Genomic DNA, 71,625 nt, shown 5'->3' on the forward strand with positions numbered 1-71,625 from the left:
CAATAGGATATTTTTAAAGAAGTGGGCTAGTGCTAGGTTGGAGTTATAAATTTTCTGTACTTATGCCTTTTTATTAGTGCTCAAAGTTTTTAGGTGGATCAATAAAAAATCCAAACCATTTTGGATTGGCATCTTACTAATTGAATTGACATGGTTAAGGGGATGCTTTGGCCTTTATAGTTAATGTAGGAGGTTTGTTAGGATTTTACTCTCAACCAAAAAATCCCATAACTAATATGATTACAAAGTGAAAATTCTCATGGGAGTGACATTTCCCAAGAGGTCTTCAAGAAGCTCAAAGAGGTAACGAATTCATTATCATGCATAATGAGAAAGAAAAAGAGACAAAAACTAGTGCTTCCCTAATAAAAAAGTGTTTATAGAGAAAGAAGAAGAGAACATACCCAAGATCTAGTATTTCTCTTGAGAATGGTGATGTTAACTTCAAAGGCTTCAGATAAAACAACTCCTTTTCTTAACTGATAACTCTTTGTGTGTGATATCTTCTTACCTACTGCCAATGAACATGACATTGTAAGAAGACTCTGAACAAAGATAATATTTCATGAATATCACCATGTGTTTCTACACATTTGGCCAATTGATGATGTAATAATGCCTACAATACTTCACCATATAATACTTACCCATAAGGGAAAATAGGACAGTGCAAAGAGAGCTATTGGATTGCTGCATGTAATTTTCCAAAAAGCACAAACCTACTGAATCCACTTCATTTCTGAGTTTCCACATATCAATATTATATCTTGTATCAAAATTTATATGGACCATAACTATTTAATTACTTGTAAATTTGGATGTTGTTTGGGAAAAGAGGATTTAATATAATACATAATTGTGCACTAATTCCATGTTTCCCATAAATTATGTCTTGCACATAATAACAGTTTTTAAAGACAGTAATAAGGAAATCTTGAAGCTACCTGTGAGGGTTTAATAGACATTGTATAGAGAGGGATTAACAACAAAGACTATATTAAGATACTTTTCATTTTTCCTACATTTGATACTTTTCTTATATGTGGACATGTCTATCACAATCATCCAACATGTCTGTCCTTAGACTTCATGGCAAAAACCCTACAAACAACACAAAAAAAATAAGGACATGAACCATCCAAACATCTCTAATAGCTTGTGGATATCCCAAAGATGCATAAGTGCATGACTTGTGAAAACCAAAAAGATAAGACTAACTTGTATAACAAGCGAGTAACCAAAATGATTTTGTATGTGTTATGTTTGACAATGATAATGATATTTGGATTCAAGTATGAGGAAATTTGTATCAATCAATTCATTAAATATCATTTGAATACAAAGAAGATTTTAAGAGATTCAAGAGCATAATTATAAGCCAAATTTTTGGAAGACCTAAATCAGACCTAAGTGAATAGAAATGTGAAGGCTTATTCTGAATATGACAAGCAAATCTAAGGCAGAATTTTTATGAAGGTATATTCCAAGTTTAGAGCATTTATTGAAAAACACTATTTCAAATCTTAGTGGATTATTCATAAGTACAAGGCAGATTTGTTGAAGACCTTGAAGGAGATCTAAGGCAAATCTACCTACATTATAAACACTTTACATTTCAAAGGTCAGTTCCTTCTGCATTGCAGGATTTGAGGTTGGTGTCTCTTGTTAATTCAGCCTATGAATTTGTTTGAAGTTATATACATACATACATATGTGTGTGTGTGTGTGTGTGTACATACACACACAATTCACCTACAAGGATTTCCATGCTAAATAGCATATGCATCTTGTCTTCTTTTGTTAGACATCAATTATTTGAATGCTTTCTACATTGCTTTCAATTGACTAAATATATATAATAAAATATGTAGGTTTTTATGCCAAACTAACTCCAATGTGGACAAATATCTAATAATTGGGATTTAAACTAAGCAAGAACTATATGTTCAAGGAACCAAAAGATGACTGCAATGAGACTACTGATTTTATCAAATATTTAGGGAATTACTAGTTATAGTAGGTTATGAGTTAATGGAGAGAACCATTAATATTTTTAGTAAGGTAGTTGGTAAGCCAGTTGGTTTTTAGAATTGCCCTACTATAAAAAAAAAATTGAGACAATGTGTATAAGAGAGTCATATGTGTTATCTATAGATAAGGACCCATATTTTATGGTCTTGTAAGTTACTTCAAACAAGGGTCGGATTTCAAGCATAGTTACAATGCCATTGTGAGCTATTGTCTCGATGTCAATTTGTGATACTTTTGTTCAAAAGAAATACAATCAGTGTGTTTTATTTATTCATCTTCTATGTGTTGAGATTTCCAAACATAACCTTTTTTCCTTAAGCATGGAACATTCTTTGTCTCTCTATTCCTCACTGTAATAAGTTAACAACATTTGTCTCTCAAACATGATACACAAGTTTTGTTTTTTGTTCCATCAATGCTGATGGGCTTCCATACATTTACATTTAATACATGTGGACTTAATCTAGACTAAATAAAGAGGTCTGTAAGAGTTTGTTTTGAGACTTCCATCACTTCCATGTGCTGTGAAGTGGTCTGTCTATTTGGAAGAAAATATGATAAGCATGTGAAGATGATATGGGACTGGCTAAATGCCTTGTGATTTTCAAATTATATCATATATGATGGAGGAGACAGTATAATTAATGCAATCAATTTTGGTTGACTTGGGTCTGGATTTAGGTATTAAGACAAGCCATCCTAATAATGAGGAACAATTCTCATCCATTTGGGTGTGGATGCATGAATGGAGACGAGGTGTCCCAATGAAAACAATAGAAGTTCATTCCCTGGAAGTTTCAAATCCATTCAGTCATTCACCTAGAGGATTCACCTCCATTATTATCTTAAAGATGACCATCTCTCTTTCGTGGGGATGTTGACATCTCAACTTTCACATGTGAATGAGTTGATCAAGTTAAACACCTATACCTACATGCTTTGCTTATCAATGTACTTACTTCTCCAATGGATTTGTTCTAATCAACAAAAAGGGAAAAAATGATACACTGATCTAAACTTCCCTTAATTACATACCCATGCCTTTTTCATTTCTTGGTTTGGTGACATTTTGATCAAGTTGTTTTCATATATATATGACCATATATGTTGATATATTTTTGTATGAAAATTGGTGAATAATCTTATTTTAGTTTCATTTATATGTGTGAATCCTATAGGTCTAGATCTAGTTTTGGAATTTATAGTATTCATCACCTCAGTTTTGATTCATAGATGCAAAGGTAACTCATCCAACTTTGATACACAAATTAGAGTCCCAAAATTTAACATGTTTTGACATCATTTTAATCAGGTTGTTTTGTAAATTGATTAGATTTAAAGTAGATGATTTTTGCATGGAAGTTGGTAAATAATATCAACCCAACTTCATTTACATGTATATATCCAAAAGGTCTAGCTCTAATCTTGCAATCTCTATCAAACATCACTGAAGTTTTGGTTCATAGATGCAAAATTGACCCATTTTATTTTCATTACTCATTTGAATCGCTTGAATTCACATCTCAAAATTTAATTTTGACCCATATTCCATCTTTCCTACTAACTACTATGGGTTGCTAAAATGCAAATTATTTTAAACTGTATCCTAAGATGATGTTTTAAATGATATGCCCAAATTCATTAGTATTAGCTAAGTCTAAATTCAAGAGTAATATTGATATAGTATAGAGGGCATAGCTAGAGTTTTAGCATTGCATCATCATAGGCACACTACATGGATTTTGATAGTATTTGATATTTTTTCATTTCCATTGAATCAGCCCACTTTAAGGTTTGGCAAAAAACATACTCCCTGACTAGAAAACTCTTAATAATATTTTTAAACATTACTGGCCAATTGTTACATGCCAAAAACACATTGGTGAATAGATCATAGAAGCATCAAGAAGAGAAGTTCACATCCTCAACTCTATGTGCAATTTTGCATATTGGTTTTATTTTGTAATAATATAGATCATTTTAACATGGGCATAGAGGAGAATTGGATAGTCATAAAAAGGTTTTTAGTATTGGTCATGCATGCATGTAGAGAGCATAACTAGAACATTAGCATTACATCGTCATAGGAACACAAAATGGATGCTTGTTGTTTTGATCTTTGATCACTAACATTGAATTAAATCACTTTAAACTTTGAACAAAAATATATCCCCTATCTAGCAACCTCTTCAAACATTGTTAGGTAGTTGTTATAAGTCACAAACACATTAGTGAATAGGTAGGAGTCATCAATAGATGCTCACATCTCAACTCTACGTATAATTTTCACATGGGTTTTATTTTGTAATCACAAAGATCATGACACACTCATTTAAACGAACCATTTTCTCAAACCATGAAAAAATAGTATCTATCTATCATAATAATTCCTTCTTGACTTTTGGAGTTGATTACAAAATGTAATTCATTTAATTACTTGACTAGTTTTCTATATTTTTATGAAATTTGTAAGTATTTAATGTTCTCCAAGTTTAATAATATTGCTATAGCATTATATTTCATTCTAAATTTATAGTTATGATATTATGGTAGCATGAATACATAGGATGGACTTTTGTTGCCGCATAAAGTACATAAGTTGAAGATATTCTAAATTCATGCAATGCCATCATAAGTTATAATGTTCATTTTAACAATAAGGGGCCAAGGAGCTATAATATCAAAGAACACCATATCATGGAGTCCATACTAGGTTTATATAATCAATTGTTTTTATAAATCTTCAAAGATTCATTGTGTATAATTTATAGAACAAATCAAGGCAGGCATGGCATAACAAGTCTCCCAGCAATAGAGAGTACTTGTATTTTCCTTGATGAAGGTGGTCAACCATAAATATAAGTTAGTTTAAGAAATATTCTCCATGATGCAAGGGTAGTTGGATCTTTAAAATGTTGATGATTTATGTACTTCTTCAAGCTTAATATAATTGTTCCTCCTTATACGATGATCCTTCCTCATCTATCCATAGGTTCCTTATGATAATTGCTTCTTCATTTAGCATATATTTCACTTCAACATTCAGATATATTATTAACAAGGACTGTAATCTTCTGTTTTCAACGTTTGTTAAGAGCTGCCAATCCGAGTTTAGCAGAGCATAACAGTCTGCCTTTACAAGATTGCTTGTCCATTAAGCAATTTTAATGTAGGATTATCATGGACAACTTTAAATAGGAAGATTTTTGGTGTATGCAACTTTCAACTTTATTGGGAGTCTAATTTGAAATCCATATCTTTGCGGGGCTACTCTGATATTATATCAAGCTGCTAATTTGAACTAGGATATGTTTTGCATGTACATTAAATGGAGGTATCTCAACAACAATCAAGAGTTGGATCTTTGTAAGGTTCAAAGTTACTCATCCTTTAAGAGGAAGGAAAAAGTTGCATTACCTAATTTTGATAAGAATTGATTTGTTCATGAATGAAATAAATTAGTTAGATAATCATGATGATGAGAGACACAAATATTGTGGAGATGATCAATGATGGAATCTGGGAAATCCTGATTTTGGAGTGATTTCTCATAGTTCCTTTGATTTTGGATAATGGTAAGGAATCATATTATTGGCAGTAGTTGATCCCTTCTAGGCCTGATGCTTAATATGATGAGCTTATTCATTTTCATACCACACATCTTGTTATTGTACTCAAAACTGCTAGTTAGTCTTGTATGATGAACCTTTCTTGATCACCCATTATCCCATTTTCTTTTCATTCTTGAATGAATTAATCAAATGGATACGACATCTATAAAACAAAACTTCAAATATAAAACAAATCTATAATACAAAACTTCAATCAAATTTATTATGATTAATCAAATGTCAATCTATAAAACAAAACTTCAACTTGCCTTTGTAACACTGGGAAGGAGACTCTTCAACGTTTCCAGCTATTATTTAATCCTTTCACACTACCTTCTTTCTGAAATCTCTTTCAATGGATCAACTTTGAAGCATTCACAAGCTCTCCTCTACTACAATCAAGCACCAAAGAACCCAAGATGTCAAACCCTATTGGTGTTGAAGCTATAAAACCCTTTTGGCACGTACTCCTAGCCACAAAATGCAGTGTAGAAAATGGTTGCGTGCACGAGTTGTCTTTTGGGTCGTGTAACAATGAGATTAGGGCAGAAAACAACACTTTTTTCAATTTTGACATAGTGTGAGCCCGTGTTGGTCAAAATTTTGACCAACACGGGCTCACATTTAACAAAAGTCATGATGTTGCCTTGCACATTTCGACCAAATTGACCCCAATTTATTAGATGGTCAAAATTTTTGGTTGAAAATTGGGGTCAAATGTAGTAGGGACCTATCAGGATGTTTACCAGAGGCTTGGGGGTTTTTGTTCTCCGATGATGTTATGTATACGATCTTCTATACTCGATCATGGTGATGTGTTATGTATTTTCTATGATGAGTTTGTTCAGATGTTTTTGGTGCTTTCTAGTTTCTTGTGTAGAACTGAGGTGAATGATGTGACTTTTCTGGTGTAACCTTTGAGTTTTGATCAGTTATCTTTTGGTGCTTTCTAGTTGCTTGCATAGGACTGAGGTGATTATTGTGATTGGTATTTAGGTGCTTTCCAATTGCTTGTAAAGGACTGAGGTGAAAATTGTGATTTTATGAGTTGTACTTTTATGAGCCTAGGGTAGGTAATCTATGTGTATATTGGGAAGTGGCTTGCAATGGAGGCCAGAGCCCTAAGTGGATTCTTGGGTAACCCATTGTAAGTTATTTTAATAAGTGATAAAGTTATTTTAATAAGTGATAACATTTCATTAAATGAGAGTAAAATGAATTAATAAGAGTCAGTGTTTTTCCTCGCCCATGCCTTGAGTGCTAGTACAAGCTAGAATGAGAGTAGAGAGGATGCTTGGTTGTGACCTTGCTTCATTAGTATGTCTTGTCTTTATGAAAGGACAATGGTGCCACATAGAGATACTAGGGGGTTGGAGTCCAGACAGGTTGTCAGGGTAATTTTAGAGTTGGCTCATGCAATGACACTTTCTCACTTACATAGTAGATATTATACGTGTCATTGTTCCCTCTAGGTTTAGATGTCATTTGTGTCTTGGTACCTTTGAGATAGATTGCTTTTAGGTTTTCCTTGACCTAGATGTTGGATTTGAATTTTGGGGTTGATATCCATATGGGACTTCAAATTATCTCCTTGACATGGTGGGAGTGAACTATTTAGGTTTCACGAGGTCAAGTGGTAGTGCATTTTACTTATATCATTGAGATCTGATAGTTTGATGCCATTGCTGGAGTTCCTTGTGTTTAATTTTCTTTCATTTTGATCTGGTGTACTATGATGGACAATCTATTGCATTGTATTTATTTTTAGAGATCTTATGAGATGATGTATTTATTTATGATGTATATTTTTTGAGCTTTTCATACCCTGTGATTTGTACAATGGATGATTATGCATTCTGATTATGCCAAGAGGCATCCTATGTAATTGTATATTCTTTAAATGGATGTGTACTTGTTTATTCCATGATGTGGATTTTGGTCATGCATTACATTTAATATTAATAAACTCTTACATGTGATTCAATGTCATGGAACCCTTAAGAGATGTAATCTATTTATGATGGTTGTATGTATGTGAGTTATTGCTTCTGCTATTTTTTTATCTGTTGTTGTTTAATTATTATCTTTAAAAAAATGTTTAGAAAACTTAGTAAAACTTTAGGTTAATTTCTTTTAGGTTCCCTGGCAGGGCATTACATGATTGCTATATGATTTTTTTTCTATAATGAAAAAAGGTAGGAGATCTACTTTACTTTCTTTGAAGGATAGATGAATAAAATAAAATAAATTAAGAATAATGAAGACTTGACTTTCACCTTAGGTGTTTAGACTCTTTTAGATCATTAGGTGATGGATCTACAAAAGGTAGTTGAAAGGATTTCTAAGATCTTGAGTAGTAGTTGAAGGATTTGATGAGAAGAATTGCATCAGTTAAATTAAGAACTTGTGGTGTCAAAAATAAAATGTTATAGTTGGTATCAGATGAGAAGTAGAACCCTAAGAAAGGGTCAAATACTAAAGTTTCATACAATTTCCAAGGTGGGTTCAAACAAAAAAAGATGAGACATACAATGGTTAACAATTATAGTGATGACAGAGGTAGAGATAAGTGGATTGATGAGATTCATTAGAGAAATGATGGTTGTAGAAGAAGTGGTAAGATATCAGATGAAGGAGGATATTCTACTAAGGATTTGTAGAAAATTTTCATCAATAGTAGTAGAATAAGTCATGGAAATAATTAGAGTAGCATTGGTTCTTCAGATGAGGAAGACAGGTGAGTGAAGAATGTTCATGGTATCTATGTTCCAAACCTCTTCAAAGGTTCATAAATTACTTTTTATGGACCATATTTTATTCACCTATAGTTTCTAATTTAGGCACATCCTTGGGTCATTGATAATCTTGCATCACCCAAAAAATATTTTCTTTCCATTTTGTTATACTATTCACTAGGATAGTTTCTAGTTGTTTTAGCTTGTAATCACTTGTAATTGATCTATTTGTCTTATTTCCTCATGAAATTATTATGGTGTGATCTAGACATAATAGAATTCCTATTTCTTGATTCACATCATGATACAATGTTTCCAAATGAAGTTATATTAATAGTGGTTCATTCCTATTCTAACTATATGTTAGAATGTTTAGAATAACTAGGGGGGGTGAATCAGTTATCCAAGGTTCAAATGTACCAATTGAAAAAAAAAACTTAATAAAATTTAGATATTATCATTCAATAGCTTGGTCTCTATAGTATGATTTCAATAACATCAACTAGCTATCCACTATCCTAAATATAACAGACTTGCAGAATGTAAACATTAACTATTAATCATCACATATAACATCCACACAATTTTGACTCTAGGATTTAACTTGGAAACCTAATTATGGAAAAACTACCAATAACATGTCACCAATATTTTCACTCTTATGAAGTGAGCTATGTTAGGAGCTAACCATGTTAAAGGTTACAAAACACATTGTTAAATGTGACCTTGTTAAAAGATTTAATCACCTTGTTAGGAGTGGCCTTGTTAGAGGACTTTAGTACATTATGTTAGAATGCCACCTTGATTAAAGGATTTACATATGACTATTAGGTCAACTTCAATTAAATAATTTCAATACTAATACAATGGTTAGAAAGTAATATCAAGTTTTTATTTGATAGATACAACTCACTTTGCAAACTTAGATCTCAGTTTGGCTCACAAGTTGATCTGTTGACAAGCCTTCATTTCATCTCAGTCTCTGATTTTCTTGGAAACCCTTCAAGAAATCATACTTCTCCTTTTCTCAACTCTTTTCAACCTCTTGCTTAAGTTTTCTAGTCAATAACATCAGCAACTGCTCAAACCTTCAATAGGTAATTCTGATCTTTTGTCTCTTAAACACCACTAGAGATCTTAGGATTATGATCAAATTCAACACATACAATGAATCTATCTGCCTTCTTGTTTATCCTCTTCCTTTCTAGAAATGTCTTCATGAATCCTTACATGCATGCATGGTTTCCCTTGATTTAAATGTTCTAGGGCATCCATCCTTATCTTCAACATGCTTTCCATATTCCAAGAGATCAAATCTGTCGGCTAGAAATTATGATTTCTCATCAACTATCAAAATTTTGTCCCTTAGTTATCATTGTGTTCTAACACTCCATCATCACTAGATTATTTAGTTTTCACTAGATTTTTGGCTTGATACATATAATGTCACTAGTCAATACTGATGCCCAGTCAATACTATTTCTGCTCAGCATTTACTGTGACTCAGTCGACACTAGAATCACTTGAAATGTATTGCAAGTTCCTTAATATTCTCCTCTATTGCTTGGTCAAGCCTGTGTATTTGGTCTATCTTTGATTGATTCATCAGGGCTTTAGTACAACTATCTTGTTCATTTGAAATGTGATTTAAATAATCACTTTATCTTGTCAACGTCTGACTAATCAAGTGTCCATTTTTAGTTTCATGTTCATAACTCAACCTTTACTCTAAGTGCTTTTGTTATGACCAACTTATCAAATCCTCTTCATCAATCAAATAGATATGAAATTAAGATCACATAGAAAAATATCTAAACAATAAGGTTTGACATCAATGGAAATATATCAATTGTTCTAATTGTTGTTTCCAACAATCTCCCTCTTTGGCATTGATGGTAACACCTTTAGTTACATGCAATCCAAAACATGTACTAAATCGAGAAACTCCCTCTTTGTATAGTATCAAATCTTAATTAATATCCTTAGTTTCATTATGATTCATATCTTTATGTCTAATAATCTCTCTCTTTAGTTTCATTCTGATTCTCATCCATGCAACACATATGCTCATTTTCTCATACCAAATCATGAAATCAATTAGATTCTTCTGTATTATTGACAACACCTTTCATGCTTATTCAATTTATTTCATCTTCTCCCTCTTTTTTTAATTTCTCCCTCTTTCTTATGGAAACTTCTTCATACCATCTCCCTCTTTGACAATAATGCCAAAGACATTTTAACTCATGCATATTTTCCATGTAGCTATCTTCATGTCAATACTGAATTCTTCATCTATCATCTATGTATGATTGATACAACATGATTTTGTCCTTATTTCTCATTACTACCTTAGGAAACTCCTAAAGTAGGATTGTCTACATCAATTTGTAAGATATTCTATTCAATACATTTGATGCATAACACCATTTTAGCTTAAGTAGCTTTGTCTATGGGAATCACCCCTAGTTTACCTCTTAGATATTCATGAGCATATTTAGGTAAAGATTTAGTAAATATATCATCTATTTTCTCCTTAGTGTTCATATACTCCAATTTCACTTCTTTGTCTTGAACTATCTCTCTCAAGTAATGGTACTTGATAGCAATATGCTTAGTATTTTTGTGCATTACGTGATTCTTTGATATGTAAATAGCACTAGTGTTATCAAAATATATAACAACTAGGTAAGTATGTTGAAAATATAGTATAGAATAGGTGACTAAGAGGGGGTGGGGGGTGAATCAGGAACCAATAAAACTTGTACTTTAATTCACCAATTAAATATTCACCACGTAATTTGATCTAATTGCATGCATGAAAGATTGAAAGCAATAAAAAATTCATAACACTGACACAATATTTGGTAATCCAGAAACCTTTCAAATAGAAAGTAAATTTAGGGTGGTGATGATACCCATAAGCTTTATTATTGCGTTATAAAGTTAGCCTGTTAAACCTTACACTTGACCACTTCTAGTGATCTGCCCTATTAGGAGACATAAGGATTGTTAGGTCCACTGTGTGAAAGGATTTATAACATATAATGAATTATGCACTCTATTAGGAGATTTGGAATGAGACTATTAAGTCCACCTTGTTAAAGGATTTGACTGATGCACCTGTTAGGATGAATCTGTGGCTGATCTCTGATCTGCAACTCTATTTGCTAAATGATATTCCTTTGAATAAAAATGATCACCTAACTGTGATAGATAAGTCTTTTCTTTTCCTTATACTTCTTGTAGCCTTCTTCAGTTCAAACTCATCTTCTTCTTTCTTGTTCACACACACACACACACACACACACACACACACACACACACACACATATGATATAATACGTCACATGTATACCAATCCACTTAATTACCTTCTAGAGTGGGATATAATACCAAATTTATCATAATTCACTAAGTCAGCCCATTATTGTAACTCGACTTTTGAAGACAACTTTGTGATGTTCCAACACTTGGAAAACACTGTCAACACTCAATAGACTCTCGCACTCGATTGATGTTAAAGCTTGGTCCATACTAATCACCTCAAGTAGTAGGAACTTAGTCAACACTGTATGACTCGATGAACACTGAGAAACTCGATAGATACTAAATTACTTGGTTGACACTACATGGCTTGGTCAACACTAAATTCACTTTGTTAACATTGTGAGCTTGGTAGACACTACAAAGCTTGGTTAACATTGTATACTATCTTGGATACTCGGTACATAATATGAAGCTTGACATGAATTGTAGTCTGGTTGATTAGATCGGTAGCAATTGAAACACTTGGTTAGCACTACTAGATGTATGGTAAGCGTGATAGCAACTATAAAGCTCGGTAGCAATGAAACCAACTGACTATGTGTTAAGTCACTAATACACAAATGATTTTACCATAAGGTCAACAATCTCTCCCTTTGGAATTAGTGACAAAAATACTTATCATACCAAAAATTTGAATGCTCAAAATACAATTCAAAACTCCCCCTATCCACAATTTGGGTCTTTAACTTAGTTTTGACTGCTGCTTGGTAACCTCTTACTCTATCTTTTTTATTTTTCAAAAATACTTTTGTAAACATATTTTCTACTATATGTACCTATTTTTCCTTTCTTATTATAGTTCCCCCATACATATATATTCCCTCACATATATATCTAGAGTATGATAATACTCTCCCCCCTTTTTTGACATAAATGCCAAAGATGCAAAATATTTACAAGTTAATACCAAAATGTGACAAGAAATCATTGTGAACCTTCAAAATGATTGTCATTTTCTTGTCCCAATTTTCTTGCAATACCTTTTGAAGAATGCAAGGCTATTTGCACTTTTACTAAAAGTTTCATTGTATGATCAACTATGGAGAAATTATTATCATGGACCGATGTCTTTGCATGTGCAATATGTTTTTGCATTGCATCCATGTTGGGAAGGATCATGCCTTGAATATCTCCAAGTGTGGCCCTTATTTTGGCTTCTTCCCTTAATAATTTTGCCTGGAGATCTATCAAGCACTTGACCTTTACAAAATGTGCAGTGATGGAACTAGGATCAAGTGACAATTGAGGTACACTTGCCTTCATGTCCACATCTATCTTGGATAGTTTATCCTTTATTTCCTTAGTGAAGATAGATATATCACTTAACTTTACAAATAGAGAAACAACATTATTTACAAATACTTCAAGTGTAGCAAGAATAGTAGACAATTCTACTTGGTCAATAGCTATCTTCTGTGCTACCTACTCCAAAACTTTGTTTTCAAACTTTCTTTTTGCCCTCTACAGAAGTTTATCTTTCCCATTAAACTCCTCATTATACTTGTGAACAACTTCAACACATTGATCCAAAATTGGTTGCTTCTCATCAACATCAATACTTAGTGCATTAATGAATATTCCTCTTATATCCTCAAGCACTTGATTTTTATTTTTCCTTTCTTCTCTGAGCTTTTTCTATTTAGCCCTCTTTTTCCATAGTTTACCTAGGGTATCCATTTCTTCAGGAGTGAGGTCAGTGGTGTCCCAATTTGGAATAACAATTTCCTCATTCAAATCAATTTCTTGTTCTTTACCCTTTTCTATTAGAATAGTAGAAGGAATAATTTATTTTCCTTTTCTCTTAACTTCTGTGATCAGTTGAGGCTTAACCTCAATTGTCATTGCACTTGTTGTGGATACACTTAGTATAGAAACAATAGTTGAAATAGTAGAAACAACAAAAAATGTAGGAGTAACAATATTAACAGTAGGAATGCTTGAAATACCTTGTTGTGGCTCAGTAAAGCCTTATGATGGAATGATAGGAGGTTGCTACTTGGTAGATGAAGTGATAGAAACTTTACTCATTGTAGTACTCGATAATTTTTCTCCAGAGATTGGTTGGGTGTTTAGTGATGCAATTTTTACCTCAACCAACTTGGTAGCAGTCTTCTCTGAGCTAGGTTGTACTAAGGCTTTTCTTAGAGAATTGGGAAGAGATGTCATTACCTCTATTGCTATCTTCTCAGGATCTAAGTCTTTGACACTCAATATCTTAGGAAGCTCACCTCCTATAGCTTTTTGATCCTCTTCTCCTTCAACATCATCTCCTTCCATATTTTCAATATCATCAATTTCTTCATCATCTTTTTCAACACCTCCTTCATTGTCAATTTGCACAACCTTATCACTAGGCTTGTGCATCCCATAAATGTTTTTCCATGCTGTGGTGTTTTACATCACAACTAATTCTATGTATTTAGATAGGATTAGAAATAAATTTAATATGGAATTTAGCTTTGTTTCATTCTCCTTTAATGATTTCTTCACTTCCTTATCAGTAAGACTCAGCATAAGTTGTCTGAGTGTTTTCTCTCTGATGTCCTTGGCAACACTTAATGCATTCTCCCAATGATGTGATATTGACTTAAATAGACTATCAAGAACTTGCTTTGATCGTTCCTCTAGGGAGTTTTTCCATTTTTCCATTTTATCCACTAGGGCTTCCTCAATATGTTTATGCTCTCCTTTATTCCTTATCTCATAATTAAGGAATTTAAGATCTCCCATACCTGCTCCATTTTGTAGTCTAGATAATCTTTCTTCTAAGGTAGGGGCAACCCTCTTAAATATGATTTTTTTTGCTTCATCTTCATCATCTCCAAGTTTCATTTTCTTCCTAGATTTTGTTTCTCTTGTAGTGAGTACAACAAGGGATGATTTTGTTGGTTTGGTTATAATGACCTTCTCTTCCTTCTTGGGAGGCTCCTTCTCTTTGGGTTCTCCTTCTTCTACATTCTCTTTGTCTCCTTCTCCTTCTTCTTCCTCAAGATCGTCTCCTTGTCCTTTAGTTATCAAGAGAGGGGAATTAGAAGATTTGGTGGCATTAAGCATATTCTCCACTTTTTTTCTTCCTCTCTTCACTGCTTGGGGAAGCTTGATTTCTAGTTCAATTCTAGCATTTCCTTTCTCATAGGTTCCAAAATATGGAGCCTTGGGATCTACTGGATCATTCAAGAGAGCCTCGATTATGTATTTAGTGTCATCAATACTGACATCATATCCCAGAGGTTTGACCCATGCCACTCTAGGCTTGACTTCTTGGATATGAACCTTCTCACAGTCAACAAGAAAAAAAATATCTTGCTCATAATCCTTTACCAATTTCCTTGGTATTATGAATGTGCCTTGTATTTTCTCTTTGAAGGACTCGAAATAGTTATCCATTATACTTTCAAAAATTTCTCCCATCTGTGCTATAAATTCATTTATCTTATATAACACTAGTGTATCCTTCTTCCGCACCACAATTCCTTTTCAAGGGAAAAACTTTTGCACATAGAAAATTAAACAAGTCAATAGAGAACCGAAATTACATGGATTATTCTTTGAGACTCTGATGCTTACCTTGTTCTTGCTAAATTGGCTCAACTGCATCTTGGCAAGGTCAAAGCATAGATTATTCTTCACCACCTTGTAAGCCAAGTCAATAGCTTCATAGGAAACACTGTTCAGACAACTTGAGTTTTATATCTTATGCGTAATAACATGGATGCCAAACTTAATTTTCATGCCAGTTACTTTGTTCAACTTTATGCCTCTGCCATCACACTCGGCAAGAGTCCTCTTAGTCAATTCAACCCGACCTAGGGTTTTCATGGTCTTTGCCTTGTTCAATATTGACAATCGAGTAATTTTGTGTATCATCTTCTTCGTTATCAAAATAGAGTGATCCAACCACAAATGCATGTTGTGGATTTGGCTCAAGATGAACCTAATCTATTTCCCTTGAAAATCCCTCGATATATGTAAAATGTGTGTTAAACCCTTCATTTTCAGATGCTTGTGCTCGAGTTTCAAAACACCATCCACACGCAACTCTTTGAATGCTTGATTCATTTCTAGGGTTCCCAATTCTTGAATTGAGCAATGGTAAAATGATCGGATATCATAAATAACGAGTACCTTTGGAGGAATTTGTGATTGCAAACCAATAGGGTCAAGTGATTCTATAACTGTTGGACTCAACTTGAATGTAAGAGCCTTGCAATCAACTCCTTGAATCAACATCTTTGAACCCTTTTTCACCTTGTTGCTAGAAGATGTCGTCCATTAGGTTAAACTTTGAACATGGCAGTAAACTTCAATAATTATTGCTTCAAATCAGTCAAGGGCTTTGAAATTGCTCTTCTCTCTTAGCTCTGAAAATTCACGGTGAAATGATTTGATCAATTCCCTCTTTTAAACAAAATTCTATCTTTAAGATCGCCATTAATACTTCATACAAATGTTTTCTCAATGACAGGTCGTCCACCACTTGGTTTAGTCTTCAATGCTCAGAAGAAATCTTCAACTTGGTAAGGTCTCTTGACTCGATAATAACTACCAACTTAGAGAGAACTTTGAACTCAGTAGGGTTACCACTACTTGCTATGAAATTGGTAAGGTTATGCAACCCTACCTTGTTCGGTAAGGTCTTGTGGCCCAACCTTGCTCGGTAAGGTTTTTGGCTTCCATCTTTACTCGACGATCCTTGTGCACCTTGAATGTTGATATAGATCTTCTACTCACTAAGTGGAACTGATGTTAGATGTCCTCTAAGAATCATAGTTCTAGTAATCTCCACACAAAATTAGGTTGTAATGGTTGAGTCACCCAACTCATTGGGTGTCAAAACTTTCATTACTCGGATTTGCATCCTCAAGAGATTTCCTTACCCATTACTGCCTCATTTGTTTTTTGATATTGTCAGCCTTAGGTTTCTTTTCATCTTCAACTCTTCCTCTATTCATATAGTTCTTGGCAAGATGTCCAAGTTTTGTACATACAAAACATCTCTTTGTAGTGTCTCTCTTCCTTGTGTGATGTTATATGAAATTTGCTACAATGTGCCTAAACTCACCACAATAGTGACATCTGCACCATGTATTATAATCCCAACCAAATATAACTTTGATAATTTTTTCTATTGGGTTCCATTTCTTGGTCTTGCACTCTGAAGATTTGTGTCCTTGTTTGTTGTAATTGTGATATTTTCCTTCAAACTCAGGTTTCTCTGTGCATTCACTTGCTCTATGTCTTGGTTTGTTGCAACTGTGACACTTTTCATTGAACTTTGATTTACCATTGCTCCAACACTTGTTTGATGTATGACTTATTTTTTCACAATAACTACATAGAGGAATTTTGTTCTTTTGAGCTTCTTGCTAAGAAGATTCACCTTCTTTTGTATATCCTAATCCAACTCTACCTTTGTGTTTGAATTGAGTTTGTTTATCTACTTGATTCATGCTTTCTTGTGAATTAATTATCCTCTCATTGCTCTGCTTCTCTATGCTGAGGTCATTATGGAATCTTTAATTCTCTATCCTCAAGTTGATAAGCTCTTGATTTGCATCATTGAGTTGATCAATCAGATCTATTTACTAAAGAGATAGTTGATTAATTTCATTGTCCTTTTTTTCTCTTTCCTCTTTGGCTTTGTCCTTTTGTTCCATGATTTCACATAGTCTAACTGATTGAATTTTTTGTTCTCTTTTCAACTTTTTGACTTATTCATGAAGAGTAAGATTATTTTCAGGTAGATCGGTGATTGTTACATCAGCTTCATTTGAACTTCTTTCTTGATAAATGTCTCCAATTCTTTCTTAAGAGTAGAGATTGTCATTCATCTATGTTGCAAGATCTTTTCTTCTTTTCGGGGATCAAGAGAGCTTCTTCTTCACTTTCTTGAGTTGATCCATGGCTAATTGTAGATCCAACTTTTCATTTTCAATAGCTTTCTCTAGCCTATAAACTTCCATTATCTCTAATCTTTTCTCAAGATGTTAAACTTACAATGTGAGAACCAATACTCTGATACCAATTGTTAGAAATGTAGTATAGACTAGGTGACTGGGGGGTGAATTAGGAACCTATAAAACTTATACTTTAATTCACCATGTAATCTGATCTAATTGCATGCATGAAAGAATAAAAGAAATAAAAAATTCATAACACTTTGACACAATATTTGTAACCTAGAAACCTTCCAAATAGAAAGAAAAATTGGGGTGGGGATGATACCCACAATCTTTGTTACTGCAATATAAAGTTAGCCTGTTAAAACTTACAATTGAGCACTTATGGTGATCTTCCCTATTAGGAGCAATAAGGATTGTTAGGTCCACCTTGTGAAAGGGTTTATAACATACAGTGAAGTATGAACTATGTTAGGAGATTTGGAATGAGATTGTTAAGTCCACCTTGTTAAAATATTTGACTGATGCACCTATTAGGATGAATCAGTGGTTGATGTATGATCTACAACTCTATTTGTTGAATGAGATTCCTTTGAATAACAATGATCACCTGACTATGATAGATAAGTCTCTACTTTTCCTTATATTGTTTATAGCCTTCTTCAGTTCACACTCATATGCTTCTTACTTGTTCAAATATATATATTGGAAATGATATCATACATTACATATATACCAATCCACTTAATTACCTTACAAAGTCGGCTACAATACCAAATTTATCATAATTCACTAATTTGGCCCACTGTTGTAACTCAGGTTCTGAAGACAACTTGATGATGTTCTAACACTCAGAAAACACTGTCAACACTCAGCAAACTTTGGCACTTGATTGACATTAAAGCTCGGTCTGTACTGATCACTTTGAGTAGTAGGAACTTGGTCAGCACTATATAATTCAGTGAACATTGACAAACTTGGTAGATACTAAATTACTCGGTTGATATTGCATGGCTCAGTCAACGCTGAATTCACTTTGTTAACATTGAGATTGATAGACACTATAAAGCTTGGTTAACACTATATTTTATCTTAGATGCTCAGTAGATACTATGAAGCTCGACAGGAACTGTAGTTTGACTAATTATCTCAATAGCAATTGAAACACTTGGTTAACACTACTAGAAGTATGGTAAGCTTGGTAGAAATTGTAGAGTTTGGTATAAATGAAACTAACTAACAAGTTTTAAGTCACTAATAGACAAATGATTTGACCATAGACAAATGATTTGACCATAAGGTCAACACAATAATCTCCTCTTTCATACCTTTCAACAATCTCTTGATCCATATGATATTTGAACAATTTATTGAGTTGCCATGTATTCAACTTCAACTATTGATTGAGAAATATTGTTTTGCTTCTTGCTTGTCCATGAAACTAGTCTCTCCTCCACTTGTGCTCTTTCTGTCATCAACATTTCCTACCCAATCAGAATCAGTAAAAGCCTTTAGTTCAAACTTTTCATTCTTCTTGTAATATAATTTATAGTCTTATATTCTTTTTAGACATCTAACTAGTATCCTTTTTACTATCATTGCGTGATTATCCTTAGAACATGCATAAAATCTTGCAACTATCCCAACCACCAGTGCAATATCAAGTCTTCTATGAACAACATATTGTAGTTTTCCAATCATTGATCTATACAATGTATAGATCACATCAATAGAATCATCATTCTTAGATAACTTATGTCCAGTGGGCATAGGTGTGCTAACTGGTCTTGAATCTTCCATTCCAAAAGTTTTTGGTATCTCCTTGATATATTTGGATTGAGTGATGAACACACCTTTCTTTATTTGACATACTTGTAAACCAAGGAAGAATTTGATCTCACCAAACATAGACATTTAAAATTCATTATTCATCTCATCAGCAAATGATTTATGTAATGCTTCCTTTCCTCCAAATATGATATCAAAAAAATAAAATTAGACAACAATACCTCATTGTTATTGCTAGTCTTTAAGTACAAATTATTGTTATCATTAGTTCTTGTAAATCTAATCTTCACCAAATAATTGTGTAGTCTTTCATACCGTGCTCTAGGGGCTTGTTTCAAACCATATAGAGCCTTTTGAAGCTTACACACCATGTTCCTTTTTCTATGCTCAATAAATCCATCAAACTATTCTTTGTACACTTCTTCAAGTATCCCATTTAGAAATGCAGATTTGGCATCCATTTGATAAACCTTAAATCCTTTGTAAGAAGAATATGCAAGTAGTGTTCTAACTCCTCCTAGTCTTGCTCCAAGGGAATATGTTTCCCCATATTCAATACCTTCTTCTTGTGCATATCATTTGCATACCGGTCTATCTTTGTTCCTTGTGACTTCACTTTTTTCATTCATCTTGTTCCTGAATACACACTTTATTCTAATAACATTTTTTTCTTTAGGTCTAGGTACTAGTGTCCATGTTTTTTTCTTTTCAATTTGCTCAATTTCTTCATTCATTGCATGTTCCAGTCCTCATTCTCCAAAGCATCTTTTACAGATTTGGGCTCAAGTTCTCAAAGTAAACATGTATCACTTCTAAGTCTCTTTCTTGTCATAACACCAAATTCTTTATCTCCAATAATTTTCTTAGGTGCATGATGTCTTCTCACATATTTTTCTAGTATAGATTCTTTTCTTCTTTGTTCTTCAACAGGTTCGTCTTGAAAAATGATTTCAAGCTCATTATCTCTCTTTGATTTAGTTTCAAGTTCATATTCAACTTTCTTGACAATATCTTCTTGATGTTTGACTCCCTTTGTCTGTGACTTGGAATTGTTCTATTGTTACTTGACACCCAATGTCTACTGCTCAACAACTAATTGTTGTAGCTTGACATTTTCATTATGTTGTAGATCTGCATCTTTGTTATCTAGTTCAGACAAGGTTTTGGGAGCACCAACATTCACAAATATGAATGAACTATAGTCTTTAGGTTTTGTTTTGCATTCAACTTCATTCTTTTCTCCATATTCATCAACTTTGACATTTTCACTTTCCACAACTTTGTTAGTGTTAGAGTTTAAACACTTATAAGCTTTTTTCTTAATGGAATAACCTAAGAATATGGCTTCATCACTTTTAGCATCAAGTTTTTGATTTATATTATCCTTAAGTATATAGAATTTGCTTCCAAAAACTTTAAAACATTTTGCATTTGGTGCATATCCATAGCATAATTCAAAAGGTGTATTATTTGTATCTTTCTTGACTTTCACTCTATTCAAAATGTAAATAATTGTACTTACAACTTCTCTCCAATATTTTTGTGACACATTTTTCTCCATTATCAATGTTCTAGCACAATCCATGATTGACATGTATCTCCTTTCAACTATTCCATTTTGAGGAGGGGTCCTGGGTGTTGGCATCTATCTTTTGATTCCTCTATCATTGCATAATATGTTAAATTCATTGGAAATGAACTCACCACCTCTATCAGATCTCAAGCACCTTAAACTCTTTCCTGTCTCCTTTTCAACTCTAGCAAAATACCACTTAAATAACTAAATAACATCATATTTTTCTTTGAGAAACATCATAGTCACATTCTAGAGTAGTCATCAACAAATAGAATGAAATATTTGTCTCCACAATAACTTTGAACACCAATAGGTCCACATAAGTCAGTATGAACCAATTCTAAAATATCATCAGATGAATATGTCTTGCTTTTGAAACTAGACTTTGTCATTTTTCCCAATTGACAATGTTTACACATAGCATTATCAGGTTTGTTTAGTTTCCATAAACCTCTTACTCTTTTCATCTTACCAATGCTAACCAAATTGTCAAAATTTACACGACATAACCTCTTGTGCCATAACCAAATATCTTCATATTGTGTAAACAAACATGTTGATTTTCCTACGGGTTTCCTCACTCAGAATGACACCAATCACATAATCAAATTTTAGGGTATTAGACCCAAAAACAAAATTACTCACAACCATTACCAAGCCATTCCAACTTTCAGAAAAAGAACACGAAATCAAGGGAGCCCTAATTTCTTCATCAAAATTGACATTTACCGAAGATAAACTAACTAGTAACTATATTAAACTTATTAAAATAATTTTCAACATATCCATCTTCTGTCATCTTCATATTAAATAAGTGCTTCATGAGAAATACCTTGTTTGAAGTGGAGGGCTTTTGATACAACTTTGTTAGGGTTTGCATCAACTCTTTATATGTCATCTTAGCTTTTGTAATATTAAATGCCACATATTGCACTAGACATAAACAAATACTTCCAAGTTCCTTTTGATCCAAAATATCTCATTCGTTATCTGTCATAGCAGTCAGTTTCTTGATTTTTCCTTGCAATGGTTGTTATAAACACTTCTGATAAAGATAGTCCTCCATTCGCATTTTCCATAAGTGAAAGTTATGCCCATTAAACTTCTCAATCTTCATCTTATCCTCATCTTCCATCACTCTCACTCAACCATGAGACTCCCACTCAACTGTGAGACCTTCCTATAGAGGATAACTAAAAACAACCTTGTTCTGGTACCACTTGTTAGGATTAACAAGACATAAATAACAATTGTATGCAAATATAATCAATATCTAAAAATAGTAAATCACACAAAAGAGAACACAAGACACAAAGAATTAACGTGGTTCACCCAATCCTTAGGCTACCTCCACTGAACAATGAGTCCAATATTCTTATTATCTAGTGACTACAACCTAATTACAATATGTAGTCCCTTATAGCTCAATATTTTCATAAGAAGCTACAATCTCATCATACATTATGAAATCCCTAACCCTAATCCATTTTATACAAGCTTTTTTATGCTTACAATATTAGGGCTAGATAATTTTGGCAAGTTAATATAAAAACACTTGACAAGACAACCTTGGGAAATGGTTGACAAGTCAACCAAAAAATGTTTTTGAACCCCAAAGAATTTATGAAAAGTGTACAGTACTTTACTAATCAGTCACCATAGATTAACACAAAATTGACACAGTGAAGTGACAATAGACAACATAATTGCTACGGACTATGGAAACCTAATGCCTACAATCTCATTTATGTCATCACTCATGCATGAGGCCAAAAGAGCATTGCAAAGTTGGCATCATTTAAAACTTCTAGATTGGTTGAATGTTCATCATGAGTTATGAACATCTTTCAAAATCTATATCCTTTTTCCTACCAAGTGGGGATTTTAAAAATAATACACTTTAAGACAACACCAGCTACATAATAAATGAATGGTCGGTTCTACATGGTTATACACTGGACAATAGATAATATATATGATCTTATAAGGAAATGTTGATTTGACTTTGTGGGGCCCATAAGCAAGATCACATACTAATAGAAAAGTATTATCACTAGTTACATGTAATCATATCATTGATTCTTTAGGATAATTCCTTGGTGGATGATGTTTGTATTTGTACATAAGATTCAATTTTCTCATTGCAATATGTGGGTATGTGGTTAGTAGGTAGAATTGAAGAACTGAAGAGAAAACAATACAAAGCTAGTGTTTGGTAGTCTTCAAGCTTATACATGATGAATAGAGTGGCTTCTAACTCACATAATGTGCAAATAACACAAATGAACATGTAAGGTTCCAACATGGTCTAGTGAGAACTATACATTGATGAGCCAAGCGTGGCATAATATTTTAGAGGAACTTGATATATAGTTGGTTCTCACTAGAATGATAACAAAAAAGTGGATCTTTAGCTACTTGGGAAATATGATATCGTGGGTTAACAAAAAAGATATAGTTTAATAGTTTATATTAAGGCAAGAGAGTTTTTTCAAGAGCTTTTAAAAGGTTTAAGGCCCATAGAAAGTTTACGTATTTTCACAATACAATCCTTACAAACATAAGTTCAATAAATACTTGGTAACAATACAATTCTTACAAAAATAAGTTTAATAAATGCTTGGCATAGGGCCAACAAGTATTGTCACTCTTTCTCCATATGGTAGACCTCTCTTCTTTTTTTGATGACTTGACTAAATTGATTCATGAGTCCAAACAAAAAATGGCAATTCCTTATTTGATACAAGTTGATGACCATTGTAACAAACATGATAACCATTACCTTCTTCTATTAACCTTTTTACAAGTTGTTGCACCTATTCCTCCCATAGCTTTTCCTTCCTCTCCTATTACTATTGTGGAATTTGTATCCATCATTGATAACCATCCCCAAATTATTGTAGACATTCATTCTACTCTTGATAATTAGATTCTTACTACTTTTGGTATGATTATGGAGCTTGTCCTTTTGTTAAATTATCACGTGAGTCCATTTTTTGCCTTCTACCTCTAGTGTAAGATTTCTTCATTCTTTAGACCCTTCTATAACTACTTCCTATTTCAAGACACTCTTGGTTGAATGCTCAAATAGTTATAAGATTATTGATAATTTTATTTGTGACCATGTAGCTTTTTTATTGATTGATTTCCTCCATCATATATTTATATTCTTTCATCTTTCTATTTACACATCTCTTCCTACTTGTGATGCCATGTTATTATTGTTTATACCATGAAAACCATAACTTTCTTTCTATGTTGCATGTTATTCATCTAGGCATAGGTTTATGTGCCTTGTACACGTTTCTTGTATTTTCCCATGACAAATTTGTTTTAGAAGTTCTTGTTTTCGTCTTTATCTTCACTATGGGGGCAAAAGACACTATTCTATTTACACTTTCTTGGGACAATCTTGTTTTTAAGTTGTCACCATTTCTTTACATTTTGCTTCACATGTTTTGTACACGTTCTTAAGGGCATCTTTTTCTATTTAATTGCTCCTCCATCTGTTCTTTTTTGACACTTGTTTATCTCCCCATTCTCCATATTCTTATTATTATACAATTATTTTGGTGTTATTTGTCCACCTTTACGAAGTCTATGATACTTATATACAAATAAGTAATACACTAAATTTCTAATAATTTCAAGTAACAAACTTTAAATTATTATTTTCAAAAGGCTAAAATACAATTTTTAAAGTTATCAAATCTAAAATCAATACATGCACCAAATCGCACAGAATTATATAATAAGATTATCACTTATATGTCATTTTGACATTTTTTTACTTATAAAACATATATTTAATAATTTATTTTTATACAAAATAGAGACAAATTTAAATATAAAATATAATTGAAAGATCAAATATGTTAGCCTTCCTAAAAGTATAATAATGTGAAGCAACGCTAGAAAGCCCCACCTCTAAAATAAGAAAAAATGCACATGAAAATTCATAATTTAGTTAGACAAAAAAAACCATAAAAATAAAAAGAATTGTCTTAAAAAATAAGAGATGCTTTCCATTGTCTCCAAGCTTGCCAATTGATTGTAAGTCCTCCCCTCCCTTCTCCTCTAAGTATCCCTCTCCATATTTTCCTGTTTCTACCTTTCTATCCATTGTCTCAAAGCTTATCAATTGATTGTAAGCCCTCCCCTCCCTTGTCCTTCGAGTGTTCCTCTCCATATTTTCCGTGATTCCACCCTTTTCTCCAATTTTTCATTTGAATAAGGTCAAATATCAAAGAGACCACTTCTAAGAATATCTTTTCATAAACCATTTGCAAAGGTCATTATTAATCCTCATCCTCATGCTAAACACACCAGCAATAATACAAAGCTTACAAGTTCCAAGGAATGTTTGAACCTTGATGACCACTCACCAACAAAATATTTCTACCATTAACAAGCGTAGGAGAAAACACCTCCAATTTTTCATTATACATGTCCAAATCTCCTGAAAATAGTTTAATGTCGTCACACCTCCATGCTATTATGGGCTGGGCTTGCTTTTATCAGTTCATCGCCACCTATTCCATTTTTGCATTCAACATGTATAGGTCTCTGAGTGCAGTTACAATGTCATGACTCCATCACATTGCTTGCTTATTTAGTATCGTAAATCAGGGCTTCGTTTATGCCACTCTCCATCACCTCCTCCAAGTTTTCATTTGACATGCAGAGGTTTCTTAAAAACAGTTAAAGACACCTCCATGGCATAATATATCAGGGCTTCGTTTTTCCCATTTGTCACCAAGCACTCCTCCACTTTTTTAATTTGTCCTGTTCAAGTTTCTTGAAAGCATTTGAATGCTATGCCACCTTCATGGTATCATAAAACAGGATTTGGATAAGTACGCAATCAGTAAATATACGCACCCCCAATGATGCATATTGCAGTCTCTATGCTTAATTTACGGAGCAAACAGCATGGTGGAGATATCCAAAAATCATTTTTTAGAGATGGGAAGTCAAATCCGATCACCTGATTGTCGATGCTGCTTAGGCTTCACCCAATCTATTATAGCGATAGCATATGCTTACATATTGTTTTCACTTGATTGCAATATGAGAGTAATCACATACCTGTAGGTTTTAATACTTGTTTCAGGAGGAACGATTAAAAATCCAAATGCAAATGCCAATTTCTCACTGTAGTGGCAGACGAACGATTCATTTTCCTCATCCTCCACATCATTGAATGCATGTCTTGAATCTGAAATATACCCAGCTGCTTCGTCTCTTGAACTATTTATCCTGCCTCCCATAGTTCTCATATGTTTGCGGGTGTGATCTGTCCGCACAAAAACCATGTAGCATTTTATGGTTTTCAATCCAACTACATCCAGGTATCTTTTTAATTCCTCTATCTTTCATCAATCTCCTTACCATCTGAGCCTCATCCCACCTGCCAACTTCTGCATAGATGTTTGAGAGAAGAACATAAGTCGAAGCATTTGTGCTATCCAACTCAAAAAGAAGATTTACTACAAATAATCCTAACCCTGTATTCTTATGTTCTCTACAGGCAGAAAGCAAACACAACCATACAACCATCACAGGCTTGATTGGAATTTTGATGATGAAGTTTAGAGCTTCCTCAAGATAGCCAGCACGGCCAAAAAGGTCAATCATGCACACATAATGATCGACTGTAGGCATAATGCTGTGAGAGGCCTCGATGCCATTGAAGTATTTACAGCCCTCATACACTAAACCTGCATGGCTGCATGCTAATAAAATGCAAGTAAAGCTCACATGGTCGGGCAATGCTCCAGACTGCTTCATTAGTTCAAATTGTTCAATAGCATCATTGCAGAAACCATTTAGTGCATAACCAGCAATCATAGCATTCCATGAGATCGAATTTTTTTTAGGCATTTTATTAAACAGTTTGCGTGCTTTGCGTATGCATCCACATTTTGCATACATGTCTACCAGAGCACTTGCTGCTACAACATCGGACCAGAATCCACTTTCGACCATCCTTTGGTGGATGTTCATGCCCTGTTCCAAAGTTCCCATTTTGGCACAAGCCGGGAGGATGGTGGAAAAGGTTGTGGAGTTTGGCACTACGCCTGCCAATTGCATTTGCTTAAAAATTTCCAAAGCCTTTTCGAGAAATTCATTTTGTGCATATCCTGCAATCATTGAAGTCCATGAAACTACTTCTCTTTTGGGCATCATTTCAAACAGCATGTGCGCCTTGTGCATGCTTCCGCATTTTACATACATGTCTACAAGGGAACTTCCAACTACATCATCTAACAGAAATCCACTTTTGATTATGTTTTGATGGATGTTCATTCCCTGTTCTAAAGCTTCCAATTTGGCACATGCGGGGAGAATGCTAGCCAATGTTGTCGAGTCTGGCTTCACACCTGCTGATTGCATCTGTTTATATATTTCTATAGCTTCTTCAAAAAACTCATTTTGCAGATAAGCTACAATTACGGCAGTCCATGAGATGACATTTCTTCGAGGCATTTCTTCGAAAAGTCTTAAAGCCTCATCAAGGACACCATTTTGTGCATACCCTGCAATCATCGCATTCCATGAGACCATATCTCTTCGAGGAATTTTTTCAAACAATTTATGTGCCTTTTCTATGCTTCCACATTTTGCATACATGCTTAACAGTGCACTTGCAACTACGACATCTGACACAAATCCGCTTTCGATTAAGCTGTGATGGATATCCACGCCCTGTTCTAAAGCTCCCATTTTGGCACAGGCCGAGAGGACGCATGCAAAAGTCGCGGAGTCTGATTTCACACCCGCTGATTGCATTCTCTTGAAAGTTGCCAAGGCCTTTCCAACAAATCCATTTTGTTCATATCCTGCAATCATTGTAGTCCATGATACCACGTCTCTTTCAGAAATTTTATCAAACAATTCAAATGCCCTGTCTATGCAACCACATTTTATATACATGTCTGCCAAGGCACTTGTTACTACAACATCTGGTAAAACCCCACTTTCAATTATGCTTTGATGAATGCTTATGCCGAGTTCTAAATTTCTTATTTTTCCACAGGCTGGGAGTATGCTGCCAAAAGTGAACCGATCAGGTTGGAAATCCATTGGTTGCATTTGCTGAAACAGTATGAGTGCCTCTCGGGGATTCCCATTTCTTGTGTAAGCTGCAATGATCACATTCCATGAGAATGTGTCTCGCTCAGTAATTTCGTCAAACACATGGCGCGCATCAACTAGACTTCCACACTTGTCATACATCCGTATAAGAGTGTCTTGCAATATTTTGTGAGTTGGAAACTTAAATTTTCTCTCACTGATGAGGCAATGGATTTTTTTGCCCTCTGCGAGCGATTTCTCTGAAATGCAAGCCCGCAAAAGTTGAAGATACGCAGAAAAGTTTGGAGGGGGATTGTGTGTAGTAAGGAGAAAGTGCAGGGCCTCTTTCAACCGACCATCTCTGCATAATGCTGTAATATTGAGATTGAAATTGTCCATGGATGTAATTGGAATTGTATGCTTATAATTGAAGCGCTGGAAATGCACATTGTTATTCCATCTGCCTCTACCACAATGGCAGTGAAAAGCTTGTTTCAAGGCCATTTTTAAATTTGTGGAGTGTGGTGGAAAGAGGACGAGAGTGATTTGCATGCCGTCTCATTGTCTACGGCGTTTGGTTGCAGTGCTGCGAGCAGGACGAAGAAGAATTTAGAAAACGGTAAACTCTTGTTTAGCAATAAAAGGAAAAGGAAAGATGGTTTTATAATCCATTAGCCATAGTTTTTGGGTTTACATATGGTGATAGTGGTATGGGACTACCTCGTACTCTTTTTCGAAAGGTGCTTGGCACTACAAACGAGGCATACATACCCTACCCCCCAGTGGGATTTGAACTTGTGACCTCTCTTTCAAGAATACAAATTCTCCACCACTAGGCCAACTCAGGCTGTACCATCTTAGGTGATTGTTTTTCATTTAATCAACATTATATACTAATGGCACTTCCGTATGCAATGGGTAGTTATGGAAGGTGTACTAATTACTTGTTCTTTTATCTACATTTCCTTCTCATTCTCTTTAAATTTCTTTATCTCTATTTTTCTATTAATTTTTTCCCATCCTCTCACTTCATATTTTTCTCGATATCTTCATTTTCCCCTTCCAAAAAAACCCTTCTCCTCAATCTCAATCTCCATGCCTCTCTCTATCTTTTTTACTTTGGCACTCTCTTTCACTCTTCCCTTTGCACCTTTTCCTATTTATTTTATCATCTCTCCCTCTCTCCCTCACACCCCTCTTTCCCTCCCTCCTTATCTCTCACCCCTCTTCTCCCTTCCCATGTCCCTCTTTTTTTGCCCATATCCTTTAATTTCTCTCTCCCCATCACTATGCTACTATCTCTCCTCTCTCTTTATGTATCTCCTTCTCTTCATCTCCAAACAAAATGTTTAGAAATCTAACATTAATAAAAATAAAACAATTATATTATATAGATATATTAGATTCCTAACTATTTTCTAATGTTCCCTCATTTTTTCTAGAACGATTAATTTGGAACTTCTAAATTAATAAAACTTGTGCAAAGATAATTGTTCTCATTTTTAGGCAGAGGATCAAGCCATAGTAAGCACATGAATAATGGTCTCCAAAACATGTCATGCCTTTGCAAGATAGTACTCATTGATGGTTAGTAGCTATCCAAGATCATTGTGCAAATGTGACACAACATAAACCTTAAGTTTTTCAAAATCTCATTCATTGTTAGCATAGTGAGCATTCCAAACATATTTCCATGACCCTCCATCAATATCTAGGAACTCTGTTGTGTCATAGGGATTCTTAATCATTTTGTCTAATCTCATGATTCAGTCATTTGAAGACATGAATTTGAAATTGTCCATTAAATGATGTACCATATTTTAAATTATATAGCTCCTTATTTAATGCTACATTGTGTCTATCTGAGCATGTAGTTATTACCCCCTCTTTGGTTTTTTTCATAATATACAATGAAATAGTTGGAAGGGGTTTAAAACGTGAAACGTAAAACTGAACAATAATGGCAAATGTTAAAAATGTCAACTTAAAAGAAAGTCAAATAAATAGGGTCGCCTAAATAGTCAATGCTTATAATAGTTATTTAAATTGTGAAAGTTAATACAATAATATTTCTAATTTGAAATATAAGAAATCACCACCATGCTTCATCATCATTCTCTTCAAACAATGCCTTATCTGCCCTAAAATGTCATATGGGTTATTAAAAAATGATGTTGGGTACCTTTATTTACTCTCTAATTTGTATAAGATATGGTAAGATAAGATAAATTTATTAATTTCCAACAAGAGACCATTAGGGTTTATGGGACTATAAAGTGTACAAGAGATAAGACTGCTAGCAGCAAGACCACCAAACGGTGCCAATGAAAGAAAGCAAATAGGAAAAATAAGAGATGCAAGAAGAAGCAAGGAGCACAAGAATAAGGCAAGGACTAAGGGTCCTTGGTAAAAAGAAGTCGAGCATCGAAGGATACAAACTAGGGCGAGTAGGTGCCCTAAACCACCATCGAGAAAAGATGGGAGGGTGTTGCTAACGAGTATAACAACTACGAGGTCTTACAGATCTAGAGTGGTTGGCGATGGTAGCACTAGAAGGTCACTTTGTCCCACGTGCAGGAGATGAGGGAGAGAAGAAAGCAGTGATAAGTTGAACCAGGGTCACTCTATATGGGAATAAGAGTTGTAAGGTGTGGTCATGGAGCTGCATAGTCTCTCTAAGATACAATGCAAGGCATCTCTATTCCATGTAGCTGAAAAACGCTGCAAGGGATATGTACTCCCTAAATAAGCAATAGAATCTCCCACGAATCTCGTAGTATGTGGGACATTGAAAAATACCAAAATAGAGCATATTAGAGACTTGACTACCTTTTGAATATTATGATTGTGATAAAATGAATGAATGAATTATAGTAGCCAACAAGAATCATTGTTGTCAATAGCATTTTATTTCAAACTTACAACTTTGGGGGTAATTTTATTCATTGTGCATTAAATCATGAAACGGGCAATTGTTTGTAACGAACTCTAATAAAACTTTGAACTCCAAAACTTCACTTTGTTCAAGAATATATAATTTGAACACAAATGACTTCCCAAGGTAGATATTTTTATACTAATTTAGAGTCAACACACATTAGGAAAGAAGAAAATCACATCTAGGTGTGATCAGTCATATATTATCGCAATTGTCAAAAACACACATCGATTGAGCTATATATTGTGCTAGAAACAAGTTAGAAACAACTCATCAATGTCATAGTTAACAACCTATCACTCACATAGGCTTCAAACCAACACAAGTAATAGTAGCTATGCTCTTTTACTTGGTAATATCTCAAAACTTTTTATGTAGAAACCCCAAATTTCAATAATTAACTATTTTTATTTCTATTTTGTGTCTAAATTCATGTCAAAATAAAAACCAACATAATGAATTAGTAAATTTTGAAATTTTGAAATTTATTTTTCCAAAATTATAATACATGATTCATATGTCAAGCTAAAAAGTATCGACAAAATTATTAGATTGTGGACAATTTGTGGGTGGAAGATGTTATATATTTTTAAAAACAAATAGATTCATCCATTTAGTAACATTCATGTTATATGTGTGAAGCAGATGGAGTCGGCTAACCCACGTGTTATGTCTTTTGATATTTTGCAAGCTACATGTTAACATCCCTTGTGAAATAGCAACATGTTGTGTTAACCCCACACACAAGAGTTTTCTGTTAGTAGTTGAAACATTAAATGCAATGTTTGACTAGTGAAGCTTCCAAATTTTGGTGCCCAATTTGGTCCTTCAAATTGGTTTTTTGGTGCCCTATTTCATTAGCTTGGTATTTTATACATTCTATGTATCATTTGTAAATGATGAGAATCTAATGTATTGAAGCTGTAGAATATTTTTGGTGATTGCATAATAAAAGATAACTAGCTTCAATTGTGAGCTTGTTGTGACTATTGTATGTTTCTATTCCTTATTGCTGAATGTTATTTATATATGCTCTCTCCTTTTTTTCCTTTGTCTCTCTTCTTTGTCATTATTTCTTAACAACTGGTACTAGAGCTAAAGGTTTAGAGATTTGGAAAAGCCAAGGGTTTGTAGTTGTAAGAAATTTGTTGCAAGCAAAGTGAAATTTGGTGCAAGCAAAGTGAGGAGAGCAAAAGGAAGGATATGACTGAGAACAAAAGTCTTAGTTGAACAAGTTGTGTTCATATCCTACAGAGACAATAAGAGAACTAGTCGTGTTCGCATCTTGCAGAGACAAAGGGTTAACTAGCTGTGTTCAACCTCTAGAAGCATAGTAAGGAAGAGTGAAGTGCTACTAGAGAGTAGTTAAATTATAGGTACCTAGAAACTTGTGAAGAGTTTGCTAAAGGGTTTTGTTTGAGTGTAATGGATTTAGCAAAGGTCGGTGATATGGAGAAGTTAAATGGGGCTAACTTTGTTGTATGGAAATCCCAAATGGATGAAATATTGATTTTGAAGGATTAGTATATGTCAATTGAAGGAGTATCAAAGAAACCCCCAACAATGACAAATGAAGATTGGAAGAAGCTAGATAGAAAGGCTATAGCACCAATCGTCAATACATGGTCAAGAATGTGTATTTTGATGTTTCTAGAGAGAAGACAACAAAAGAATTGTAGGAAAAGTTATGTAATTTGTATGAGAAGAACATAGCTTCAAATAAGGTTTTCTTGATGAAGAAATTATGCAATCTCAAGATGGAGGGTACTTCAGTAGAAAAACATTTAAATGAGTTCAACATAATCACCAGCCAATTTGTCTATATTAAAATTTTCTTGGATGATGAGATTAGAGTCATCCTACTAATGTGCTCCATACAAGACAACTAGGAGAATTTAATTGTTACCATCAGCACTTCTACAGTAGTAGAAACCTTGAAGTTTGATGATGTTTGTAGTAGCCTAATGAATGAGAAGTTGTAAAGAAAATCTATCACAGAAAGTCAAGGAGGAGAAGCATTGACTACAACTAACCGTGGTAGGAAAATTGAAAGAAGCCATCAATGGCATTCAAGATCAAGAGGTAGATCAAAATAAAGAAGGGGCAAGATGGTTTGTTACCATTGTGGAAAGCCATGCCACATGAAAAAGGAATGTCAAGTTTTGAAGAGAGAACAAAAGGATAAAAAGTTAGCCAATGCAAACATCAACTAGCACAAATGAAGGTGAGACCACAACTGTTGTTCCAAATAATGATGTTTTATTTATTTGTTTCAATGGAAGATGCATGTTTTTTATCAAGGAAAACAAGTTTTGAAGGGCCCTGAAACCCTGTACAAAACAAATATTTTTCAATGAAGCCCAAACCAACAATACAACAGGTCAAAGGAGAAAAATGTCAGCAAACAAGAACATGTGACCAGGGTGGCATTGCAGATAAACAATATTTTCCAACCACACAAATAGGATGAACACGGGTACCTGATACCCCATGGTAAAACATACCATGACAAACAACAAAAAATAGCAAGCCAAAAGAGCCAAGAAGAACATAAACAAAACGGCCACAAAAAGGGAATCAACCTTTGCCTTTTGACCCCGATTTCTGAGAACACAATTCCATATCAAAAGGAGTGGATGGCTTGACTATTTTACCCTTTATTGTGGTCCATCCATCCTCCACAAAACCAGCAACCTTCTGCCACGCAAAAACCTCATCACCACAACCAACCTCACCACGATTAGCACCACCACAGTGGGAACTAATCACAACAGAAGCAGGAGCAGCAACAACAGAAGGCGGGGTAGCATCAACCAGAGATGAAGCAACAGGATGGGAAACAACACCAGAGCTAGGCTCTGACAAAGGTAGAATAGAGGAGGTCACCAACGAAGGGCAGCAGGAGAGCCAACCAGGATAGCAATCGAGCCAGCCACCAAAGTGTCCTGTGAAGAGTCACCATCCCCAACAGTGGGGGCCTTATGAGCCATGTAATGATCATTCAAAACATTCTTCCACTAGGAAGGATACTTCTTTGGTCTAGATTTTTCAGAGGAGCAACAAGCAGCAAGGTGACTTGTCTTATGGCATTTCCTACAATGGAAGGGGATTCCCTCATAATCAATAAGCTAGATCCAAGATCCGATCGGTGAGTCCAAACAAATCAAAGTAGGGAGACCCTTGGAGATGTCGAACTCAACCAAGATACGAGCATATGTCGTGCGAAACACATTAGAGGAAGCAAATGTATGTTTGTATACTTTCGGCTATAGTGTTGATTAGATTCTTGATAGAGGGGCATCTCATCATGTAACTCCAAATAAAGATAACTTCATTGTGTTTAATTCTAGTAATTATGGTAGAGTGCATTTGGGATACAATCATTTTTGTAATATTGTTGGAGTGAGAGATGTCCAAATCAAGAAAAAGGATGGACAAAATATTTTGTCGAGACAAGTTAGGCATGTTCGAGAGATGCATATTGATGGGGACACAACCCAACAACCAGAATAGACACAATAGAAAGGGGAAATTATATTAACTGAGAAAATAAGCTGGTACAAACAGTGCAGAGAAAATAAACTCAAAACATGCCCTGCGGGCTTACAATAGCATAAATCTGGAGAATATTTCTCCTTTTAGCACCTCCTCTCAAGCTCCAATCCGAACTGCCTTTTACAATGCTAGAAATCTCCTTAAATAGACCTCGGAGGGTTAAGGACTAGGAGTACATTCTAGAAAGTGCTAGTAGGCATCCACCGACAAAATAGAAGGTTCTGAAAGCTGCGTTAGAAGTCGGTGCAATTCTAGAAGAATCCAGAAACGGTAGCCGAACTTCCGAGAGGCATAACTTTTGAACCGTAACTCCGATTGACGAACCATTTACATTTTCGGAAAGCTCTCGAAGCGCTCTATAGCCCTATGGACCAGCTAAGCTCGTCCCCCATTTTTCGACCCTTTTCGAGGTCATTTAATGCCCCAAACCTGACTTTGAAGCATTCTTAGGAGGTCTCCAAAACCCGAAAAACTGCAATAACTTTCAAACCGTGGGGCCTTTTGACCTGATTCTTTTTATCGAATGCTCTAAATCTCAATTACATTCATCTAGCCAAGTCACACCTTCTAGGTCACCAAAATGATGGTCAAATTGCATGCTCCTATTTTTTCGAGATTTTCAAATGCACTGATAGTTGAACTATGAGAGTTGGAACCGTTATTTGAGCCAAATGGGTATCCAAAAATGTAAAGACATAAAACAGAAACTAAGTCTAAGTACATTTTTTTGGGTGACGCAGGATTGCCCTTATACCTCTGGATGCTCCTGCATCAGACACCCAGGGTAGATTGAAAAGTGACCCTGTCACTTTATGGATGGTAGAGGAAATCCCAAATGGGAAACCTCAGCTACTAAAATCCAAGTTGAGTCTTCGATCGGTCGTCCTTTCCATTTGACCAAATACTCTTCATACTGCCTGTTTCTGGTACTCCTACCCACACGATGATCTAGAATGTCTTCTATCTCCTCCTTCTTAGAAGCAGGAATTGGACACGGCTCTAAAACCAACTCCTCATCTGCACCATCATCATGATACTCCGTTAAATCTGCAATGTTGAAAATGGGAGAAATGTGAATACCATCTGGCAGCTCCACCTCATATGCATTTCCTGAGTTATGTTTCTTCAAAATTTTGCAGGGGCCAAATTTCTTCATTTTCAGCTTGTTGTAAGTACCAACTGGAAATCTTTCTTTTCGTAAATGCACCATGACAAGATCCCCTACTTGGAATTCCTTATGTCTCCTCCTTGCATCAGCCCTAGCTTTATACTCTTGATTCATCTTGATAATGTGTGCTTGAACCTCCTCATGTAGACGCTTGATGTGTTTAGCAAATTCCTCAGCTTCAGCACTTGTTCTCTCCCCTTGTTCTATCTTCCTCAATTCTGTTGCAGTCCTTGGGCTATTTCCATATACAATTTGAAATGGTGATTTTCCAGTACTCCTATTTACAGAGTTATTATAAGAAAACTCTGCCTGTGGTAGAATCAAATCCCATCCCTTGGGCTTATCTCCAACTAAACATCTCAGCAAATTGCCCAGACTTCTATTTACCACTTCTGTTTGGCCATCAGTCTGTGGGTGATGCGTGGAACTGAATTTCAAGTCTATTCTCAACTTCTTCCACAATGTCCTCTAGAAATACCCCACAAATTTAGTATCTCGGTCAGAAACTATACTCCTTGGAAGACCATGTAGTCTTACCACCTCTTTGAAAAACAAGTCTGCAATATGGACAGCATCATGAGTTTTGTGGCATGGAATGAAATGTGCCATTTTGGAGAACCTATCAACCACCACGAATACTGAGTCATTACCCCTTTGTGTCCTTGGCAATCCAAGAACAAAATCCATACTTATGTCCTCCCAGGGCCTTGATGGAACAGGCAATGGCTAATATAGGCCAGTATTGTGACTAAACCCCTTGGCAACTTGACAAACCTGGCAACTCTGTACAAACTTCTTCACATCCTGTGTAATTTGAGGCCAAAAATAATGTTCTCTAAGAATGGCAATGGTCTTATCCCGACCAAAATGTCCTGCCATCCCTCCACTGTGTTTCTCCTTAATCAGATTTTCCCTCATGGAACTCCTTGGAATGCACAATTGACTACCTTTGAACAACATGCCATCCTGAATCAAATAGTCTAACCACTTGGTTCTATCTACAGCAACAGGTTCTTTACAAGCTTTCCATGCTTCAGCAAAATCAGGATCCTCGGGGTACAAATTCTTGAGTTCATCAAACCCAACTACTTCAACCTGCATTGTTGTAAGCAACAGTTGTCTCCTACTTAATGCATCTGCAACCCTATTAGATTTTCCACTTCTATGCTTCAACACAAATGTATAACTCTGCAAGAATTCTACCCACTTCATATGCCTCTGATTCAATTTACCTTGGCTATTTAGGTACTGTAATGCCTGATGATCAGTATACAAAACAAATTCCTTTGGCAACAAATAATGCCTCCATTTCTTTAAGGCCTGAACTATCGCATAGAACTCTTGATCATAAACAGAATACTTCTTCTTTGCATCATTCAATTTTTCACTAAAATATGCAATAGGCTTACCTTCTTGGCTTAATACAGCCCCAATAGTGCTACCACTAGCATCACAATCCACCTGGAATACTTTTCTAAAATCTGGAAGTGCCAACATAGGTTGTTCAGTCACCTTCTTCTTTAGCAATTCAAAACTTCTCGTGGCTGCTGCAGTCCATTTGAACTCTTTTCTATCCCCTCTTATTGTATCAGTTAGAGGTGCACATATGCCACTGAAATTCTTAATAAACTTTCTGTAAAAACTAACCAGACCATGAAATGATCTTACCTCAGTAGCAGACCTTGGAGTAGGCCATTCCAAGATGGCTTTTACCTTCTTTGGATCCATTTTGAGACCTTCAGGTGATATAACAAATCCCAAATAGACTAACTCCCTTTTTGCAAAGACACACTTCTTTAGATTAATTAACAATTTTTCTTCCCTTAGCCTTTCAAGGACACTACGAATATGCAGTAAATGGTCTTCCAAAGTCTTGCTAAAAATTAAAATATCATCCAAATAGACAATAACAAATTTTCCCAAGAACTTCTTAAGTACCTCATTCATGAGCCGCATGAAGGTGCTTGGGGCGTTTGTCAATCCAAAGGGCATGACTAACCACTCATAAAGACCCTCCTTGGTCTTGAAGGCTGTTTTCCACTCATCTCCTTCTCGAATCCGTATCTGATGATAGCCACTCTTCAAATCTATCTTTGTGAAGTACTCAGCTCCACTCAAGCAGTCCATAAGATCATCCATCCTTGGCAAAGGAAATCGGTACTTGATGGTTATCCTATTTATAGCTCGAGAATCTGTACACATCCTCCACTCTCCATCCTTCTTTGGTGCAAGTACTGCAGGTACTGCACATGGACTCAGGCTCTCTCGAATCAAGCCCTTCCTCAACAGCTCCTGAACCTGTCTATTTAGCTCCTCTGTTTCAGTAGGAGTCATCCTGTGAGCAGCCTTGTTAGGCAAACTAGCTCCTGGAATCAGATCTATCTGATGACTGATTTGCCTTACTGGTGGCAATCCATCTGGAACATTATCAGAGATAATATCTCCAAATTCTCCTAGTAAATCTGAAACTTCAAATGGTATTTCACTACTACCTTCTTTATCTTTTCTAGGAATCAAAGCATAGCACATGCGCTGATGTTTCATGCCATCTAAAAACTTCCTTCCATCAACAAGACAAATCCTAGCACTGCTACATACCTTTTCACCTTCCTTTTTCATGGGCTTCAATTTCTGGTGAACTCCATCCTTTGTCAGAGAGTATGTGTTTGCATGTCCATCATGTATTGCATGTCTATCAAACTGCCATGGTCTACCCAACAATAGATGGCAAACATCCATCGAAATAACATCACAAAGAACTTCATCATGGTAACTCCCAATTTTGAATTTTACTAAACATTGTTCACTTACCAGGACCTTATGATCATCTTTTACCCAAGAAATCCGATAGGGCTGGGGATGTTTCTCCCTCTTGAGCTTCAGCTTAGAGACCATCTCTTCGGATACCAAGTTATCAGTGCTACCACCATCAATGATCACATCACAACATTTATCCTCACACTTGCATCTGGTACGGAACAAGCTCCTCCGTTGTCCTAGTTCATTTTCACCACTTAGTAGGACTCTTTCATTTACCAAGGTCTCTCCTCTTTCTGCATCCTTTGAATGTGATGATTGTGCATCCTCATCCACATGAGCAACCCTAGCTTGGCCCTCAGCTCTCCTATCTGTCCTTCCTTGTCGTTGAGGGCATTCAAAGGCACAATGACCTTCTTCATTGCAATGGAAACAGGTACCACGGAAGCCTCCTCTTCCTTGCCCACGTCCTCTACCTCTTCCTCTTTGATTTCCAAAGTCTTGATCACAGGAACGGTTGAAACCCTCATTCCTCTGGTTCCTGCTAGTACCCTCATCTTCATTTTTCTTTTGAGTTTCATTGCGGCCTCCAGATGATCTACTGCTTCCCCTTCCTCCTTGACCGCGCCCTCTTTGTCTTCCTTCAAACCTTTTACTCAGCTTCTCTTCAACTCGTAGGGCAAACGGGTATGCTTCTTCAACGCTGGTCATTCTTACCAGACTTAGTTCTTCCTGGATGCTAGGTCGTAACCCACTGATATAACGAGCAACCTTCTCCTTATTTGCTTCTGCTTAGTTCTTCCTGGATGCTAGGTCGTAACCCACTGATATAAAGAGCAACCTTCTCCTTATTTGCTTCTGCATGCCCCGCTCTAATCAAGAGTCGGTAAAACTCCTCTGTATATTCTTGGACTGATCTTCCTGCTTGCTTTAACCCATGCATCTTCTTAAACAGATCAAGCTCGTAGTCCACAGGAATGAACTGCTTCTTCAATTTGTCCACCATGCGATCCCATCTTGTGATCTTCTCCTTTCCTCTTCTAAGTCTTTCCAGTTGAATCTCTTGCCACCAGATTTTGGCATGGCCTTTTAGTTTGGCCTTTGCAAACTTAACCCTATCTGGGTCCCTTATATCCTCATATTCAAAGTATTCGTCCAGTTCATTGATCCAATCGATCAACTCATCTGGTTTCAAATTTCCCAAAAATATACCCACTTCAATTGTAGGTCTTTTCCCAAACCTAGAAATGGCCCTAGAAATCCTTTCCTCTACAGGATTCAGAACTTCCCCATCAACTTCCATTACTTCCTCTTCATTGTCATCCTCACTATTATCATCTGCGGCAATATTTGCTCCTCTACGAAGCTCCTCTTGCAATGCTTGTACCTGTCTCTGGAGGGCTCTAACCTCCTCAGGATCAACAGCTCTGGCCCTTCCACCACGCTCTCTCCGTGGAGGCATCTTCTAACTCGAACCCACAACCACATAGTCCTGGTGCAAACTGCCTCACAGTCGGCGCTCTGTCTACACACTCAGGAAAACCCGCTCTGATACCACTTGATGGGGACACAACCCAACAACCAGAATAGACATAATAGAAAGGGGAAATTATATTAACTGAGAAAATAAGCTGGTACAAACAGTGCAGAGAAAATAAACTCAAAACATGCCCTGCGGGCTTACAATAGCATAAATCTGGAGAATATTTCTCCTTTTAGCACCTCCTCTCAAGCTCCAATCCGAATTGCCTTTTACAATGCCAGAAATCTCCTTAAATAGACCCCGAAGGGTTAAGGACTAGGAGTACATTCTAGAAAGTGCTAGTAGGCATCCACCGACAAAATAGAAGGTTCTGGAAGCTGCGTTAGAAGTCGGTGCAGTTCTAGAAGAATCTAGAAACGGTAGCCGAACTTCCGGGAGGCATAACTTTTGAACCGTAACTCCGATTGACGAACCGTTTACATTTTCGGAAAGCTCTCGAAGCGCTCTATAGCCCTATGGACAGGCTTTGCTCTTCCCCCATTTTTTGACCCTTTTCGAGGTCATTTAATGCCCCAAACCTGACTTTGAAGCATTCTTAGGAGGTCTCCAAAACCCAAAAAACTGTAATAACTTTCAAACCGTGGGGCCTTTTGACCTGATTCTTTTTCTGGAATGCTCTAAATCTCAATTACATTCATCTAGCCAAGTCACACCTTCTAGGTCACCAAAATGATGGTCAAATTGCATGCTCCTATTTTTTCGGGATTTTCAAATGCACTGATAGTTGAACTATGAGAGTTGGAACCTTTATTTGAGCCAAATGGGTATCCAAAAATGTAAAGACATAAAATAGAAACTAAGTCTAAGTACATTTTTTTGGGTGACGCAGGATTGCCCTTATACCTCTGGATGCTCCTGCATCACATATGAGTCTAACCTATATGGGAGGATTGGATGATGAAGCCTATTTGACAAGCTTTAGAAAAAGTGGCTAGAAAATTAGTAAAGGGGCATTGCTCGTGGCTAGGGGATCCAAGATAGGAACATTGTAAACATTGAGTGCATTAACAGAGAAATCAGATGTTGTTGTTGCTGCAAAAGAAGAAATTTCAGCAGATTTGTGGCACAAGCGCTTGGGTCATATGAGTGAGACGGGCCTAAAAATCCTCATGGACAAGAATTTGCTGCCAGGTTTGAAATCTTATAACCTTGATCTTTGTGAGGATTGTATTTATGGTAGGCATCAAAGAGTTTCATTTATTAGAGGTGGTCATGCTCATGAAAGCACATTTGTTAGAATTGATACATTTTAACGTATTTGAGCCAATAAACATTAAATCATTAGGTGGTGCCTCATACTTTGTCATCACATTTATAGATGATACACCATGTGGAAAGTAGACTTTGAAAAATTATTATCAACTAAGTGGAGAATTAAGTTTGTCACCAATAACACCTGACCACTAACAATCATTCTCAAAGATGTCAATTGCTAAATTCAACGGAATGTATTGTGGTAGAGAAACTATTGGAGGTGTAGGTCTAATACATTTAAAAAAAAAAACTCCTCTATAAGAGATTCTCTTGTCCACTCATCAGTTGTCAAATTTCCATATTGAATAACAAACCTAGACTTTTGTGTGTTAATGACATGTCCTATTATGGTGCCAAGGAACCACGATCTTTGAAAACTATCTTCATCAAAGAAGAGTTCAACTTTCATCCCATAGTAGTTCATGTTTTATACCTTTAACATTAAGACAATACAAAAAAACATTTCAATTATTTTATTATCATTATTGATGTTGTCAATACCCATAGAGGGAGGTGGGTCAAATTTATCATTATCTCCCCAACCATCCATGGGATGTGGGGGTGAGCCAGAAACAAACAACTTGTCATCGGCTTCTTTTTCTTTGTCTTTCTCTCCCCTAGCCTTGGGAGGTGAGATCGCCAAATCCAAGTGAGGGAATTTCCATATGGAGGAGGAAGCAGGTAACCAAGTGGGAGCATGAGCAGTAGGAGGAGTCCAACCAACAAGAGTAGGAAGAGCGAGGGAGACCATCTGGATCCACACCATATTGGAGAAACAAAGTGGTGTTAGCAACTATTGTTTCCTCCTCCAGGAGAGCGGCAGGGTGCCTGGGACTTCAGAGGGTGTGATCGTCGAGTGAAGGCGCTTTGGCCACACGACAAAGAATGGTCAACTAAGGTAGAGTCTAGAGGCAACCTAACAAATATACATAGGAAATTTCCCCAATGGTTAAGCAGCTCCTAAAGGTGGGTTACCTCAAGAAAAACCTTGTTAGCTTGCACCTGAATTTGCATCATAACATTGTTACAAATAAATGCCTTACTATATATAGATACATTAATATCAAGAGAGTTGTAAGAGAAAATAATTGTGATTCTATCTTTCCAAAGAGTGAACAAGATCTCCATCCTAAAGCATGTCAAAGTTGGGTGTACTTGAAAGAAATTTGAAGTGAATCCCCTAGCAAAATCATATGCCAAGAAAAGGTTCAGGCCTAAAAGGTCTAAAAAAATCGTGGATCTAGGTCCAATACTGTTGAGCCGGTCTACAGAACCAAAAAAATGTGAACAAAAGTTTCTAGTTGTCCACAAAAAGGACACTTGGGGTCTGAAACACCCAGATGCTTGAATTGAGGACCTAAGAGAAAGCCCTGGAAAATAACACACCAAGAAAAGTGTGCTATCTTTGGCTCAGCAATGGTGGTCCAAATATTATTAAAGCAGAATCCCCAAGTCCTTTGGGAAGAATGCAAGTGCTAACGCTATTTGAGAGTGTTAACCATTGGCAAATGGGGCAATAACCATTGGTATCCCATCTTTGGCTTATAATTGAGAAGAGGAGTGCAAGGATACCATTTACAGTCTTTCCACCATGGCTTAACAAGTTGAATGCACATCTTATGAAGCATGTGTGAAGGTATGGCGGACACCAAGACCTCAAGCATATGTCGATCTAGACGGGATAGGCAGAATTGCCATAGTATCTCCTCCCAAGATCTGAGGCTCATAGTAACCCTAGAAAACAAGTCCTTAGGCATTTTGATGCCACACTTATGAAAGTGCAAAGCACTAACACCATGGATTTTAGCAAGCGAAACCCCTTCAACAACAAAAAGGGGAGACCACCACATATTTTGTTGATTCGCGGACAAGTCATCCCTAAAACCATCTCCAATCTAGCGAAGCCAAGGCTTGATAGCTTCCCAGGCTTTTAAGATGCTTTTGATGGAAAAACACTAACACCATGGATTTTATTAAGAAAAACCCCTTCAATAGCAAAAAGGGGGGACCACCAAATATTTTGTTGATTCATGGACAAGTCATCCCTAAAACCATCTCCAACCCAATGAAGCCAAGGCTTGATAGCTACCCAAGCTTTCTAGATGCTATTGATGACAAAAGTGCCCTCGATATGCACAAGCTCATACATAGAAAGAAGGGTTTGAAATCCAATCCCCCTCTAGGCTTCAAGTAAGAAGCTTTAGAAGCTGCCCAACAAGAGGAATAGTAAACATGGGTAGCTACCAAAACTTTGGAACAAGTTTGGAATTTACCAGCCAAGGAGAGCAGCTTGGCAATCCAGTATTGAAGCTTCTTCTCGATCTTAGCAAGTACTACATTCCAAAGGTCCAGAGGAGAAGCTTGAAAAGAAAAAGGAATGCCCAAGAAGCAAAAAATCTCACCATGTTGAATCCATTTCCTGTTGTACTTAGAAACCCAAGGACGCACAGTCAAAAAGGAATGTTAATAGCAAAGGGTTTTGTGCCACTAAATGTCATGTCCCCAATTTTTGGTGACAGTTCAATTTAATTAATTTAATTAATCTAGTTGTCCAAAATAATGAATATTTTAAGGATGACTAATTAATTATTTTAATTAAATGAATAAATATTAAAAGATAACTTTATATTTAATAAAGTGACTTGGATTATAAAAAATATTTAATAAAGTCACTTGAGGGATAAGATCAAAAATGTTCTAGAAGTCTCTGGAGAGGATGGAGAGAAAAGAATAAATAGGCACCCCGGGGCTCCATTCGAATCAGGCAGTTGTTTATCTCTCTTTGTTTTCAGATTGTGATTCAGTCACAGGTGCATTGTAGAACCTAGGGTTTCTGCAATTGTCACAACTGGCCATTGAGAACGAAAACTCTCAATTGGTGCGCAATTTTGAGGATGTGAAATATCATCTGAATTATTGCAGATTGGAGGTGACATTCAGTCATTTCATCAGGACGATAATCTGTGGCCTAAGGCCAGATCACTACATAGCTACAGCTACAGGATAGAATTACCCTTGTTCTTTGATAACCAGGATTGAGGTCAAAAATCCCTCATTTTCTAGCAACAGCATTGAAGGGTATATATTCCTCAATATTACAGCAGGTGGAGGGACGCAAAGACATTTCCCATCATCATCGACGATTTCCATCAAAGGTTGTGGCACCTAGAAGACAAGTCGAAAACGGGATCGATTCAAATTGATTTAGGTGCTGATTTTAAATATAGAAGCTATTTAAAATATATTAAGAACACACAAGATAGCAGGACTGGCAGGCGGGTGAAATATACCTTCGCATAGTGAATTCGAGCAGACCCGGTGATGAGTCAGCGGAATTAGTCTTTACCAGCCGGTGAATGATATTGTTCCCTTTCCAACCACTTTATCCTTGCCATTTCAGATGGACGCAGGTCGAATCATCTTTGAGTCCTTGTCGTCATTGCCATCGGGAGGACGCAGATCATAACAGAATAAGCACTGTTCGAAGATTTCGTATTTCACAAAATCAGGGGCTCCATCAATCTATACTGGAAAGGGGCGAATAGTAAATAATTATCTCAATCAGGACCAAGGTTGAATATCCCTCAATCCACATGGCAGTTTTAATCATCAGTTTGTATTGGATGTGAAGGCGCTTCATCTTTGGAGTCAGACGGAAGAGCCGGCTGAATCAGCATTACAGAAGGCGGAGATTACAGTTAAAGGAGCATCTAGGAAAGGTCAAACAAACCAGTTTGGACTAAGGACAACTCACTGATTTGGATACCATTTTGAGGAGTTTCACAAGGCATCAATTCGTTTGCTGGTCTGTAATTTGAACCAGGACTGGGAGACATTGGATGATTTAACATACCATATTAAAGACCTGCATTTACTCTACTAGAAATGCATTCACTGTTATTGGAGCTGCATGGGTTTTGATAGCGGCAATACATTCTGAATATTGGTTGCGATCTGCTATTAGGTAATGGTGAGGAATTTTTGAACAAGCTGCAAATGTGTGCCCAGAGACAATTTATTAACCCTTCACTCCCAATTGAAGATCCAACAGTGATTCCTCTCTTTGCCAGCCGTGTGGGCAAGTCAATAGGAGCAGTGTGGGCATTTTTAATTACATCGCCAGTTTCCAGCTTGTGAAATGCCCACGAACATTACAGGTGCCTAGTTAGGTATTTGTTTTCAAGCTATAATTGTTATGATTGTAGAACCTATAAATGCAATTTATGGATTGATTTTGGCAATCTCAGTTTGTTTCATTTGCATGTTATCTGTTTAAGTAATTATATTCTAAAAATCAAAAGCATTCATCCGATACCATTCTAGAGAGTGAGTCAGCAGGATGATTACTGTGGTATCGAAGGTTGTTGGCTAACTGTTTGCCAAAATATCGAACCCTTGAAGTTTTAAGATTTTTGGTGCTTAAAGAGTCAATAATCCGTTGGGGTTATTTCAGTGGTATCAGAGCGATTTTCTTGCCATCCTGTGGGGTGAGAACCGACTTACATGAGTAATCAGCACTCGACTTCAACCAAGATGTACAGGTACAACACAAAGTCTCCAAGGACACAATCTTGGACAAGTAATAGACACAGTATTCAGAGTCAGAATTGTGGAAAGGAGGACTATTCAGACATTCAGGATGAGCTCAGAAAAATCAGACATAACATGTCTGAACTGTTGGTTAAGCACCACAGTATGATTGACAGGCTGTCTGTCCCAGCTAAGGTGAATAAATCAACTGGATTTCATTTTGGCAAATCTTCTCACAAAGCGTTGACTGATACAATGAGAGATGTTACTAGGAACCTTAATGAGGAGTTCGAGAAACAAGTGTGCAACCGGTCAGAGGTTTCAGTTCGGTCACAGGAAGAAGTGATGAAGGATATTACGCTGATGGATAGTAACTGTCAACTTGATACTTCAATTGAGACAGTTGTATACAGGTTTCCCAAGGGTGATGTCTCAGATACTAAAGGTGGTTTGGTTCCGACAGTCAATGATTACAGTAAAGTAAGTTCAGATGATGATGAAGATGTCATTGTGCATGATGATGATATACCTGGTGGAAATGAGCAGACATCGAGCATTTATGATTTTGTTGATAGAGAATACCAGGCTCAGTTAGATGCTTCGTCACATAAGGATGAAACTGGTAATACTTCACAAGATTTGTCCAGCCAGCTGAAGGTAAGCAAAGATAGTATTGTGGCTTCTTTATCTCATCATGACAGGATGCGAGAGATGTTAGAAGAGCACATCTAGATGATTCAGTTACAAGGAAGACATAAGGGAGTTCAAGCAAAATCTTCTTGCTTTGATTTACAGGCAATTAGTGAAGGAATGGAAACAATGAAGTTGAGTTATCTACATCTTCTATCAGATTGGGACCATCTTCTTAGACTTGTCAGAGACTACTCAGATGCCTTGAGAAGGAAGGAGGAAATTGACAAGGTTTCTCGCGAGCTTGAGGACACTCGAGCAACTTTGGCTTTACAGGACGGGGAGAGACATGGGAATGAGCATGGCATGGAGCTAAGCTTAGTTTCATCTGGCACGTCTGACACTCAGCTTTCTACATTTGATGGGTCATATGTGGTTGCTGATAATGTTGCGCATTCATCTAGCATTCACATCCAGGATACAAGGACAAGGTCAGACAGGTTCGTAGAGCCAGTTGGTCACATTACTCAGGTAAGGAGTTTGCTTGAGTTACCAGCTGCCCCTTGTTCACAGATATGGACTCGAGAGTGTTTTAGCAGCATTTGGGATTTAGTTGACGGGAGAGAACTTTATGGTAGCCATGATTATTTGGATGCTATCATGGATTTGATCAGCAGAGTATACGGTGTTGTTTTTCCTTGTGCCAGCAGAACATCCGATGTTGGAATTAGTTTTTATACACCGATGTTAGGTTTGGTTTATATATGTAGATGACCGTTCTTGCTGAAGGGTGTTGAAGATTTTTCATGTTTGGAAGCATGTACAGATGAGTCCCAGGATCGTTTTGGCCATGATGACATCCGGGAGAATGAAGTGAACAGTTTTGAAGATTCAGCTTCCTTGACAGTTTCTTTAGGTACAAAAGAGCTTAACAGCAGTTCTATAGATTTTGACACTCCGGATGAGGATATGAGTTTTGGAGAGGATTCGCAAGATATGGATGACAATATTCTAGAAACCAATAACCTTGAAGATACTCCTTTAGACAATGTGACAGAGAAGTTTTGTGAAAGACAGTTTAGCCAGAGCCATCATGTGATTAGCCAGTTGAAAGTTAGTGAGCGAGACATTGCTATCGCTTGTGAGCATTTTGATACTGCTCGTCAGTTGTTGGTTGTTACTGGTTGGGGTTCTTCTACGACAGATGAGTCCAGCAGTGGTTACTTTTCTCTGGCAGAGATTCATGCCTTGCGTGAAGCTGTTCGAATTTTGAAGCAAGATTATTTACGATTGGTAGCCGACCGTGATCACTTGGTTGAGTGGGGTAGTATAGCTTATGAGGCACTCTTGGATCATGAAGAAGAGGTGAGCGAGCTTTCCCAGGAGCTCATAGCGACTACTGAGGTTTTAGAGGACACACAGCGAGATCTACAAAAGTCGCAACTTCAGTTAAAGAAGGTGACCGTGGAGTTGGAGGATTTGCAGTTAAAACCAGCCCCAGACCCAGTTCATTTGACTATTGAGGTGGACGATGGTAAGTACACTTCCACAGTTACTACTAAGCAGCATATTGTTGAGGCTAACACACATGTCCAGGATTTGGAAGTCGCTAGTCTTAATGAGTTTGTGACACCTATAGAGTCAAGTCTCCAGATTGATTCTTCTCAGGAAGTTGATAGTGTGGTACAGTTGAGTAGGCCACCCTTACAGGAGGACCAGTTGTGGTGTAAAGGGGAGTATGTTAATGTTTCCTCATATAATTTTTACTGCACTGAACCGTTCATGGAGTATTTGCTGGATAGTGCATGTGTTCATTTGGACTCGCATAAAGTGACAGAAGGTGTTCTCATCCATGATACTAGTGTTATTTGCAGATTGGTTGAGAAGATTATAGGGGTCCTTTCTACTATGCTACCTCACAGGGATCTCGAGGAGGGGTTTGTTGAGCAGAGTGCACAGGGACCTATCCGACGTACAGCCACTCAGAGTCAGAGATTGGAGCCATATGTTGATTCCCAGTTCAGCGATGGAGAGCCAGTAGCAGAATTTGGAGGATCTTACCAGCATTATACGGTAGGGTACGCTCATCACTTTTCTTTTGATACGGAGATAGAAGATTTTATTTCATGCAAATGTAGACTGGCTCCAGTTTCTTACCATCCATTAGGGGATAGATTGGCACCATCTTTTGAAAATAAAATTGGTAGTAGCAAGTTACTCAGCCTGCAGCATCGACACACTCAGAGTAGTTTTACAGAGATTGGATTTGATGGCAGTGATTTAGGTACCTCTGGCTGTTGTCATATCTACAGTTCAGTTGGGTGCAGGTGTCATTTTGACAGGGGCTTGAGTTTTGATAGAATTGATGTTTCAGTAGCTTGAGTTTCGCAGAATGGTTTCTTCTACTAACATCTATAGTTGGTTTTCAGATGATTTCATCAGAGTTGTCAGTTGTTTGGATTTTGAGTACAGTTTCTTAGATACTGGTATTGATGATTTCTCCACGGGAGTATGATGAGGATTGGGATGACATACAGATTTACATTTGGGACCCAGGCATACTGATTGGTTTATGGTTCAGCCATTGCTTGGGGACAAGCAATTTCAAGAAGGGCGGACTGTCATGTCCCCAATTTTTGGTGACAGTTCAATTTAATTAATTTAATTAATCTGGTTGTCCAAAATAATGAATATTTTAAGGATGACTAATTAATTATTTTAATTAAATGAATAAATATTAAAAGATAACTTTATATTTAATAAAGCGACTTGGATTATAAAAAATATTTAATAAAGTCACTTGAGGGATAAGATCAAAAATGTTCTAGAAGTCTCTGGAGAGGATGGAGAGAAAAGAATAAATAGGCACCCCGGGGCTCCATTTGAATCAGGCAGTTGTTTATCTCTCTTTGTTTTCAGATTGTGATTCAGTCACAGGTGCATTGTAGAACCTAGGGTTTCTGCAATTGTCACAACTGGCCATTGAGAACGAAAACTCTCAATTGGTGCGCAATTTTGAGGATGTGAAATATCATCTAAATTATTGCAGATTGGAGGTGACATTCAGTCATTTCATCAGGACGATAATCTGTGGCCTAAGGCCAGATCACTACATAGCTACAGCTACAGGATAGAATTACCCTTGTTCTTTGATAACCAGGATTGAGGTCAAAAATCCCTCATTTTCTAGCAATAGCATTGAAGGGTATATATTCCTCAATATTATAGTAGGTGGAGGGACGCAAAGACATTTCCCATCATCATCAACGATTTCCATCAAAGGTTGTGGCACCTAGAAGACAAGTCGAAAACGGGATCGATTCAAATTGATTTAGGTGCTGATTTTAAATATAGAAGCTGTTTAAAATATATTAAGAACACACAAGATAGCAGGACTGGCAGGCGGGTGAAATATACCTTCGCATAGTGAATTCGAGCAGACCCGGTGATGAGTCAGCGGCATTAGTCTTTACCAGCCAGTGAATGATATTGTTCCCTTTCCGACCACTTTATCCTTGCCATTTCAGACGGATGCAGGTCGGATCATCTTTGAGGCCTTGTCGTCATTGCCATTGGGAGGACGCAGATCATAACAGAATAAGCACTGTTCGAAGATTTTGTATTTCACAAAATTAGGGGCTCCGTCAATCTATACTGGAAAGGGGCGAACAGTAAATAATTATCTCAATTAGGACCAAGGTTGAATATCCCTCAATCTACACGGCAGTTTTAATCATCAGTTTGTATTGGATGTGAAGGCGCTTCATCTTTGGAGTCAGACGGAAGAGCCGGCTGAATCAGCATTACAGAAGGCGGAGATTACAGTTAAAGGAGCATCTAGGAAAGGTCAAACAAACCAGTTTGGACTAAGGACAACTCACTGATTTGGATACCATTTTGAGGAGTTTCACAAGGCATCAATTCGTTTGCTGGTCTGTAATTTGAACCAGGACTGGGAGACATTGGATGATTTAACATACCATATTAAAGACCTGCATTTACTCTACTAGAAATGCATTCACTGTTATTGGAGCTGCATGGGTTTTGATAGCAGCAATACATTCTGAATATTGGTTGTGATCTGCTATTAGGTAATGGTGAGGAATTTTTGAACAAGCTGCAAATGTGTGCCCAGAGACAATTTATTAACCCTTCACTCCCAATTGAAGATCCAACAGTGATTCCTCTCTTTGCCAGTCGTGTGGGCAAGTCAATAGGAGCAGTGTGGGCATTTTTAATTACATAGCCAGTTTCCAGCTTGTGAAATGCCCACGAACATTACAGGTGCCTAGTTAGGTATTTGTTTTTAAGCTATAATTGTTATGATTGCAGAACCTATAAATGCAATTTATGGATTGATTTTGGCAATCTCAGTTTGTTTCATTTGCATGTTATCTGTTTAAGTAATTATATTCTAAAAATCAAAAGCATTCATCCGATACCATTCTAGAGAGTGAGTCAGCAGGATGATTACTGTGGTATCGAAGGTTGTTGGCTAACTGTTTGCCAAAATATCGAACCCTTGAAGTTTTAAGATTTTTGGTGCTTAAAGAGTCAATAATCCGTTGGGGTTATTTCACTAAATGGCCAAATCAGAGGCAAGACACGAAGTGTCCAAACACTGAAGAGCATTAGAGATATCATCTTCCTCCTCGAGGAGAGTGAGAAAGGAATCATCTGCCAACTGCCCATTCACAAGCTGGAAAGGTGAAAGGTGAATCAGGCAAGGAAATTCCACAAACAAGACATGAGGAAACATCATTAGCCAGCAAGTAACCAAAACCTTTAGCAGCAAGCACATAAAGAGTAGGGGCCAAAGGATGCCCTTGATGGATAGACCTATGTAAGGTAAAGGCATCAGATTGATGCTCATTGATGGTAATACAAGTTAAGGCATCTTCAAAGAGCATTTCCACAAAGTGAATGAACATAGGACTAAATCCTAGTGTTTAAAGCATTGTCGGAATGAAAGGCCACTCAATGCAGTCGTAGGCTTTAGCAAAATCAATCTTGAGAAAGATGACTTGTTGCTTAGTTCTGGGCCATTCCATTACTTCCCAAACCACAATGATATTGTGAAGAATGGACCTAGATTTGATAAATCCTGTTTGCTCTAGTCGAACAATCAGAGGCAGAATGTGACAGATTTTAAGAGCAAGGGCCTTAGCAATGATCTTTTAGGAGACATTGAGCTAGGTAACTGGTCTCCAATTGCAAATATCTTCAAGATCACTTGTTTTAGGAATGAACATAATATTTCCTTTGTTAATAATATTTCCCAAAGATTTTGAATGGAAATCGTCTAAGCAAACCATGTGAAGGTCAGGACAAATATGTTTCCAAAGGGCTTTGTAAAATTCACATAAAAAGCCATCACACTTAAGGGCCTTGTTATCCGCCATGGAAAGGACGACTTCCTTGAGGTTGTTGAGGGTGAGCATCTACTCACAAAAGCCCTGGTGCTCAGATGAAAGCCTATGTGGAGTAGTAGCAATGCACTCCATGAGATCATGCTCTCTGGACTCAGAGTTTCCCTGGGAGGCAAAGACCTACTCATAATGTTGAACAAAATCTTGAAGAATGTTAGGAAGCTTAGAGAGCACTACTTGGCCTTCTTTGAATTTTTGATCCCCACGGTGGTATGATGAGCTTGGAAGAACTCCTTAGAAGCATGGTCGCCAACTTTGAGCCAATGGAGTCAAGCCTTGAGTTGCTCCCCTCTGGCAGCATAGTTGTCAACAATTTTCTTTTGGTGATGAAGGTTAGCCAGGTGGACTTGGAGTTCATCATGAAAAGGATTCAAGGCTAGTGACGTGGAAGCATCACAAATAGCCCTAGTATTAGCTTCATAGGAATGTCGACAATACATATCAAGTTGTGTACCATAAATACGAAGAAATCTTGCAATATAGTTGATTGCATCATTCCACCATTGAATCCAACCATAGTGGTCGTGGGGTCGAGGCTCTAAGTTCCAAATATACAAAATATGTGTCACAGTGGGCTCATGCTTGAGGAATGATGTGTTGAGAAAAATTTGTGTTTTACAAGGACATCGTTGAGTTGTCTTCCATTCAATAGTAAAAATAATGGGATAGTGGTCTGACAGAATCACATCAATCAAAGGAGTGATAGGTAATTCTCTTTCTTCTGAGAAAGAAAAAAAGGACTGGGCAGTTAACATGGCACGATCAAGCCCCTTAAAATTTTGTCAAAACCAGCTCGAAAATTAGACCAAGTGTACCACACCCCATCAGGACAATGGCAGTTGGCATTGGGATCAAAAAGACCCAATTTATTGCGCATATAGTGTCAAGCTTCTCTCTCTCACATTGTCCATATGAAAGGAAGAAGCCCCTCTTTATTAGATGCCAACTCAACCATATTAAAGTCCCCATGGAGAGCCTAGGTGGCAAGAGGGAGGCAATCTGTCATCTAATGCCATAGGTGGGATCTTTCCAAAGCATCATTGGAAGCGTAAACATTAACTATGCCAAAAGAATGATTATTGAAAGACAACAACATCTAAATAATTCTCTAGATGGGGTCAGAGCCATAAGAAATAATAGAGGAAAGTAAATGACGAGAAATGAGAGTGACAACTCCACCTCTACCAGCTTCATGCTGAGAAGATGTCGCCGCACCGTCTAGCTAAATGACCTAGCATGCAACAAAGAGCAAAAAACAAGAAACCATAACTTCTTGGAGGCATAAAATATCAAGGTTACATATTCTATAACAAGCATCATGGACATGATATTTTTTGCAGAGGTCTGTTAGACCTCTAAATCTAACATTCCATGACAAAAAATTCATGTAAAATGAACTTGCATGTCATCCTTGTCCTCGAGAGAGGAGAAATTGTTATATAACAACACTGAGCCAGTTCTAAAGCTGGGAGGAGAATCGCCTTTAGAGATAACCCTCCACTTCTCCACAATGTTATCTAAAAATTCGGCATGTCCAGAGGGGCTAGGAGATTGCCTTAAAGGTTGAGACAAAATCATTGATGTTGCTCGTGGACTGCAAACCAAAGGCAGTCGTGAATCACTCTTAGCAACCACAATCCCCTACTAGTCAAGGTTTGAAGTGTTCGATGGAGGGAACGAAAGCTCCACTAGCGGAGTAGAGGAAGGTGTGGTAGTTGAGGCTATCAATGTCACAATCGTAAACAAAGAGGGTGGTTTAGGTGTTGAAACATTTTTACCTTTATAGACCACTGAAGTCCATTCCTCTTTTTTTGTTGCCTCGAATGGGTTAGCAAGAGCATCCTTATTCGAGGGTATCACATGAGGAACTGCAAGAGGGCAATCCTTGATCTTATGATCAACAGACTGGCACCGATAACAAGTATTGGGGAGATTCAAATACAACACCTTCTGGGTGAAAGTAGTTGCACTAACTTGAATATCCATGGTTTCCTTGAGGTCCCTGGAAAGGTAAACTTCCACACACACCCATTTCTAAGGATGAGCATTAAAGAAATACTCCGGCTCCATGCAAACTACCTTACCAAGGGTTTGAGCAATAGCTTGGATAAACGACCAACAAGGTAAGGGAAGCCCTGGGAATTTGACCCAAACAGGAACTTTCAATTTTTTATCATCTGAAACATAGAAGTCTTGAAACGAATGCTAGAAAACTAGCAGGGAAGCCATAACTATCCACAACCTGTGATTAAACACGACATCTGCCTGGGAAGGGTTGGCAAAACGAGGAAGAAAAAGACTTTAGTGAGGCTTTGAACGACATCAAGTCGAACCCTATGAGGAGTCCAAATTCTGGCAACCCAATCTTTAAGCATGCTTTCTGGGGGAGATCTTCCCACAAAATAACCAATCAAAGTTTGGCTAGGCAATTTTTGCTGACTCATCAAACCAGACTGCTGTTTTTTGAGGCAAAAATTGACAAAATTGGCCCCAAAAATCGTCAAGTTGTTAAAAAATCATAAAAAATTACCAATTTTTTCACGTATGTGATGGATTTATTGTTCACGTTCCTTGTTTACGTATGTTAGGCTTTAGCTTCTATTTGATGATGGTATAGTGTGTTTGTTATATTCAATAAAGGATGCATAAAATAAGTTTTAAATCGTTAAAATCTTTCAATTTCAAAGATTTTTTCACCTTGCCGATTTTTAGCCAATTCATAGGCGATTCACGATTCGGGTAGACCTTGCCAATTCCAATTTTTGGTTCTTTGACTTATAATGATGGAAATCTAGAAAATCTGAATAGAAGAACAATTGTTACTGGCTCACCGTTCTTCACTGGAAGTAATTCCCACGCTGCGAAAGTTTTTAACTTTTATTAAATTTCCAATCGGATATATTTTAGTTAGAAATTGCATGGTCAGCCTGTGAGAGAAATGGCTCATTTGTGGAGGAGTATGGTTACAATAAAAGTAACAATAGCACAAGCAGAACTGTCGTCCAAAAACTGGAAATGGATGACCATTAAACTCGATGGAAAGATTTAAAAACCGGAGAATACGTTGGGGCAAGGTTCCTGTGGGATTGTCTATCACGATTCTTTTTATGGTTTATATAGCAGTAAAAGACTTTAATGAAACAGAATTATTTTTGAAACCTACAGGAGAAGATATTTTTGACTCCGATTTGAATTGGAGAAGACTTATTCGGAGTGTGTTGGAACAAGGTCTGGAATTGTAAAGATCTTCTCAAGGCCTACTTGCCCATGATCAATAAATCTGAATGAAAAGTGGGGGATATCTCTGTGCAACTCTTCTTGCATTACTGATTGGACTTCAAGTGGGAGACTGTAACAGTTCTGTTTTATAACAGCTCTGCATGACTGTGAAGCCCAATCATTTCTCTGAGGTTGTAACCGACAGATTCCAAAACTGTTCATCTTCATGATGCCAAATATTGAATTTACAATGCATGAAATATGCGACTGTTGTTTTAGCTGCTGGATATAATTTTGAACACTGAGATTAATAATGATTTGCCCCTGCTTCTAGAGTGGATGTAGTCCAGGTTGGACGAACCAATATTAAATCTTTTTCTGTATTTTTCATCTGTATATGTGGTTTTTATTTTAGTTTTATTTCTGCAATTTTAAAGTTCAACAAACATTTTATATATTTCATTATTCTGAGATTTCAGAGAAAAGACAATAAATTCAAAGATTAATTAATAAACCAACATAGGGTATACTAGAGTTTAAATTTTCTTTCTTTTACAATGCATTTTATGTTTTCGTTCTACAAAGCCCATGAATTGTTAGGAATGAGATATGCACACTGAAGTAGCCAACATTTTTTATTGGCAAATAGTAGTTTTTAAGAACAAACAAATATCCCAACTATCAAATATAGACATTATATTGAAACTTTTCATGTTACAAAATACGTTATGATCACAGAAAAATGCATTGTAGAGGAACAAAAATCTCTAGCATCCTGCATGCTCAGTGCTGTCACAATAAATTAATGACCATCATTGTTTCTGCGGATTGACTGGGTGCATTTGTTGTAAACTGTAAGAAAATCGACAGAAAATACTTTTGAAGATATTCAAGTTGCTTCTAAATAAGTAAAAACATACTATATTATATCCACAGGAGATTACCAACATAAAAGAGAGTCAAGAAGCTTGTGCAGCTACCAATCAAAGAGAGTATACCGGGACCTACAATAACCGATTAAAAAAGGGATTAGAAGAATATTTCTTGAATTGAAGTTTATTAATATGGTAAAACCCACTATTTATCCTTACTGCAAAATATGGTAATAGCACATTTTGTATGATGCATAGGATTGATTACATAAGGTTCCATTCAACTACAAGGTAAGTGGCTACATATAGTTTTTCATTTCAACTAAAATAGCAAAAAGATAAGCTTTAATTTTGCCTTCATGACTGCCAAGCACATGGGCTTGCCTTCCTCTAGTGTATGTGTGTAAATCCTCTAAACGCTAATGGTAGCTACAATGATTTTTATTTATTGCCTGGATCAATTTTTATCATATAATTTTGACATGTTTATTTCCTGTTTTATGCCCAATTACAATAAGATTACAATATTTTTCTAATAATGATCATATTGCAGTTTGATAGGCCAACACTGGGACAAATAATATGAAAGAATTAATAATTTATGAAGGAATTTGGCTGGTCTATACGTGTCAATCCAAGAGTGTAACCTTGCAAAAGGTGTCCGAGCAGTATGCCATCAAGGGGTGATAGTTGTGAGATGAGGGATTATGAATGCAGCTACAACACGCAAATCAAATCTATGAAAAAATAAATAAATCCTACCAACAGGAAATGTCACTTCCTGGTGACAGGAACATCAGAAATAGAAATAACTCAACAAAAGACTGCAACTCATAACAATTAATTAATTTATGATATAATTCATATGAAATATTATTATACAATCAAACATGGATATGGAACGTATAAACTAATATAATATGATTAAATATATACCATACAATGCTAAACTGATCAAAATACAAATAAAAACAAACTCAAATGCACTCTATACGTAAATGAAAAGGAATCACCGGGTGACTTTGGAGTGGGCCCTGCCTCCTCAGCTGCCTGGTGATGAAACAAAGTAATAGTCTTAAACCTTTGTAATCATGCAGATATAGAATTTATATTTCAAAATGATAATGATCTATTACAATGCCGTGCGTTCTGTAAAAATCGTACACCTCCCACATTATATCGCTTGCCGCTTATATATACACAACATTAACACCATTTCTTTGATATGTTCAAAGAATTACATAACAAGCTTCTAATAGAAAAACTCTACATGCAAAGAATAGGCCATTTTCTGTTATTGATCCAACAGAATGCTATTATCTTCATATTCACTGAGTCACGATTTTGAAGCAATTTGGAAAAGTCTGATTATTAGGTTTTATTTCCACATGAGGCTTGGAAATACCTCTTAACAATACGATTTCCTCTCCTTAGTGACAGTAACAACTTATGCTTGATTGGGTTCTTTGCTGTCCACATGTATGAGATCCTTCAGCACAAGTTTTTTTCAGTTTTAATAATACAAGTGGGAAATCTATTATTCTTGGCTGGTAATATAGTATGCTTACTCCTTGTGGGCTTATTATGGTGAAAATAGAAGATTTTCAGTTTCTCTCAAAACAAATAGGTCCCTGTCCATTGGATGGTGTTATCTTTGAACTCTTTCTCTTATGCCATTGTGGAAGCTGGATAATATTTTAATATGATGACATGAATATGTTTTAGGCCAGCATCGTCCACAATAGTTTCTATATCAAATGTGATAGGAAGAGTCATAACACATGATCAATATGTTAGATAAATACTATTTCATCTATATATTCACATATTCTATCTAATAACTAGATTAAATATTAGATCATATGCAACATAGAAGGAGAAAATGGAATTCAAAATAGGGATTGAAATGACTGTGAAGGCTTATACAAAGGCTAAAATATGGTATAATTTGGGACATAAAATGCTCTCATCACAGTTCATGAAATTCCTTTGACTAGCTAAAAATGTCTGACATTTCAAGTTGGGTGCACATTTGGTTTTGCCTTTGTTTGTAATATCAAAATTCCATCATTGTTAAAGAAGGGTTGTCCCAAGAAAATTTGGAATAAATCCCTTGGGCATATTTTTTAAACATACAATTGAAAATATAGATAGATCATAGGAATCAACAAAATTAAATAGAAATTAGTAAAGGACCAATAATAACAGATTCCAGAGGTTCAATATAAACATGGTTACAGATTCCAGAGATCCAATGGTGTTCTGTAGGATAGAACAAGTAAATTGGGCAAATTTTAAAATCCTATCCTTGAATCTCCGACACCTTCCTTTGGTGGTGAATCTTTTGTAACCTCTCTAGCACGTGTCCTGCTTGTCTAGGAGGCAATGACAGGCAGATTAGCGATATCTATGATCTTTAAATAACTAAATTAACAGATTCTCTCCAGCGACCCTCAAAGTCTAGTTTGATTTTGTACAATGTCTGGTCCTTGTCAAATTCTGTCCAAATTCTCTTGCAGAGCTACAAATTTGCTGCAAATTCTGTGAGAGGAACCTGGGCAGAATTTGTAGCGAATTTTGAAGAAGTTGCTGCCCAGTGGCCAAACCTGGACTGAATTTGATCTCAAAAAAATTTTGACTTTTTTTAAGTGATTTTTTTCGCCTACTTTTGTTTATTTGATCCTCCCAACCCTGAAGTGACCACTTAAAAAACCAAAAAAGATGGTTTTTATGTTATTTAATGAAAACTTGCTTATAGAGAAAATCCAAATTGATAATAAGTGACATCCAAATTGATGATTATAGAGGAATGTCTTTAATAAAGATATGATATCTTTGAATCCAAGGCTTAAAATTTGAATGTCAACTTTTAATCTAGCATATATAGAAATCCTCTTAACAATACAAAATTAAAATTTAGATAATTGCACTTATCATTTGACAATCATCTTTATTCTCACCTGTCCCCTTGATATGGAAATATGTTCCATGCATGTGACCAAGCAAGTGTATCCTGTTGTATGTATGGCTAAATGCTGCAATTAATATCCTGTTGAATTGAAACATAGATATGGTGGTTTATTTTGCCATGTTGCTTTACTATTAGCATAGTGATGTATGATCTTATTTGTTGTTGCATATATATACACACACACATATATATTTTTTAAAAACATATGTTTTTGTACGGATGAACCCAAAACGAATCCAAACCCAACCCCAAAAAAATTAGGATGAATTTTGAACCTGCATCTGTACCAGAATCCAACTCGGCAACTTAGTTAAATAATAAGAAAAACAGTCACAAATTTTAAAGGATAGTTGAGATAACCAAGACGTCAACCGGAGCCATCATGCAACAATATAGAAACTGATAAAAAGGATAAAAGCTACAACTACAAGATTTTCAAGGGAACTCAATGTGGACAAGATGTTGGCACCCAAGAAAAAATGACCAGGACACACTAGGTTGCGGGAGTCAATACAAGCTAAGTGTGACACCAAGCAGCGGGAAGTGAATAGTTCTTTTCAATTTTGGTAAAGCATTTTAACTGTTCTAGGCTCTTTTGCCAATAATATGTTGTCTTCTAAGTTGTAACTCAATAAATCAGTACGTTGGTCACTGAAGATAACTGTAATTTCAGAATTTCAAAGTGTTATTGAACATTTGTGACCCTGCATACTGTTGTTGTAGAAAATTTTAAGCAATAAAAGTTTCGGATTGTACCTTCTCAACCCTATTTTCAATGCAACAAATGGATTGATGAATGTTTAATGTCTTTTACCAGCTACTAATGAACCTAGCGGGTGAAGAATCATATAAGAGCATATTAAATACCTGTTAAGAAGAAGACTATGTTCAAGTTGTTTAAGAACAACCACATGTGTTCCTCTGAAGTGGCTTGTCAAAATGATCAAAATTGTTCTAGGAGTAATGGTAGTCCTGAAAAACACATTAAATCCTGAATCAGAGCCTAAAATAATCTTTAGAAACCTCAAACTCTATAACCCAAAACATTTAAATAACGAAAAAAGGGAAAAAAACTAGAACAGTGTTTTTGTAATCGTTACCTTGGCTTTGGGGGATTGTGTTTCCTCTTGTTAATGAGAGGCTTCAGCACATCCTTTGTTGGGTAAAAAATCTTATTCTCGACGACTGCAAGCTCTGTTGTGGGCTTAGTGTTTGGAAGAAATGAAGCACCATTGTGCTTCCCCATCTCAGAAGCCTATCTTGAAAGCGGTCTACACTCATTATCAACTCATTATTTCTTGGCGCTTTTGGTCATGGCATCAACATCAGCCCTGCTATGGTCATCCATGAGGAGAAGCTGGCCTTTATAGCCTGTATGTGTGAATATGCGGCCTTTGCTAACACAGACACTTCAACATGGTCATTATTTACGGATTCATCCCAGAATGAGCATTGGATTGTTCATCCGAAAATCAGCCGGCAAGGCGACCTGTTGCCTTCTATCTAGAGGGATTTGCTTATTAGATATCCTCAAATTTGAGGTGTTAAGCAACCAGACCCTCTACGAACGAAGGATTTGAAAGAAAATGCGACTAATCTATATGAGAATGCAAATTAATCTAGAATGGAGTATGCATGTTTAATCTAAGAACATGTAAAAGAAAGCTATGCTAAAATGTATGCATATTATGCTAAATGAGATTAAACTAGAAAATGAATATCTTATGAAAGTAAGGAGCTCAAATGAATGCACAATCCAGCAGCAATTCGATGCAAATTCTCATTCAACCTCTTCTAAAATGAAGAGATGAGGGTCTCTTAAATAGACTTTCTTGGAATCCATCAATGATTGAGATCAAATTCAATCAACGATCAGAATTAAAGTTCAAGTTCAGTCATAAAGGGAGATTCCCAAATTAAAAGGAGTTAACAGATTTAATTTGAGTAAAATAAGGAGTTAACTGATTTAATTTGAGTAGAAAAAGAAGTTAACTGATTTAACTCATTTTCGATCAATAATGAACTGAAATTTTCCCTTTTTGAACTGAAGAGAGATTTTGTTGAGATATTTAATTTAATAAAATGAGATATGCTCTCATAATTACTTTTTCTATTTAATTAAATAATCTTTTAATTAATTAGAGAAACTTTTCTTATTTAATTAAATAACTTCATTTAAGTAATTAGGAATGGCTTGCTATTTAATTAAATAACTTTGTTTAATTAATTAGAAGTAAATACTCCATTTAATTAAATAATTTCGTTTAATTAATTAGAAATACCTTTCCCATTTAATTAAATAATTACATTTAATTAATCAAGATAGGCGTATTTATTAAATTAAATAAATTTAATTCCATAGTACATTAGCCTTAGGATATAATTTAATTTAATTAAAGTATAAATACTTTATAATTAAATCAAGTAGGTTTAATGCGACTAATATGAGTACGTACTATAGGAATTAAATAAGAAATATGATGAATGCAGATTAGGGTTTTCTGCATCTGACAATTAAGTCAAGTAGCGAATAGCAAAATGAGAATTGCCTATTAGAATAGCACTTAGAAATTATCAGAAATAGACTAGAATTGGTATAATGGCAATGAGCCAATTTTGGGGTATTACATTTTGCCCCTCTTTGAATGAATGTGCGAGCAGCACGTTCAATTCAAAGATAATCAGAAAGCATGATGCGAACATGAGATTGGTTCTGAAGGTGATGACACGGAGAACAATTGATAAGCTTTTAAGGACTATCTCTAGAACAGAACTTAATCCTAAGGGATCCAAGAAGAGCACTTAGATACCTAAGATTGATAGCATTTAAAAGATTGTCTCCAGAACGGAGCGTAATCTTTAAGGATCTAGACAAAACGTCTAGATACCTAAAATTGATAGCATTTAGAAGATTATCTCCATAACAGAGTTTAATCTTCAATGATCCAGATAGAACACCTAGATACCTAAGATTGAAAGCATTTAGAAGACTATCTCTAGAACAGAGCTTAACCTTCAAGGATCCAGATAGAACACCTAGATACCTAAGATCGATACAAGATAACAAAGTCCAATCATGAGTCATAGAATCATCCCCAGAACGAGGTTTGATTCTCAGGAGTCGGGGTTTAGACTATCCCAATACCTATCCATCGAACTCTGAGAAGAGTTGTTATAAGGTTGATCAATTGATGAAAATATAAGATAGATGGCAAAGATGCCAGATAGAAGGGAACAAGATGCCCCGAGCGATGAGATGCCCCAAGTGATGAGAACATAAGATGGGAACTAGATGCCCCGATCATTAAGTATTTAATGATGTAATCATCCTGCCCCCTCGGGAGCGAAATCGAAAGATGACACACCAGAAATATGATTTGAAGCAGTATATCATGAGATATAGAAGAGATTTGAGATTCAGCAAAATCTAGAAGAGATCATAACAATCTAAAGAAGATTCAGGGTTGATTTGAAATGATTGCGAAGTCGCAAAGACCAAGTTTGACCAAAAGTTGACCAGATTTAGCTACAGTTGACTTAAGTTGACTATTTTCAAAATGAATTTTGAAAATATGGAGAATGTAAAGTTGAAAGGATTCTAAGAATCACAAAGTATCAGAAAAATTTGAGCTACACAAGCGTTCGATCGCGTCGATCTCTAAAATTTTAAAACGCATTTTTGAGGCTCTTAGGTGTGTCAGATTTCGAATTTGATCCCGAAAATGGATCCAGAACGGTCCAATTAGCTAGGGGTGTGATTTTCGTGCAAATTCGAGCACTTTGAAAATTTTGGTCAACACCTATATAAGGGCTCGAAGGGTCATTTTCAATTCATTTGTGCTTTTGTCTTGTAGTGATTTTGAGCTCTGACAGAGACATGACGGTGAACGTGAGATATCATCGTTTTGAGTGCTCCAGATGACATAGTCGGCCAGCAGACTACGGACCACCGGTGAGTTGTCGATTTCTCATTTTTGTACTTTTGTTTTCACGCATTTCAAGGTCATTTATTGAATGTTTTTTTAGGGGCCAAATCTTTCTTCGCGCGAGACCGATCTCTTCTTGCGCGAAGATCTTTCTTCACGCGAAGATTCAAGGCTATTTGTTTCTTCGCGTGCGGCGGTGAGGATCTTCGCACAGGACGCATTTGGTTTCGAGCGAAGAAATTCTTCGCGTGAGGCAATTCGATTTTCGCACGAAATCTTCTTTTCTCGCACGGACATTGATTTCTTCGCGCGAGCAACTCTTTTTTTGCGCGAATGCGTAATTCTTCGCTCGAATGAAGAATGTCTTCGCGCGAAACTGTATAATTTCGCGCAAGATTTCATGAATTTCGTGCGAAATTCCATGACAGTTTTGACTTTCACACTTAAAAATTGCATTTTATTTCGTTTTGATGCTTCGTTTCGACTTGATACTAATCGTTTGTTTGTCGTTTTTTGTTGTGCGTGCAGGAGGTCTTTGGAGATGTTGCATTTAGGTCACACTATCCGCCATATGGAGAGTTATTGCAGAGTCTGGATGACGCAAATCAGGTACACATTGCCCAATTAGGTTTGTCTTCTCTTTGCCGGATTCCAGCCGTGATGGTGAATCACGACTTACTCACAGCTTTGGTGGAGCGTTTCCATTCAAAGACGAACACCTTCCACTTGTCGATGGGCGAGATGACCATCACTCCGGAGGACATCTGGAGGATTCTGAGGATTCCTTTCCACGGCACTCGGGTCATCTATGATACAGTGCCTCGAGCAGGGACAAAGGCATTATTAGTTGTGTTCGGGAGAGAGCTACCGAGGGGGAGGGCCATCAGTTGGGATGAGCTCATGCATACCTATGGACCGACACATAGGCTGGCATCTGTGCTAGCTATATTCTTGAGCTGTTTCTTATGTCCTGACAGAGGACAGCATGGTTTGGAGTGCAGGTGGGGGGTCATGCTCCTTAGGATGGTTGAGGCACCCAAGATCTTTGGGTGGGGTCAGTGCATGTTGGCCCATCTTTTTCATGAGATGCATGAGGTCGTCTTCCACGAGAAGAAGACCATGGCAGCAAGAGTATGTGTTACAGATCTGGGCCTGGGAGCATCTCCCTGTATGTAGGCCAATTTTTGAGGATGCTTGGGAGCCCATGGAGCCCTATATTTGCAAATATCAAGGGCATATTACCCAAGCCCACTTGGGTAAGACAGAGCAATGGAGGATACGTCTTGATGACCTGGTGTCTGTTGTATGGCGACCCTGGCGAGAGACAGAGGACTGGGATGATGCTCCCAGAGAGTTATCGTGGATGTTCAGTTCTCGACCATTGGTGGGCAGGACGACATCTGTTATGGAGAGATTTGTGATCTCTCGAGTGTGGCGGCAGTATGGCCGACCACAGGATATTTCGCCTGAGTTCTGCACCTATGTCAGGTTGCAGAAGGACATCGAGCGGGGGTGGCCAACAAGGATGGATCCAGGACGATCCATGATAGACATCCGCAGCCTAGCTGCAGTTCAGTGGGATTACCTGCCAGCGATAGCAAATGCCAGGATGACGCTTGTATATCAGGCATTTTTTATTAGCCATCCATTCCCACGTTTTATAGATCTAGTGGGGATGGAAGGGCAGGCAGTGCAGACAGAGAGACAGGCACCCCAGCAGCAGCAAGCACAGGCACAGCCACAGCCTCCAGTTCAGCCACAGCAGCAATCACGAGTCCGGCACTGGATTCAGCAGATGCAAATTCCCCCATGTCAGATGGGATCAGACCCAAGTGTCGGGGGTAGTGGGAGTGGATAGAGCCGACGCCACAGGTAGAGGATAGAGGAGGCCCCTCAGCAGGAAGCTCCACAGCAGCAGGTGCCACCATAGCCGTAGGCACCACCACAGCAGCAGGCATCTGAGATGTTAGATGAGGATATGCCGGATCAGCTGGCAGGTGGGGTGCAGGACGCGATACGAAGATACCGAGAGTGGGTTCGTGCAGCCTCCCGACAGTTGGGAGAGTTGCAGATTGTAGTAGCAGTCCAGGATGCGCAACTAGTGGAGAGACAGTGGGAGACAGATCGTCAGAGGGAGCGCGCGGAGATTGCAGAGCGGAGGGTCGAGCTAGTGCAAGATGAGATCTGCTTCCAGTCTGCTCAGGCTGCATATTACTATGCTGCATACACCAGCATCATGCTAGATGAGACATTGCAGGTTCAGCGATTCTCTCAGTACGCGCGAGAGTTTGGAGGCGCACGACCTCCTGTCAGGCCAGATATGCCACCACCACCTCCGCCACCTGCTGCCCCTACTCCTCTTGGAGGCAAGGGTTCGGGACAGAGTTAGACGCTCTGTGCCTGATTTTTTATTTTGATGCCTGGCTATGTATCGATTGGTGTGCCAGCACCACATGTATCATTTTTGATCGATTGTGCTCAAGTAGCGCTCATTTTTGTACTGACCCATTCTTTTGATATATATATACGAGATTTTGAGCCGAGTATTCCTGTGTACATGTCATTGTCTGTTTTGATTTGCTTTGATGTACATGAGATGTATGTTGTATTTAGATAGAACGCATATGTATGAACTGACATCTTACATAGTGTTGCGTGTTTTTGTTTGACAGTCACAAGTATTCCATTGAGGAGCGTGAATCGACGAACCAAATGCTTGTGCAGCCATGGAGGAATCTGATGCATGTGGAGTATGAACAAAATTACCATCGAATTGCGTGCTAATGCAAATGAAGTATGTAATGCAAGACTATGTTAAATGCAACCCTAGGTCTGGTTACCAAGCCTCGATACTTAATCATCACTGGGTATAAAATAAAGCTCGTATATTATACAATTCCCACTAACATTACAATCATGAAAATATGAATATAACATACATTATTGGGTTGTCGGGATTAAATGTAAGCATTCGAGGCACAAGAAGCTAGAATGACTAGAACATTTGTCTCTTTTAATGTAGCAAGTTAACATAAGCATCAAAGCATAGACGCTAGGATGACCTGAATGTTGCTTGCATGAAAGGCACACCAAACACACGGGACATCTCTCTTATGCTAAGTATTCAGTAGTTATTCTGTCCGCAACGACCCTTGTGTTCGTAACCTGAGACAGAAATGCGCTAGATATACTCGTAGTGACCCGTACATTCACTTAGTAGGATGAGCATCAGTATGTATTATAGCATGAATATTTCACTCCAACAAACAAGGAGAAGAACCAACGTTATTGGCATATTCATATAAAAGGAGTCGAGGTACACACGGCCATCCAATACGAGATGGAGGCTCTTATAGTGGACACCCCTCTTATAAGAATAGATCAACTTATTAGAACTAAACCAAAAATAGAAAGCAAAGAAAAAGATCATGCCCCCAGTCATTACTTCTCTAGTCGAAGATGACATCATCGAGTTGCTCGAAGGGATATGATAAAGAAAAACAAAGCAAACAAAGAAAATGCTCAGCATATTCAAACAAGTATATCATTTTTGAGTTCAATGTTTTGGGATTGATGTCAAGTGCTAATGTCCAGAATACATTTGAAAGAAATCTCTTCAGTAGGGTGACAACAGTAGGCAGACGCAGTCAAAACAACTGGTGACTGAGGTCAAAGAGGAATCTTCACGATGAAGAACCTAAGAAGGACTGAGCGATAGTAGACAGACACAACCAGGACGATTGGTGACTGACGCAAGAGATTTTCCATAAAGGAACCTAGAGACATGACTTGAGCAACGGTAGGCAGACACAGCTGAAACAACTGGTGACCGTTGAGAAAGAGATTCTATGAGGAGAATCTCGATAAAAAGAGTGTCACTGGCGACAGTAGGCAGACGTAGTGAGAACCACTAGTGACTGTCGCGAAGGAGATTCTATGAGGAGAATCTCGAAAAGAGTGACACTAGCGACAGTAGGCAGACGCAGTGAGAACCACTGGTGAATGTCGCGAAGGAGATTCTAGAGAAAAATCTCGAAAAGAGTGACACTAGCGACAGTAGGCAGACGCAGTGAGAACCACTGGTGACTATCGCGAAGGAGATTCTATGAAGAGAATCTCCAAAAAGAGTGACACTAGCGACAGTATGTAGACGCAGTGAGGACCACTGGTGACTGTCGCGAAGGAGATTTTATGAGGAGAATCTCAAAAAAGAGTGACACTAGCGACAGTAGGTAGACGCAGTGAGGACCACTCGTGACTGTCGCGAGGGAGATTCTATGAGGAGAATCTCAAAAAAGAGTGACACTAACGACAGTAGGTAGACGCAGTGAGGACCACTAGTGACTATCACGAAGGAGATTCTATGAAGAGAATCTCGAAAATAGTGACACTAAGGGGGAATGCCCCCGAGCTATGACAAGGCTCAATCCATAGATACATGAGCAGGAAAAGCAGGAAAGCGACTGTACAAAGAGCCTAAAGATGCGCTACAAGATGGGGCGTTGGGAACAAGAGGCGCCTATTTACCAGGTTTTCACCTTCTTGGCAAGATCTTCCTTTTTTTGCTACCATGATGCTTGTTTCCAGGTTTTCACCAATGGCACTTTTCTATTTTTCATTTTTTTTTTTTTTTTGAGATTTTATCTGATTTTTAGATTTTTTTAGGATATTTAGATATGTACAGAGAGCTTGCTAAGATTAAATCAACTGTAAAACCGCTTCAGGTGGAGAGTGTTGATAGGCTCTTTAAGCACTTCTCCTTCGGTTGTGGAAAGCTGATAAGCGCCAAATTCATATACTGCAGTAATGATGTACGGACCTAACCAGTTTGGTTCAAACTTTCCCTTTTGCATTTGTTGTTGTTGATTCTTAGGGTTCTCTCCCAGGACGAGATCACCTAGCTGGAAGTCACGTGGCCTGATTCTCCTATTGTAGCTTCGTGCCATTCTTTGTTGATATGCTCGTAGATGATCACAGGCCACTTGTAAATGCTATCAATCTTAGGTATCTAAGTGCTCTGCTTGGATCCCTTAGGATTAAGTTATGTTCTAGAGATAGTCCTTAAAAGCTTATTAATTGGTCTCCATGTCATCACCTTCAGAACCAATCTCATGTTCACATCATGCTTTCTGATTATCTTTGAATTGAACGTGCTGCTCACACATTCATTCAAAGAGGGGCAAAATGTAATACCCCAAAATTGGCTCATTGCCATTATACCAATTTTGGTCTATTTCTGATAATTTTTAAGTCCTACTCTAATAGGCAATTCTCATTTTGCTATTCGCTACTTGACTTAATTGTCAGATGCAGAAAATTCTAATCTGTATTCATCATATTTCTTATTTAATTCCTATAGTACGTACTCATATTAGTCGCATTAAACCTACTTGATTTAATTATAATTTAATGATTAAGTATTTATACTTTAATTAAATTAAATTATATCCTAAGGCTAATGTACTATGAAATTAAATTTATTTAATTTAATAAATACGCCTATCTTGATTAATTAAATGTAATTATTTAATTAAATGAGAAATGTATTTCTAATTAATTAAACGAAATTATTTAATTAAATGGAGTACTTACTTCTAATTAATTAAACAAAGTTATTTAATTAGATAGGAAGCCATTCCTAAGTAATTAAATGAAGTTATTTAATTAAATAAGAAAAGTGTCTCTAATTAATTAAAAGATTATTTAATTAAATTGAAAAAGTAATTATGAGAGCATATCTCATTTTATTAAATTAAATATCTCAACAAAATCTCTCTTCAGTTCAAAAAGGGAAATTTCCAGTTCACTATTGATCAAAAATGAGTTAAATGAGTTAACTCCTTTTTCTAATCAAATTAAATCAGTTAACTCTTCATTTTACTCAAATTAAATCTGTTAACTCCCTTTAATTTGGGAATCTCTTTTTATGACTGAACTTCAACTTTAATCCTGATTGTTGATTGAATTCGATCTCAACCGTTGATGGATTCCAAGAAAGTCTATTTAAGAGACTCTCATCTCTTCATTTTAGAAGAGGTTGAATGAGAATTTGCATCGAATTGCTGCTAGATTGTGCATTCATTTGAGCTCCTTACTTTCATAAGATATTCATTTTCTAGTTTAATCTCATTTAGCATAATATGCATACATTTTAGCATAGCTTTCTTTTACATGTTCTTAGATTAAACATGCATACTCCATTCTAGATTAATCTACATTCTCATATAGATTAGTCGCATTTTCTTTCAAATCCTTCGTTCGTAGAGGGTCTGGTTGCTTAACGCCTCAAATCTGAGGATATCTAATAAGAAAATCCCTCTAGATAGAAGGCAACAGGTCGCCTTGCCAGCTGATTTTCGGATGAACAATCCAATGTTCATTCTGGGATGAATCCGCAAATAATGACCGTGTTGAAGTGTGTGTGTTAGCAGAGGCCGCATATTCACGCATACATTTCTAGAAAATAAAAGTTGGCCTCTCTAAGGTTTTTAGTAATGTTTGGACTCTGCAACTTTTATGACTCATAGGGGTGACCTCTAATCCTGGCACACCGAGGTTTTAACACAGTCCGAGAACTTAATCTTCAAGAGCTGCTGGGGAGATCTGACAACCCACAATGAACCACACTCGTGGAGATTTCTTCCACAAGGACATTTATATAGCAGTTGTCACTACAACGTCAAAAATGGTTATTACCGCTCGAGGTTTCGTCAATGCAGTTTGCCCTATAGAGGGATTGTTTGCTACGGTTAACCCTCTCTAAAGGTGACCGACTCACAATAGTGTACCACAAGGGGACTTAACTTCCAGATTCAAGGTTTTGACACCTTTTCACTTTTAGCCCAATCAAAGTAAACAAATTAATCCGACACGCTAAACTAAGAGTATCTCTTAAAGATCTATGATATCAACTCCCAGTGATCTATCAACCTCTCCGGAGAAAGGATGTCTCAATCAACAAGTTGAAGATTCATCTATCTGTGAGATGCTCAAAGTATCCTCCCCACCTACAAAGAATCCGTCGTAGAGAGGAGTTTCACTAGGAACCCACTCTCTCAAGATTCACGAATAGTGTTCATGGGGGTCTAATTACTATGTGTGTACAAATGTTAATTCCCGAAAGCAAATCTATCCAAAAGCAATCAAAGAGCACAAGGTGGTACACTTAATGCTTTAACTAATGCGAGGCGAGTCCAAAGATGTGGAACATTTAACCCCTGACACAAACCAAAACGAGTCCACAACTCAGAAACTAGTGAGTTCTAAAAAGCACAAAAGAGTTGCCTAGTGGAGCATTTAACGTTTCTTTCTTGTAGACCCCTCCCCTTTAACGTAGTGCTGATCTTGCAACCACAGGGTGAAACGAGGGGCCGGCGGATTAGCGAGTCCAATAACACAAGATAGCTAATTAGATCTATCACTAATAACTAAGCCTGCTAGATGAAACTAATAGAGATCACAACCTAGAATCAAATTATGCATGTGTTGTAAAATGAGAACATGGAAGAAAATACACACAAGCTTGACACAAGAGATGTTCGTTTTAGCTCCAAATAAAGGGTTATCAGCCAAAGAGAATTATCTAGCAATCCTCGCAACGCGCTTAGTAGATGTTTTACCTTTTTTTAGCAACTTTATCACGCTTTTCCAATTGTCTCGCAAACAGCTGTTATGCTATTCCAAAAAATTAGAAAACACAGAAAAACTAGAAACCGTGAGCAATTAGCAGAAAAACCAGAAAACACGAAAATCAATGCAAAAAAAAAGCCTCTGTCAGCAGAGTCTCGCGTGAAATTCCTGACAGTCCACGCGAAGAAGTTTTATGACCCGCGCGAAATTATATTCGGCCCGCGCGAAGAAGTAGGTGTCGCACGAAGTTTTGCGCACTCAGGCGATTTCTCGTGCGATACGTAAAGAATCTTCGCGCGAAGATTCTAGATCCTCACGCGAAAATGAACAATTTCGCGTGAAGATTCTCGAATCTGTACAGAACAGTACGGACAGAGAACAAAAAAATGATTTTAAAAAATGCAAAAAATAGCCAGAAAATTTGATTTTCCCAGCCCCACGGTGGGTGCCAAAAACGTATGCGTGAATATGCGGCCTCTGCTAACACACACACTTCAACACGGTCATTATTTGTGGATTCATCTCAGAATGAACATTGGATTGTTCATTCGAAAATCAGCCGGCAAGGCTAATTGTTGCCTTCTATCTAGAGGGATTTGCTTATTAGATGTCCTCAGATTTGAGGTGTTAAGCAACCAGACCCTCTACGAACGAAGGATTTGAAAGAAAATGCGACTAATCTATATGAGAATGCAGATTAATGTAGAATGGAGTATGCATGTTTAATCTAAGAACATGTAAAAGAAAGCTATGCTAAAATATATGCATATTATGCTAAATGAGATTAAACTAGAAAATGAATATCTTATGAAAGTAAAGAGCTCAAATGAATGCACAATCCAACAGCAATTCGATGCAAATTCTCATTCAACCTCTTCTAAAATGAAGAGATGAGGGTCTCTTAAATAGACTTTTCTGGAATCCATCAACGGTTGAGATTGAATTCAATCAACGGTCAGGATTAAAGTTGAAGTTCAGTCATAAAGGGAGATTCCCAAATTAAAAGGAGTTAACAAATTTAATTTGAGTAAAATAAAGAGTTAACTGATTTAATTTGAGTAGAAAAAGGAGTTAACTGATTTAACTCATTTTTTATCAATAGTGAATTGAAAATTTTCCTTTTTGAACTGAAGAGAGATTTTGTTGAGATATTTAA

At 36.8% G+C, this 71,625-nt stretch overlaps 1 protein-coding gene and 1 pseudogene across 2 annotated transcripts; both read right to left on the bottom strand.

The window, feature by feature from the left end:
* Window positions 1-24,829: 24,829 nt before the first annotated feature.
* LOC149539418 (pentatricopeptide repeat-containing protein At5g27110 pseudogene) lies at window positions 24,830-28,862 on the bottom strand (annotated as a pseudogene). Its single transcript, XR_016355906.1, has one exon. The product of XR_016355906.1 is annotated as a pentatricopeptide repeat-containing protein At5g27110 pseudogene (transcript).
* Window positions 28,863-55,664: 26,802 nt separating this feature from the next.
* On the bottom strand, window positions 55,665-60,605 carry LOC149539419 (large ribosomal subunit protein eL6-like). The gene is made up of 4 exons (XM_089800659.1): window positions 60,015-60,605; window positions 59,782-59,886; window positions 56,016-56,075; window positions 55,665-55,923 (listed from the first exon to the last, which is right to left on the bottom strand). Exons 1-3 carry the CDS (start codon window positions 60,158-60,160, stop codon window positions 56,048-56,050), a joined length of 279 nt encoding a protein of 92 aa, XP_089656785.1. The 5' UTR covers window positions 60,161-60,605; the 3' UTR covers window positions 55,665-55,923; window positions 56,016-56,047.
* Between the last annotated feature and the right edge of the window lie 11,020 nt (window positions 60,606-71,625).

The sequence above is a fragment of the Cupressus sempervirens genome, chromosome 9, assembly GCF_028749045.1.
Source record: "Cupressus sempervirens isolate cs-2001-9-10 chromosome 9, ASM2874904v1, whole genome shotgun sequence".
NCBI lineage: Eukaryota > Viridiplantae > Streptophyta > Pinopsida > Cupressales > Cupressaceae > Cupressus > Cupressus sempervirens.

Excerpts from the sequence above, each read along its gene's own strand:
- LOC149539419 (XM_089800659.1), bottom strand. The coding sequence starts at position 60,160 with ATGGGGAAGCACAATGGTGCTTCATTTCTTCCAAACACTAAGCCCACA. Across the intron at positions 59,887-60,014 it reads CACAATCCCCCAAAGCCAAG|GACTACCATTACTCCTAGAA; the intron begins GTAACGATTACA and ends TGTGTTTTTCAG. Across the intron at positions 56,076-59,781 it reads CATAGTCTTCTTCTTAACAG|GTCCCGGTATACTCTCTTTG; the intron begins GTATTTAATATG and ends CGGTTATTGTAG.